We start from the raw sequence: 72,089 nt of genomic DNA on the forward strand, positions 1-72,089 counted from the left end.
GTGTAAACATGTAGGAGAAAAAAATTTCAGGATTGAAGAGTCACGATTGTCACATTCTATTACAATATATCCTTCCACTAGCTACACGTGGCCTACTTCCCGATGATGTGTACGATGCTGTGATGAATTTAGCAAGTTTCTTTCGGTTGCTTTGCCAAAAAAGTTTATAACGCGGACAATTGGAAACATTACATGACGACATTGTCTTGACACTTTGTAAATTGGAGAAGATCTTTCCACCTTCTTTTTTTGATATAATGGTGCACTTACCAGTTCATTTAGCTTTTGAAGCTTGTCTTGGAGGGCCGGTTCAGTATCGATGGATGTATCCAATTGAACAATATATGAGCACACTCAAGAAATACCTTAGGAACAGAAACTTTCCAGAAGGTTCAATCAGCGAGAGTTACCTTTTGAATGAGAGTATGAGCATGTGTGCCCGATATTTGGACGATCAAGAGTCAGAAGATGAATCAATAAATACAAGTACAACCTTCTCCATATTCATCGCTATGAAAGACTTATCAAATGGCACAGCCTACACATATCAACCGGGTGATCGTGAGCGTGCTCATTGGTACATCTTAAAAAATTGTCGCGAAGCTGATGAATATTATAAGTAAGTCCATTAATTACATCTTAATTATATAGGTATGATTTAAGTAATAATTTAATCTATCATTTGCGCAGCGATTTCGTTCAATCATGCCCTACTAATATTTCCAATGAGGCTCGGGATAAAAATTATGTTAGATATTTCCAAGAAAGAGTAAGTAATCGTCTCAACAATTTCCTTTTTTAGTATATGACAATTAGTTTAACAATAATTTGTAATTGATAGGTGGAGCAATTAACCGATCAATCCGATAGGACAACGAATCTTAAGATTTTAGGACGTGGGCCTACATTGTATGCAAAGAAATATAACTCGTGCAAAATAAATGGGTACAAGTTTAACACTGAAAAACATGACGAGAGCTTGACCACCCAAAATAGCGGGGTTTTGGTTATTGGTAATAATGGGGCCGAGACTATTAACTACTATGGAGTGATCAATGAAATCATAGAAGTGATATTCTTTTGTAGAAGACGAGTGATTCTCTTCAAATGCAAATGGTTTGATGTTAATCACAAAGATCGGGGCATTAAAGTTGATAAGTATGGTTATGTTAGTATAAATATCAACAGGATTCTACAGACTCAATTAAATGAACCATTCATAATGGCAAGTCAAGCACAACAAGTCTTTTACTCTACAAATATGGCATCAAGGCTTGAATGGAAAATTGTGACACCAATAAATCCCCGTTATTCTAATTAAGGTTGAATTATTTTCTATGAAGGGTTACTTGTAAATTTGTCTTATAAACATTACATTCAATATTTGCAGCTATCATGGCACCTAAAAGAATGCAAGGTAAGAGTTTAAGCAGCGCGCTAAACGACCTTGTACAAAGGACCGAGGAGCATTCAGAAGATCCTGTGCAATTGTGTAACTCTATCGGGGAAATTGATCTGGACCTTGATGATGTCATGAATGTTGATAGTGTACCAAACACTATCCCCGATGATGATGATGATGAGACACAGCCCCCGTCTGAGGAGCAAGATGGAGGTACTTGTGTTTTTGCTTAAGTTAGTTGTTATGATCCTATATAATTTTTTGTTTAATTTTAGGATCTATTTCGAGGAGAAGACGGGGCAAGAACAAGAATAAAGCAGTTGGTAGATTGCAAGCGGGGCAAAAGATGACTCTTCAATTTAACCCGGTTGATGGTAAACCAATGTGCGAGAATAGGACAGCTTGGTCGAGGCATATTGGGAGTGTCATTCGAGACTCCAATGCACTTCCTCATAGGACTTTGCGTTGGTCGGACCTGAGCTCTACACAGCTAGATCACATATGGATGGCTATCACGGTAACTTTTTATATTATTAAGTCCATTATGTATTCAACACAATCTATAATCGTATTTTAATGTTGACTATTTAGGATCCTTTCGTGGCTGTGGGGGATGACATCAACAACTATCGAAGACAAAGTTTATTTCAAGCCAACAAATTATGGGATAGATGGAGATGTCATTGGAACACCATGTACATTAAAGCTCGTGAAGGTAACGAGCAAGCGATTAGGGCAAATCCCCCTCCCGAGATCGAAATAAGTGATTGGCATTATCTACTTGATCGTCGCTTTCTCATTCCGGAATTCAAGGTAAATTAAAGTGTTTATAAAGAGCTCTTATATTAATCATTCATTAAACACAAATGTTTTCTTATTTGCAGAAAACAAGTACTGTGAATGCGCAAAATAGGTTGCGTGTTGTGTACAAGAATCATGCGGGCAACATCTCATTTTCGCAAGTGGAGAAGCAAATGGTTCGTTTTATCATTGAATAACAAAGTTTATAATGTTATTACGTTTTTATTAATTATTAAATTTTTACAGGAGAAGACTACCGGTACGTCGTCTAATTTTGCGGAATTATTTCTGCACACTCATACAAAGAAACCGACTCTGCAAGATCCAAATCCGGAGATTCCCCCTATTATTCAAGAAAAAGTGGTAAGTTGTGTTTATTAGGTATATTTCTTTTATGTATGTATGTAATCAAATGTAATTTGTGTTTGTAGACTGTCTTGCGAACTGTTATAGAAGAAGACCTGAATAGAAATGAATTGCAGTTGGCTGAGTGCGCATTCGGGTCTCAAGGACATGAGCGAGTTGTGGGTTTGGGCTCCGGTGTCACACCTAGATCTTTTAGACCTGATGCTCGTGGTGGTACTAGCACACATCGTAGTGACACGCAAAACGCACTTTTACTTGAGGAGATGCAGAGGATGCGAGAGGAGCGTGAAGCTGAGAAGCTTTAGTCACGGAGAGAGCGCGAAGAAGCCTTACTCGAGCGTCAAATGGAGCGTGAGGAAGCACAAAGGCAGCGTGAAATGGAGCGCGAAAAATTATTGATGTAGCGTCAAGATGAACGTGAAGAAGCTCGAAGGGAGTGTGATAGAATGCGGGATGAGATGCTTGAGATGAGATCGACGATGAACTTCTTATTATCCAGGATTCCCCGTGATCAACTTTCACCTGCCCCTCCCACTCGAGATGATGCCCCTCCTACTTAGAGATGATGCCCTTTCCACTTGATCGTCGCTTTCCCACTTCAATTTTGGTTAGTTGAAATGTAATTTGAAATACGTTAATTAATGGTTTTTGTGAATTTGTGATATGATTGTAGTTTTTGGATGGATTATAGTTTTTGGATGGATTGTAGTTTGTGGATGATTATTGTTTTGAATTAATGATTGTGTGCTTTTTGGTTTTTGGTTATTGGTTATTGATGATTGTGGTTTAAAATAGGTAAAAATTTGTAAAAAAAAACTACTAGGGTTTAGTAACGGTTAAATAATTTCAAAAACCGTTACTATAAATCTAACTGTAACGGTTTAACAAATAAAAAACCGTCACAGAAACAACACAAGCATCTGTAACGGTTTTCGAAAACCGTTACAGATACTACAATCTTTCAGTAACGGTTTTTAGCTGGCTAAAACCGTTACTGTTGTTCCATTACTATCTGTAACGGTTTTCGAAAACCGTTACAGATGCTTGTGTTGTTTCTGTGACGGTTTTTAGACGGCTAGAACCGTTACTGTTATTCCATGACTATCAGTAACGGTTTTCGAACGCCGTTACTGATACCTGTGAAGTTTCTGTAACGTAATTTTTAGTAACGATTGGTAACGGTTTTATTTGCCGTTACAAATAAGTTTCAGTAACGGCGTTCGATGCTTTCAGTAACGGTTTTAGCCCTTACTAATACCCCTTTTTCTACTAGTGTTGGATATATATGTGAGAGTAAATGGATACTTGAGTCGAATTATGGGTTGACCCGCCATAAATATTTTTTCCGTAATATTTTTTCACGGTTTTTATAATATTACTCGTGCAAATACACGAGATACATGCTTACAAATTAATTAATGATGTTAAGAGTGATGTGTGGTGTGAGTAACTATAAAATAATTAATATATTTATTTAATCATGGCTATGACTTAATATTTGGAATTTGAAAAGACATTTAAATTTTATCAATATATAATATATATATATATTAATATATTCGGGTATCAAGTATCGAGTTTGGGTTTCCAATACTCCCCATCTCCGACCCTAAACTCGATCATCGGGTACCCATGGGTATCGGGTACCCATGGGTATCGGATATACGGGTACCCATTGCCATCCATATCCAAAAGTACTCATTTCGGGTCCCGAAACGGCCATTTTGGGTCCTGAAAACGCTCATATTTTTTTGGTCCCAAAATGGCCGTTACAGGATCCAAAATGATCGTTTCGGGATATTTTGAAAATTTTCTCTCTCCTACCCATCTGTCATGCCATTTGATTCGTGAATTTACTTTTACTAGTTTTGATAATTTTTTGGTTGAATTTATCATTTTTCATATATATATATATATATATATATATATATATATATATATATATATATATATATATATATATATATATATATATATATATATATATATATGTGGATTCTTTTTATTGGCATTTCTAATTATATAATTTATTTATTTTTATTATATTTTAATTTAATTTATATTATTTAAATTTAAATTTATTTTAATATTTTAATTTAATAGGTTCAATTTTACTTTTATATATATATATATATATATATTATATTTATAAAATTAAATAATTTATTAATTGAATAAGAATCTAAATAGATTGAGAGAAAATGTTAATGTAAACTTGAGTAGTTTATGTCATGTGACTAATTGTGTTTATGTCGTTTGTGTGTATACTCGTGCTCGTGTCTATACTCGTGTTGTATCTGTGTTGACTTGTGACCGTGTTACGATCGTATATACGCATAATCGTGTCGTCTCATACTTGTGTCGTGTCCAAATACGACTCACGTGAGATAATATCGTATCGTGTTGTTCCGTACTAATATCATGTTAGATCATGTCGGTTCGCGTTGATCCAAACTATTGCCCAACTTTAAGTAAGACAAAAAAATTTATTACATCTCAATGACTGCATATACATCAATTGACAGATATTTAACTAAGTTTATATTGTTCTTAGAATAATTTCATTTGATGTGTCCAACTTCTCATGCAACAAATTTTGTATATGGAATTTTCCTATTGTTTGTTAACTCTCTGGTTTGTGTATGGAATTTAATTGTTCTTCATTATTTGAGTGTGTGACTATGTCTGAAATCCATTAATAGTCCTAAAAAAGAACAACAAAATAATCATTATATTATGTGTGTTTTATTCAAATTTTGTTAGGGTTATAATGGAACTATCAACTATGGAAGCTAAAAGAAAAACTATTAACTCATTTTTTAAACCAAAAGATTAGTCATGTCCAAATCAAGGGGGTAATCAATCAACTATCGATATCTCAAATATCCCTGTTCAAGAACCTAACAAATCTCCTAGAATTGATGTTGATGTAAGTTCTCTTGAACCTGATCCAGCATTACGTATTCCGATATGAAAATATCCTTTTAATCAAAGGGATGAAATTTGACGAGCTTATATCAAGATGAAGGCATATCAACCTATTAAGGATGAGTACCCGCCGACCAAATTTGGAAATCAAAATCGACGGTTCCAAAGTCATTGATTTAAGAAATTTACTTGGTTAGAATACTCTCCTTTGAAAGATGTTGCTTTTTGTTTCCCATGTTTCTTGTTTGAACATAAGCAACCCCAAAAATCTACATTTATAATAAATGGATTCAAATATTGAAAACGAATTAATGATGGGGATATATGCTCTTTTGTTATGCATATAGGATATAATACTTCACCACATAATAAGGCAGTTGAATATCTTGATAATCTAATGAATATCATATTGACAAAGTACTAAATGCACGGTCTTCAGATGAAAAACAAAAGAACAGATTACGGCTTACAGCAACTATTGAAAACATTTAGTGGCTCACTTTGCAAGCGTGTACATTGAGAGAGCATGACGAATCTCCATCTTCTAATAATCGTGGAAATTTTATTGAAAAAAAAGAGAAGCATAGAAAGTTAAATCTGAGGTGCAAGTTGGAGTCAGCCCCAAGTAAACACTCCTACATGTCACACAGGTGACCGAGGATTGAATCTCACCAGCTGCAAATAATAATTGGAGTTTTATTATTTCAGGGAAGCTGAGAAAATGTCGGAATTTCCACGCATGTGACATTGGTTTACCGAAATTTCCACGTAGGTGACATCGGTTTACCGATCGGTCTACCGGTCGGTTTTCAGAAGTGCGTCCGAAATTTAATGTTCCGGTTATATAAAGGTTGTGCGTCCGGTATTTAATGTTAGTGGAGATCGGTCATCCGATATTTAATGAGATCGGTATTTAATACTTCAGTATTAAATGAGGAGTGCATTCCATATTAAATGAGCTCCGGTTTGAAAAGCCTTCAGAATTAAATGAGCTTTGGTTTAATTAAATAGAGCATCTAACAGCTTCAAATTAAGCTTCCATTATAAGAAGTCTTGCAAGGCAACCCTTATATTCTCAGACTGATTTGTTGCCCAATTTGTATAAGTCTGATGAAGAACCTCGGGAGTAGATGTCTATCAACTTAATACAGATTTTCAAATCATTAGAATACAAACCTGTTGGCTGATCTGCTCATTGGGAAGTATTAATCTCATTAAATGCCCTGCTGATCTTCCAAGGCACCTGCTGTACTTCCCTGATCCTCAACCAATCAGATTCAAGCAAGGATGTACAATTAATGAATTATATCCGTTGAAGGTGAAATGTTACCGTTGCATCTTGTATACTTAAGAAGACAGAGAACAATTTATTTCATAATTGTGTTCAACAAGAGAAGCAGAAGCAGAACTTTGAAGATCAGAGCTCTCTTGCAAATTAAATACTCTCTCTACAAACATATTCAAGTCTTTGTTTAAGCATATCTTTTGTGTGTGAGAGTGTCTTTATACCGAAAATTAGTGTATCACTTTCCATATTATGAGTTCTTTTGTAAGTTGATAGAGTGTCTATCAACAAGTGGTGTGTGTGCTAGGAGTTTGAAAGCATGCAGCAACTAAGTCTTGACTGTTCGACTGGGTTGTGTACAAGTGTGTTGTATTTAACCAAATCTTCTAGTGAATACTCTTCTCAAGATTGAGAAGAGTATCCTTCTCGAGGTCAAGAAGAAGGGGTGACGTAGGAGAGTTTGCTCCGAACATCCATAAAATCATTTGTGTCTTGTGTTCTTTTCTTTCTGTATCTTCCAAACTGATTATTCGTTATTTCAAATCGAAACAAATAGTTCCGCACTTGAACTCGGTTCAAGAGTTTGTGACGGTTTGCGAAGTATAGAGATCGATATTAACTTCTAACCGAGTTAATATCAACCGGCGTGTTGTGTAAATTAAATACTCTCTCTCTACAAACATATTCAAGTCTTTGTTTAAGCAGATCTTTTGTGTGTGAGAGTGTTTTTATACCGAAAATCAGTGTATCACTTTTCATATTGTGAGTTCTTTTGTAAGTTGATAGAGTGTCTATCAACAAGTGGTGTGTGTTCTAGGAGTTTGAAAGCAGGCAGTAACTAAGTCCTGACTGTTCGACTGGGTTGTGTACAAGTGTTGTATTTAACCAAATCTTCTAGTGAATACTCTTCTCAAGGTTGAGAAGAGTATCCTTCTCGAGGTCGAGAAGAAGGGGTGACGTATGAGAGTTTGCTCCGAACATCCATAAAATCCTTTGTGTCTTGTGTTCTTTTTTTCTGTATCTTCCAAACCGATTATTCGTTGCTTCAAATCGAAATAAACAGCTCCGCACTTGAACTCGGTTCAAGAGTTTGTGACGGTTTGTGAAGTATAGAGACCGATATTAATTTCTAACCGAGTTAATATCAATCGGCGTGTTGTGTAAGCGTTCGTCCTAGCGAGACCCTAGTCTCTTTCGGCGATCCCGATCCTAACCTATAAAATGACAAAATGAAAGCACAATAAACCATTTGGAAGAGAAGACATGTCCGAATGTTGGATAATATTCATGGGATATGGGATGTTTTATGTATCTGTTATTTCTTTTATTTTTTAAATACTTTTTAAAATGATATAAAAATAAATAAATTTTAATAAAATTAACTTAACTTAATTTAATTGGTCAGTTATCCATTTTATAAGTTTAGTAACTATAAGGTTTTGTTTAATCTTTAGATTTATTGTTTTTTTAAAGTTTTTTACTCAAAATTTAACTATCACTTCATCTTCATTGATCTAGTCACTCTTTTCTAATCTATTAAAATATCAAAATTATTTTAAAATTATAGTTTAAAGTGAGAGAAAATTAAAGACATTTTTGTTAATAAACACTAAAAAACTGTTCTTTCTTTTCAATTATCAAACATGATATTTTGAGAAAAATCAAGATAAACCAAAGATTAAAGAAGAACTAAGCTAGGGTTTATTTTTTTATGTGGCCTTGGTGAGAGTGGTGGTCTCATTAGTACGGGCCTTTTGAACAATATTTAAACTATAATATATCATTTTATTTATCTCTTCATCAATCAAATAAATTAATTTATTAATTAAAATATTTAATTTTTAAATAAATATTTTTCATTAAATATTAATACAAGATTTTAAATATTTTCACCCATAACCAAATTTTTCAGAACCTTTATCAAACAAAATTATTTAAATAATTTGTAAATGAGTTATTTAAATAACTTAAAACAATGTATGTATATGATGTCGCTATTTAAATTTCTAAAAATACTCACTTATAAAAAAATAATTTAGATTTTTGTTGAGGATCAACAAAATCATCCTGAAAACAATTAAGAAATGACATAAAGATAACGGTGTACCTCTTGTGGTGTTTAAAAGGGCATTGGTGTCTAAAAAGGGAAAGCACTTGATAACAATTAAATTACATAATTTACTTATTTGCAATTATAAGTTAATAAAAGTAACCTTAATTTAGCTGTAATTCGATTTTGTTAAGAATCGATTTAAGATACTAAAATGTAACGAATTCGATTTCATTTGAAAACACTTTAAGTTAAAGCGAAAGTTATGACGGTAAGGTATCGTATTAGTTCTTCTTAATTAAAAAAAATTAAAAAAATTATTTAAACTGTTATGAGTATGACTTAGGAATGACAATAGGGCGGTTCGGGGCGGGAAATGTATTTATCATTCCCTCCCCATTTTTATTTCGGGGATTCTTTTAATATCATCCCCGCCCCGTTCGATTTCGGAGAACCCTTGCGAAGCACCGTTAATAAAATATTTATAATAAAAAATAAAAATTATACAATAAAATTCTATAAATGGATTTTTTAATATTATATATATTATAATTATATATTAAAAATTTATATTATTATAAATAAATAAATTTATTACTCTTATAAAATAGAATAAATAAATAAATATATTGTTAATTTAATATATTTAATTATGTTTATAATGTTCGGGACAGAATTGGGGTGAGATCGGGACGGATTAGGATGGGAGACATAAATACCATCCTACTCTATTTTCGTTCAATTTCGGAGAAAAACCGTCCTAAACAAAACAATTCAATTCGGTTTTGACGGGGTTTCAAATTAACATCTAAGAATGAGCACTGATGCAAAATTTGATAGTAGCCATCGTGAATGTAAGTTGAACAGTACATGTGAATAGTGGTCTATCGAATTCTTGGTTTTACAAATTATATATATTTATTTGAGTTCTTGTATGCTCTAATCGTTTTTTTTAATTTATTATTAAATTAAATTTTATTTTATTATATATTAATACTTTTAAAAAGTTTCACTCAATAACCATCAATATTTTAATAACTTTTATAGCTCCAATTATATTATAAGGTTATTTAAATAACTAAATAACCAACTAACATAATCTGCAATTGCTGACCAAATTACTTTTTTTAGTCTAGCATTGTAGACCCATGTCATTTGCTTCTAAGAGCTCGTTTGATGTGGATTTTTCATTTTTATGAGATTTGATGGATTTTATACATTTTTTTTTATATAAATTCTCATTCTATCATATTACTATAATTCTAACCATTTTATCAACTAAGATACTAAAATATTATTCCTTTATTTTTATAAAATTTAAATATAAAAACCCAAATAATTTACTTTTACAAACAACCCATATAAAATAAACCCAAATGATAAAAGAACTGTAAACGGCCATAGAAAAAAAAAAATCCTCATTTATAATTCCCACACCACTAAGTTGCTATAGATTAATTGTACAATATAATAATAATTCTCTCTTAGTAATTAAAAAAAAACTTTAGTTAAAAATTAATATTTTTAGTGTTAAAACTTCTTGGACTTCCTTAGCCCAATTGCCGGCCTCAATTGAGTTTTGACCTCTTACTTTTTTTTTAAATATGTTATTTCTGATTTTCTGATGTAGTTATTTTTGGGAGACTTTATTTATTAGTACATTATATTTAGTTATTTTTGAAGACTTTATTCTCTTTTAATATTATTTTTTTTTGTATAAACTTGGCTTAGTTACATCTCAGAAACACTTGTAATCGTTCGATTTTTTTTTCATGAAAGTAATTTGTACGGTGTTATGAATTTAATAAAAAAAGATCTCATTTAAAAAAAATATTATTAATAAAGTTGATTAAAAATAACTATAAAAGTAATTTAAGCATTTTTAAAAATTTAAAAAGTAAAATAAAATTTTCTCAACAAGGAAAATGCAAAGTTAAATAATATTAATGGCTCAAATCCCCAAAAATTGGACAAAAACTCTTTGGTTCTTTGGCTAAACTAAGCCAATCTTTTTTAGATTATTTATAAACATTGTCCTGATTTTTTTTTTAATATAAAAAGAACATTTAAATTGGGAACAAAGTATATTATTTTGCTTCTACTATATTCTAATTAAATATACACAATATAATAATATAATGCATAACAAATATATAAAAACCAGGGATTATCATTTCCCTCTCTTTGGAAAACACAGCAATGGTAGGTAATCTATTCATCTTCATTTCTTTCATTTTTGTTTCAATTTGTGAAGACAATCTTCATTATTTTATATTCTTCTAACATCAATTCTATTTAATTTTATATAGTCTACTTTAGTTTATTAATAGCTTAATCTCAGTTTCATCTGTTAATTAATGAAGGAAGACATTTGACTAAAACATTGATGTTGATTTTGCTTATGTAATTTAACTGTCGACGAATCAAAGAAATAATATAATACATGAGAATGACATAGTCATGTTTCAATCACTTTCTATTTAATAATATTAATTTCCTTAGATGTAACCTTCACATGAATATATTTATCAAATTGAATCATCATATGTAAGTTGACCTAAATAAATTCTTTTATTCAGATCAAAGTAGGTAGAATCAATCATCCAAGTTTCAATATCATTCATACCTTTCATTCATTCATGATCCAAATGGGTAATTTACCTTGTTTGTTCCTCTTGATCATATCTTCTTCTCCAATGATTCTTGGTTCTGCTTTAAGGGAATTCATATACCCAAACTTCACAGCATCAAATTTCCATTTCATCGATAACTCGGGCACTTTCTTATTCTCCAAAAATGGAACATTTGAGGCTGCCATATTCAATCCAGCCAATCAACAAACCAATTTCTATCTCTGCATCATTCACTCTGCTTCCAACACCATCATCTGGTCAGCTAATCGCGACGCTGCCGTTACAAGTTCAGGAAAGATGAGCCTGACCGCAGACGGCATCAACATAAACGATGCAGACGGGCAGTTAAAATGGTCAACTCCATCATTACCTTTACCAGTATTGGCCATGAAGTTAACTGATGAAGGGAATCTTGTCTTGCTTGATCAATTCAATCGCACGCTTTGGGATAGCTTTTCTAATCCTACTGATACGATTGTGATCGGACAGAAACTCGCGTTTGGAACGTGGCTTTCGAGTTATAAATCGAATGTTGATTTCTCAACTGGAGATTATAATCTTACACTTAGTTCATCTGATTTATTATTGCAATGGAAGAACAATAATACTTATTGGAAACTATCCATGGACACGAGATCGTTTATTGAGACCACGTATGCGGTTGAGTACATGACGATTAACCAAACCGGTTTGTATCTCGTTGGTCGTAACGGATCCTCGGTCGTGATTCAGGTGAATCTTTCTCCTTCTGAATTTAGAATAGCTAAGTTGGATCTTTCGGGTCAATTCATTATTAGTACCTTTTCTGGTAAACAATGGAAGAATGATTTTTCAGCTCCATTTGATCAATGCCGAATTCCTTTCATTTGTGGAATGCTTGGTTTGTGTTCTTCCTCGTCCAATTCTCATCAATGTTCTTGCCCACCTAACCTCCACGTCAAGAATTCCGGCGCTTGCTCGCCAACCGATCCTTCGTTTTCGTTCCCTTCTTCTTCTTCTTGCAATTCGACAAATTCTTCGGATTTGTCGTATGTAAGTCTCGGCTATGGCATCGATTACTTCTCCATTGATTTCACTCCGCCTGTGAAGACGGGCGTTTCAGTAACTTCCTGCCAGGATATCTGCACCCACGACTGCGTTTGCTTTGGAATTTTCTACGTGAACTCGTCTGGATCGTGTTTCGTTATTGAAAACCAAATGGGTTCTGTTATTTCAAGTCATGGGAATAGCTTAGGGTTCATTAAAACTTCCTTTAATCCTTCAACCGTCGACGAAAATCGACGACGGGAAATTCCCGTCGTTCTTGCTGTTCTTTTACCTTTCTCTCTGCTCTTGCTTTTGGCTGCTGTGTGTTTTCTTTGGTGGAGAAGATCTGAAATGGGTAAAAATGGAGATGGGTTAAAATTTGGAAGTCAACCCAATTCTCCTCCTTCAGAATCCGACGACGATCTAGAGGCGTTCTCGATTCCTGGATTACCGATCAGATTCACTTACAGTGTTCTCGAGAAGGCAACGGATAACTTCAAGACTCAAATAGGATCTGGCGGGTTCGGCTCTGTTTATAAATGTGTCCTACCCGATAAAACATTAGCCGCGGTGAAGAAGATTACGAATTTGGGTATTCAAGGGAAGAAGGATTTCTGCACGGAGATCGCAGTCATAGGAAACATTCGACACGCGAATCTAGTGAAATTGAGAGGCTTTTGCGCTCAAGGAAGACAGAGGCTATTGGTGTATGAGTACATGAACCGCGGTTCATTAGACCACACGCTATTCGGGAGTGGACCTGCTCTCGAATGGCAGGAAAGAGTCGACATAGCATTGGGTGCAGCCAGAGGGCTCGCGTACCTACACTGCGGGTGCGATCACAAGATTATTCATTGCGATGTCAAGCCAGAGAATATACTCTTACACGACCGTTTTCTCGTTAAGATATCTGATTTCGGTCTTTCCAAGCTTCTTAGCCCGGAGGAGTCAGGTTTGTTCACTACTATGAGAGGCACCCGTGGCTACCTGGCTCCCGAATGGCTCACCAACTCAGCTATCTCCGAAAAAACAGATGTTTACAGCTTTGGAATGGTTCTTTTAGAAATGGTAAGCAGTCGAAAAAACTGCTTGCGACGAACGCAAAGCCATAACATGATTAGCGACGGTCATAATAATAGTGTTCATTCGTCATCTTCATCGATTGCGGGTCTTCTCTATTTCCCGTTATTTGCATTGGAGATGCATGAGCAAGGAAGGTACGAGGAATTGGTCGATAGGAGACTCGAGGGAAGGGTATCGGGTGAAGAGGTGGGGAAAATGGTTAAAGTGGCTTTATGTTGCGTTCATGAAGAACCGTCGTTGAGGCCAAGCATGGTTACGGTTGTTGCAATGTTAGAAGGAAAGATTCCTCCGGGCGAACCGATTATGGAGTCTTTGAACTTCTTACGGTTCTATGGGCGTCGATTCACGGAGGCGTCGATGATGGAAGGGAATAATAACGATGAAGATGAACTTTTCATGTATTCACGATTGAATGCTTCTATTACAAGCACTAGGAGTAGTAATTCCCCGGCTTCATACTCCTTTATCTCATCACAACAGGTTTCTGGTCCAAGATGATCAAAAATTTCAATTTTATGTACATTTTTATTACTTCTTAAACTCTAATCTTGCATAATATATATATGCTCTTAATGTACAAACTACAAAAGTGTAGTAGTTTACTGATGATCTCAATTGTAACTTGTGGCTTTATTGAACGGCTTATATGATACTTATACTGATAATAATCATAGCTTAACAATGTGCAAACAAGTAATTTATTGGGTTAATAAATAACAAATACTCTCTTGTTATATGTTAATGAGAAAAACATAAGTTTTTTTTTTATTTCAAAATTAAAACTAAGAAAGTATTTGAAATAAAGTTTAAGAATATTTAAATTACAACAAGTGAAATATTAAACAAAGTTTCAAAATTTATTACTTTACATGAATGAGGTTATTCATTTTTAAAAATATCGTTTCACTACCTTCTTGCATTTAATTTAGTCACTGTGTTTTATTTTATTTGTTTGAAAATATAGCTCCTAAATACAAACAAAAAAAGTTCACCAACATAAATAAAAACTGTCACTAATTCAAAATCTTAAGCAAAATAAAACATGAAAGATTAAACTATTGTTCCTATTATGACACAAACAATTCAAAATGAAATAACATAATTTGACATTAACCATAATGAAACAAAGATGAGACATGAAACTACGATACTTAAATGCATACTTTGGCACAACCAACAGAGAAGGATGATAATAATGTCTTCTAAAACAGATATCAATAATATCCACGACTCCCACCCATATTTTGATGAGGGCCCGATGGACTTGGACCACCAAAATTAGGAGCACGGCCACCTATAAAACTTTGAGTGCTTTGATCCGAGGATGTTACCATTGAAACTACCTTCACCACGTACCATTTAATGAGCTGGTAAAGGCAACCATTAATTAGAAACTTTAGATATCTTTTGGCCCACAAGGGCCTTCAAATTCTCCAACGATCCTTTTACCATCTCAAGTTGTTGATATGACATATTCTCGATAGATCACTCCGACCACCTTTGTTCCCGTCCAACTTGTAAGGTTTGAGTTATCACCTTTCCACGTTGTTTTTCGATCTCCAACTGCTCCTGAACTTGCATTATTTGATTATTCATTTCTTTCACACTGGACAACTACTGTTGATCCTCAACTAGTTGTTGGGTCTCACGGGAAACCCCATAGAAAAGGATGAGTCATGAGTACCCATAAAACGGTTTATAATCTCATATATCTACAGTTGGGTGACAAAAAGTAAATACTTTCTTACCCAGAGAGAAGACCATGGCTAACATTTGAACTCCACACAAAGTGTTGAGTTCACTGCATTTTTTGAAAACTCAAGGTCACCTGAAAGTTACTCTTATTCTGCATTTTGGTCATGCTACTTTGGCGTCGTTTACTTATTCTTGGCATGACTAGTTATAAATTCTAACAAGTGAGATGGATTATGCAATAAAGAGATGTATAATTTGTATATGCTTGAATTAAATGGAGCTTATCTATTTATATATTTAATTTTCGAAGATTGACAGGTTCTATACGATTTGTGTGAGATATTTTTCATCAAATTCTATATACTATGATGGAAAAATATCATATCGCCAACTATTTAATATTTATTTTTAATTACTAAATCCATGCATGAATTATATTTTTTTTTACTTTATATTGCAAAATTCTTTACTTTATATATCTTTATTTATTTATTATAAATAATGATAATCTTAATAATATTGCTTGATCCACCATTTATGTTAAATAATAAATGTTAATAGTGTTACCTAAACAATTTATTTGTATGCAATATACCACTCAAATTGTTTACTTTTACTTAGTTCTTAATTAGTTTGATTATAATAATATAAAATTTATATTTCTTCTAACTATTTTCGAAGCTGATTCAAATACGACAAATATTTTGTATAAATTTATCATCGTGAGTTACTTTATAGTTTACTATTTTTTTAGAATTATTTTAGTTTATGCATTTTTCTTATTTATTTAAAGAAGTGTACTTATAAAAAAAAATATCAATTCTCAATTCACATCATTTATTTTTTTATTAATAAAATGTTTATTTTATTTTTAAAAATAATAATAAATGTTTTAATTAGTCATTTATCACTTATAAACAAGCCTTCAATAAAATCTTCATTTCTTATATTTGAAGTAATATAATAATAAATATTACGTTTTACCTCTTGAATTATTTATTTATTATCCTCATTTTTATTATATAATTTTGTATATCATTATTTTAATTTTATTTATTAATATATATCATTTAAGTATTATATTTAAAATACTCGATTTTAATGAGATTTTAGTTTAGCATATAAAAATTGATAAATATATTTTATTTAATGTTGAAATTTGAATGTAATTTAATTAGTTAAGTTTAATCATTATTTGAAATATTTTTGTAAAACAAAATCTATGCAATATATTATAGATGAGTCGTTCAAGCCTAAATACAAAAACATGACTACACACAAAATGTCGCCAAATACATTCAAAATATAACTGGATTAATCACATTTGAAAAAACATCTATGAAATCATAAATCAAAATATTAATCAACCAAAAAAACATAAAAATAACTAATGTTGAGAAGTTCAAATTTTAATATATATATATATATATAAGTGTTATCTTATCTAAAAGTTTTATTGCATGAAAAAGACAACTAAGTCAGTTTTTAAGATATAATAATATAGTAATGTAACTATATAATTTGTAATAATTTTAGTGCGGCAAATGAGTCGAGCCGAGCTCAAGCTTGTTGGAGCTCGAGCTCGACTCGATTAAGTATTTATTAACTCCACTCGAACTCGAGCTCAAACGAGCTTATAAATTTGAGTTCGAGTTCGACTCGAAAGCTTGAACCAAAATTAAATTATATATAATAAATTAATTTTTTTATATTTTTTAATATTATATATATTATATACTTTTATTAACGTTTTTTTAGCTTTTTCAATATTATATACAATATACTTATTATTAATATTTTTATCTTTTTAATATTATATATAACATATTAGTTATTATATCCCTAATATTTATTTTTATTATACATAATATATTAATCTTTATTTATTTCTTTCATTATTATTTATAATATACTTTTATTATATATATAATATATTAACATTTTTTTTTATCATAAATCTCTAATATTGTTTGTATCACTTTTTTTTTCTATCCTCAATTAATTGAAAATCATTGTTTTTTATATTTATTCAACTTTATCTATATAAACATAAATTTCTTCTAATATAATACATGAAGAAAATATCTAAAAGCAAAAACAGTAACTATAAAAAAAGTTAAAACAAATTTAATTACCAATAGGATTTTGTGAAATAATGAGATGTGAAAATTGAAAAAAGAATAAGAAAAAGAAGAGTAAAAAAATTGTAAAAACTAAATAAGAAGTATATAAAAACTAAAGAAGAGAGATAAGAGTAACAGAGAAGAATAATAATTAAAGAAGAAGAATAACTAAAGAAGAAGAAAAAAAACACTAAAGAAGAAGAGATAAAGAGTCATTGAAGAAGAAGAATAACTGAAGAAGAAAAAGAATTGGTGATGAAGAAGATGAAGAGTAACTTGAAGAAGAAGAGTAATTGATGAAGAAGATGAAGAGTAACTAATGAAAGAAGATATGAAGAGTGACGAAAGAATATGATTAATGAACTATATATTAGAAATTAGAGTTTTATTTTAGAGATTATGGGCCTTCATATTGGGCTTTGAAGAGAGAAGGAAATAAAAAAATATTGTGTAAAATTTTAATATTAAATAAATAAAAAATATTTAATTATTTTGAGGTTCGAAAAAACTCGACAAGCCATCGAGCAAACTTTATATGAGCTCGAGTTCGACTCGAATAATAAACGAGTCGGCTCGAGCTCGACTCGAACTCGGTCAAAGTCAAACTCAATTCGAGTTTTGACCGAACAGCTTGCGAGCGGCTTGACTCATTTGCAGCTCTAATAAATTTTAGATCAATACGGCGATGCTGATGAAGATTGGATTGGACAAAAGTTGATTTTGAATTTCATTGATGTTTCTTTTCTTTAGTGCTAAATTTATGCTTATTATATAACTTTGTTTAAATATTTAAGATTTGATCAATTGAAGTCAAGTTAAAATAGTTTAAATTTACAAAATAGATTTAAAAGTTTTTTTTTGAAAAGTATAGACATAATTGACATATTCTGGAATTTTGAATTCCAACAGGACTAGCTGTCCACTTATTTTCAAATGAGCTAAAACTTGATATTCTATTCTTCATAAGATGACCTCAACTGTTTTTTCATAATGAATTTCAATATGCTGAAAATGACAGTATGAAATTTTATATATATATATATATATTTATTTTTCAAAATTTAATGAACTTGAACTTTAATTAATATTAACATAAAGCTAGGCAGAATATATATATTTTAAATCTTTTCTTTGAATCTTACTGTAATTGAATGTTTTATAGGTTTAAAAAGAATCAGTTTATATAGAGAAGAAGTATGACACATAACAGAAACGATCAGCCTCAGCTTGCGAGGACAGATATAGTAATTTTCGAAAATTATTTTTCGACTGGATCGAACACAAATCAACACAAAAGTCCATATCACTGCTGTACATTTTTATGGTGAGGTTCACAAATGGTACAGCTTTTTCTCGCAATCGAAAGATTATGATATGAACATTTATAGGCAAGAGCTAAAAATGGAAATCTTGGCAAAGTTTGGAACCACACCCTTGATGGTGGATATGATTGGGTTAAGAAAATCAGGATTAAAGATCGTAACGATAATTTCACAAAAATATTGCAAAGAATTACGAAACTTCCTAGAGAACATATGTTCAATGTGTACTAGGAGAAGGCAATGAGAATTTTGTTAGGTTATTGATGTCCATGGATGAAATTGAAGCTATGGGTAGTGTTGATTAGAGACTACTTAAAGAAACAACAATTAAAGCAAAATTCTCTATTCAAGTACAGATTCATTTTTTTACTTTAAAATACATGATATTGAACTCTTTATTTTTACTTATAAAATTTTGACATAACTCATTTATCATTTGGATTTAAAAGACGCTATGAACTAAAATTTGGACTTAAGTCCACCAACTTATTCTCATTTGGAACTATATATTTTTTCAAGATCATCATAAAATTAAACTTGTTCGGGTTATACTTTTTTTTTCAAGGATCATTGTATAATTAAAATTTTCTAATAAATGTTTTTAAAGTCAAATTATGCTACAAACTCCAAATATATGCATTCACTGCCATAAATATTTTTACAAACAATGGCATTTAAAATTATGTATTTCAATTTCCTGCAAAAGAGATGTACAAGTTAAAATAAATGTAGGGAAGATATATAGTTATAAATATACAAGTATTCGCACTCGTTTACAAAAGATTCAATTTATTTGATAAAATTGTGATTATAAAACATCAATTCATTTAAGAATTTCATTTCAAATTTATATTATATTATAATTTTAACTTAGTTGAACTAATCCCTTATGTAAGGTTATTTGAAATTTTTTCTTTCAAATAATATTATTTTTATCAATAACATTATTAATAAAATATCAAATTATCCTAATTATATATTTTATAAAATATTAGATACAATTAAGGATGACAATGGAGCGGTTCGGAGCGAGGAATGCATTTACCATCCCCGCTTCGTTTTTATTTTGGGGATTTTTTTAATACCATCCCCGCCACGTTCGGTTTCATTCGGTTTCGGGGAATCCCCGCGGGGCACCACTAATAAATTATTTAAAAAAAATATATAAACGTATTTTTTAATATAATATATATTATAATATATTAAAATTTTATATTATTATAAATAAATAAATTTAAAACTCTTACCAAATATAATGAATAAATAAATATATTGGTGATTTTATATATTTAATTGTGTTTATAGCGTTCGGAGCAGAATCGGGGTGAGATCGGGGCAGGGACATAAATACCATCCCCGTCTCATCCCCATTCGATTTCGGGGGAAAATCGTTCCAAACGGGACAATTCGATTCGATTTTTGTGGGACGGTTTCAAATTGTCATTCTTAGATATAATTAAATTATTAGTTTTTTAATTCAATAATTTTAAATAATTGTCTTTTTTTAATTAAATATTATTTTAATTTCAATTCTTTTACAAATTAAATAACCTTGCATCAAAGAAGGTCTAAGTTAATATAAAATTAGATGTGACAACCATAAATAAATTAAAAATTAATTTGCATTTCAACCCATTAAGTTTGAGCTCCCTTGAACTCAAATTTATAAATTATTTTGAATAAATCATATAAATAAAGATATAATAATATTTTTTAAAGAATTAATACAACATTGACAATAATAATCATTTGCATGTCTATATCTAGCAAAATAAAGAAAAAATAACAAAGGAAGTCAAAAAAATAAAGAGATGTATATGAAAAAAAAAGATGTACAATTTGTATATGCTTAACTTAAGGGAGTCTATTTATATATTTAAGTTTTGAAGATTTACATCCTCTGTAATATTTTGGTTAGATATTTTTCATCAAAGATGGGAAAAATATCATGACCGACTATTTATTTATTTTTAATTACTTCATCAATGCATGAATTATATTATTTTGCTTTATATAACTTTTTTGATTTATTATACATTAATGAAAATCTTAATAATATTAATTTAACTATTTATGTTAAAACATAACTATTATTGATGTTATATAAAATATTTAATTATATGGACATACAACCCAAGTATGCATATCGCTATTTGTTTTACTTTTACTCAGTTGTTAAGTTCGATTATAATAATATAACAATTATTTTTTGTTCAAACTATTTTTTAAGTTAACAACAAAATTCAAATATTATAAATATTTTTGTATAAATACGACAAAATTCAAATACGACAAATATTTTTAAATAAATACAACAAGATTAAAATACGACAAATATTTTTGTATAAATTTATTATTGGGAGCTAGGTTATAGTTTACTAATTTTGTAGCATTATTTTAGTTTATACATTTCCTTGTTTATGTATAGAAATGTACCTATAAAAAACATTTTATATTTTTCACATATATAATTTATACTTTTATTAATAAAATGTTTATTTTATTTTAAAAAATAATGATAAATATTAATGAGTCATCTATCACTCATAATTAATCTAAGCCTTCAATCAATTCTTCATTTCTTGTACTTGATTAGAACATTTACATACAGTATAAAAATTAATAAATATATTTTATTTATGGTTAAATGTAAATTTAATTTAATTAGTTTAATTATTATTTATAAAATAATTATAATAAGTGATTAAAATTTTAATGTATATTATCTTATTCCATCAATTAATTTTATCCTTTGGTTTATTACAACATAATTATTTAATATATTTTTATTATCTCTTCTTAGATAGTAGCTAGTGTACAATAATGATATATGTAATAATTCTCCTTGCTATATTCATTTTTATATTTGCATAACAATATTCAGATTATATAAATATTCTTTTAATAAATTTATAATCAAGAACTACTATATATTTGTTTATTCTTTCTAAGAGAAATTTGGAGATCACATACATTTATAATATTACTATATTTTATGTAATTATTTTTTCATAAATAATTAAAAATTATGTACTTTAAAATAAAATATATGAAATATTCATATTATATCATTCAAAACATTTTTAGGAATACAAAACAAATAGAAACTTACCAACATAAATAAAAGATGCCAATAATTCTAAATCTTAAACAAACATGAAAGATGAAACTATTATGCTATTGACACAGCCCATCCAAAATAAAATAACATGAGACATAACCTAATTTGACACACCAACCCATAATGAAACAAAGATGAGACACATAACTATGATAATATGGCCTACTTTAGCACAACCAACAGAGAATGATATCAATAATATCCACCGCCAAAGTTGCCGCTCCCACCCATAGCTTGATGAGGTCCCATTGAACTTGGACCAGGGCCACCCATAACACCTCGAGTGCTTTGAGGGATGTTAATGGAGCTAATAGAAACATGCCCATTAGAAGCTTCAGATATCTTTTGGTCCACCAGGGCCTTCAAATTCTCCAATGATCCTCTTACCATCTCAAGTTGTGGATATGTCATATTTTCCATAGATCTCTCCCACCACCTTTGTTCCCGCCCAGCTTGTAAGGCTTCAGCTATTACTTTTCCGCGCTGCTTTGCAACCTCCAACTGCTCTTGAACCTGCATGATTTGATTATTCAAATCTTGCACGTTGGACAATTGTTGAGACTCCACTAGTTGTTGAGTCTCACGGGAAAGCCCCGTTGAAGAGGATGCACCATTAGTACCCATAATCCGGTTTATTATCTCGTCTACAGATGGGTGACCGAAAGTAAATACTTTCTTCCCCGGAGAGAAAATAATGGTTAACATCTGGACTCCGCAAAGAGTGGTGAGTTCACTACATTTCTTGAACACTCCAGTTCTTCTCTTCGAGAAGGTAACTTGAAGGTTACTCTCCTTCTCCATTTTGGTCATGGTGATTTTTCGACGTCCTCTACTTAATCTTGGCATGATTAGTTACAAATTTAACACGTGAGAAAGATTATGCAAGAAATAGATATATATTTTGTATATGAATTAACTAAATGTAGTCTATTTATATATTTAAGTATTGAAGATTGACATACTCTATGTCTATGTCAATTGTGTGAATTTATTAAAGATGGAAAAATATCTTATGGCCAATTATTTATTTATTTTACTTACTAAATCAATGCATTTAGATTTTTTACTTTATATTGCAAAATTCTTTACTATATATACCTAATTTTTATTTATTATACCTGAATGAAAATCTTAATAATATTGCTTTCACCATTTATGATAAAATAATAAATATTAATGGTGTTACCTAAAATTTTATTTGTATGGAATATCTTGATTATGTGTATCTATTTGTTTTACTTTTACTTATTTGTTATGTTTGATTATATTAATATAACAATTATCTTTGTTCTAATTACCCAAATTCAAATACGAAGATTACTTTTGTATTTACGAAAATTATTTTTTAATAAATATAAAAAGATTTAAATACGACAAATATTTTTGTTTAAATTTATTATTGGAGCTACTTTATAGTTTACTAATTTTGTTGCATTATTTTAGTTAATGCAATTTTTCTTGTTTTTGTATAAAAATCTACCTCAAAAACATTTTATGTTTTTCAATCATTTATTCTTTTTATTAATAAAATGTTTATTATATTTTAAAACATAATGATAAATGTTTTAATAGACATCTTTCACTTATAAACAAGACTTATAAATTCTTCAATTCTTAAACTTGATTTGAACTTTTACAAAAATTAATGAGATTCTAATTTAGCTTATAAAAATTGATAAATATATTTTATTTATGATTAAAATGTGAATCTAATTTAATTAGTTTAATTATTATTTATTAAATAATTATAATAAATACTTAAAAAAAATAATATATATATTTTTTTAAATTGGGAATTTTATTTATAATATTTAAAAACAAAATTATTGCAATAAGTTAAAAATGAGTCGTTTAAGTCTAAATACAAAAATATGAGTGCCGACAAAATGTCATTAAATAGGAAATACACTCCAAACAAACTTGAATAATTATTTGAAAAATATTAATGAAAAACATAAGTCAAAATATTTATCAACAAACAACCATAACAAAAACTAACCGTTAAGAAGTTCGGAATTTTAATTATAATATATGTATATATTAATACTCTCATCCCTAATTATTATTTGAATAGTGTTATCTAAGAAAAATATTGCATGAAAGTAAATTAGTTTCTAAGATTATAAGAATATATATAGTAATGTAACCTTGAGACTCGTATGTAACTCATTATTCATATTTCAAATTTAAGTATATAATTTGTAATAAATTTATATCAATATCATGATTATGAAGATTGGATAAAATAAATGTTGATTTTGAATTTCATTGATCAATGTTTCTTTTCTTTACTGCTAAATTTATGCTTATTAGATGTATAGAGAAGAGGGAAGACACATAACAATAAATGAACAACTTCAGCTTGCACGGAATGATCGAACAAAATCAACCTACAACCCCACATCCTTGCTTAGAGACGATACAGCTGAGGTGTGATTAAGCCACCCTATTAAATTATTATTTTTTATAAATATTATATATATATATATATATATATATATATATATATATATATTAATTTTTATATTAAAAGATAATAAAAAAAAATTGTACTTATATTTTGGAACTTGTTTTGATTGTGGGTTTTTTTTTTAGATTTGCTTATAGATTTTTGTTTATTATTTTATTTTATAAATTTTTTCTTTGTCATATCATTATTATTTTATAAACATTAAATTACTAATTTCAACAACTAAAATATTTTTATTTTATCTTTATAAATTTTAAATACAAAATATAATATAATTTAATTTAACAAATGAAAAATTCAAGTTATTGAAATACTATAGGAGGAACTAAATTGAAGTCTATTTTTTTTTAAAGCTTGATTGAAAAGTAGGCTATTGCATACATGTTCAATTTCTACTTAAAAGACATATTGAATGTTCAATTTGGTCTTTTATGTTTTTTTTTCAAGATATATCATTATATATAGAACTAAAATTAGTAAATGACTTATTATTTTTTAGGATCATTGTATAATAAAATTTCCTAATAATTGTTTTTAAAGTCATATTATACATGCTTGTAACCCCAAATATGTATCCACCACCAAACAAAATTTACAAATAATGACATTTAAAAATATGTACTTCAATTTCTCGAAAAAAGAAATGTACAAATTACAAATAAATGTATGTAAGATAGTTATAAATAAAAATAAATGTATGTAAGATAATTATACTTCACTTGTAAAGATTCACTTTATTAATAAAATTGTAAAATAAATATAATATTGTAAAATTATAAAATTATAAAATTTGAACCAATACCTAGTATGGATTTCTTTACTTTCAAATAATATTATTTTATTAATAAAAATATCAAATTACCCTAATTATATATTTTATAAAATATTAGATAAAATTAAATTTTTAGTTTTTTGAATCCATAATTTCAAATAATTGACTTTTTTTTAATTAAATAATATTTAATTTCAAATTTTAAGTTTTATACAATAACCATCAAACAAGCTATAAATTCATATAAAATTTGTATGTGACAAAATGTATTAGAATTTTATTGTTAGAAAGTTGTTTTATAATTGAAAGAGGGTTTACTTCCTTAAACCCAAATTTTAAAATTATTTTGAATAAATATCATATAAATAAAGACCTAATAATATTTTTTAAAGAATGAATATAGCATTGACAATAAAAATCATTTGTATATGCAAAACAAAGAAGAAAATAACAGGGAATGAAAAAAACTAAACTAAACAATTGGGAAAAATGTGAATTTTATTTATAAAGTTGGAGCGAAGTGTCAAATTTATTTATAAAGTTGCAAAATTTTATTTTTGTATATAAAGTTGTTAAAAAGTGTCAAAAATAAATAAGATAACGGGAGGGAGGCATTTAACTCCGTTAGATTTATATCCACGTGGCATCCACGTATATATTTTATATATATATATATATTCTAAATTATTTTTCTTTTTCATTTCAAACAAACCTAACCCAGTAATTTTTTTTTTACTTCACCAACATCAGCCGTCGGTCGCCAACCTCTTCCTCTTCACCGGTAATTGCCCGTCGCCGCCCTCTTCACCAACAACCGTTGTCTCCGGGTCATCTCGTTTCCAAACTCCCCTCACGGACATCAAATTAGGACTTGATCGTGACGATATAGTACAGTTACAAAAGGAACATCTTCCTCCTATTTTGCCCATATAGAATTTAACAGTTTTGAATTCATCAAACATACTCGATGTGCAAAAAGTGGACGGAGTGCGGGTGGGACTTGTTAATAAAGGAAAGAATGTTGTTTCTTGTGAGGGTGAAAATCAAGGGCGGACAGTTATTCATTGACTTCGGGAAGTTGTTAAGGTTCAGCCAAAATCTCCAGAACCACAATTGTCACCAACTCATGTATCGACAATATCTAAATCAATTCGTCTATTGTATGGACCAAAGAATCACTTGAATACTAGAGCGACAATTGTGAAGAAGAAATAAGAAAAGGTAGCACAATTCAAACATTGACATTGCCTCTCAAAGTCTAAAGGCTGTAGAAGAAGAACAAGGAGGAAAAAGAAGTCTGTCCGAGACTAAAGATGAATCTGGAGGCAGCGGTTGAAGAGGAGAGGAAGCAATCTCCGGTGGAATTGAACCGTGCAGAGGGGCAGTCGTCGGAGATATCATCGGAAGAAACCGTGCAGAGAGGCAATTGTCGAAGATGCCTTGCGGCTGCGGCTCTGGTGAAGAGATCGGCGACGGCAGATACGGGTGAAGGAGGAAGAGATAAGTTAGCTACGTAAAAAAGAAAAGAAAAAAGTAATTTTATTTATTTATTTAATAAGTTTAGATTAGTTTAAAATGAAAAAGAAAAATAGTTTTAAAAAAATATAAAATATATACTTGTGGGTTGTGGGTGTAAAGTGGATACAAATTTAACCCCCGTTAAATGACTTCTGTTATTTTATTTAATTTTGACACATTTTGACAACTTTATACATAAAAATAGAATTTTGCAACTTTATAAATAAATTTGACACCTCAATCCAACTTTGTAAATAAAATTGACATTCTTCCTCTAAACAATTCCATGGTCAACCACTATAAAATAGTGTTGTAGGAGATTTTTTGCAACAAATTGTAGGGGTGGCCAAAAAATCCGATCCGAAAGACCCGTTCCGTTGATCCGGCCGATCCGATCCGAAAAAATCCGTATCCGATGGATCGGATTCGGATATCGATCTGATCCGATATTTTTACCGGATTTCCGGATCAGATACGGATTGGGCAAAAAAGATTTTGGATATCCGAAGCCGATCCGGTAATTTTTAAAATTTATTAAATAAACAAACCCAAACAAAAATATTATTAAATAAATACAAACCCAACCAAAAATCTCTCTCTTCTTATATTTTCATTCTCGTTTCTCTTTACAAACCCAAATAAAAATATTATTAAACAATTACAAAGTAACAAAAATATATCTCTTCATTTTTTCTCTTTACAAATCCAAACAAAAATACAAAATCTCCCTCTTCCTTATATTTTCTCCCATTTTCCTTTACAAACTCACAAACCCAAACAAAAATATGTCTCTTTCATTTGTTTTTCTTCTCATTTCCCTTTAGATCTGTTTGTGAATTTATTCTCAAATCGTCATTATTCATAACTGAAATCGTTAATAGAAAAATTTCAATTTTCTAGCATATGAAAAAAATTAAAAATATGAGAAAAATTGAATCAGCGGGTATCTGGCTGGCCGATCCGATCCGATCCGGTATTTTCGGATCGGATAGTGGTCGGATACCGGATCAGATACGGATCACAATTTTTGAAAAAAATAGAAGCATTTTAATCAAATATATTTCAATAAAATATAGGACATTTTATGTAACTATTTTTTAGCAACATTATATTCAAATTTATTCCAAAACAATTTGTAACAAACTTTATAGCTAATTTAGTTACAAATTTTACCAACCTAAATATACGCAACATTTAATACAAGTCTATACATTATTTTTTAGATTTGGGCAATGATAACTATTGTAACAATTTTACAACCAAATGTTTGGTTGTTTCAATTATAATTAAAAATTCAAGCAGATTTATAAATTTTTTTAATGTTTGTAACTTCTTTTGATTAATAATATATATAAATACTATAATTAAATTAAATTGGGTAATAAAAGTCAGCATGCCTAGTGATAACAGTGGTGGGTAGTTCTAACTAGGCACGTGTCGGACCCAATCCAACTCGGAAACGATTCTGCCTCAAAATACCAAATTCATGATTGACCTGAATTTCACCGGTTCCACCTAATGGATACCCGACACAATTCAAACCCTTTTTTATAATTCCCAATTCTTTTATTACTTAATCTGTTTAATATTCGTTATACAATTTAATAATTTAATATCTATTTTTATATTTTATAAATATTATTTTTACCCTTTTCAAAACTCGTAATTTTTTATTTAAAATTATAAAACTTAAATCACAATCAAATAAAATAACCAATCGCTTTGGACCCAAACCTCATTGTAACTACCTATCAAGCCACGCTGCCATACCTAGATTTGAATGAATTGGGAAGAATTGTTAATGTGATATAAGCAAAAACAAACAATCATATAAAAAAATAAATAAAAGGAATTGGGCTTTCAGTAGTACTGGGCTGATGAAGATTAGGCCTATTTTAAGGGGATTTGGTATGCCCTAGATAATGGGCTGTTTGGTTTTTTCTCAGAACCAGTTCTTGTGGAATTTGGCTAAATGCGGGGCCCAATCATTCATCTTGACCCGGTATAGATTGGCTTTCGAGAACACAAGAGAAGGGAAGAAGAAGAAGACCGTAGAAAGGGAAAAAATTGCAACGATGGCGTACGTCGAGAGAGGTATGCTCATTCTCTCTGTTTAGATCCTCACATCGTCTTCAAAATTTTGATGATCCTGTTCTTAAATTTTGATCGATCTTCCATATATGTTGGTTATGGACAAATCGAATGATATTATGATGATCCTGTTCTTAAATTTTGATTTCAAGGTCCATCTACCATTATTACGTGATTTACTCATCATTTATGTTATTTATATATATACAAGGATCTGAATTCCGTAGATGATTCATTCTAGAATATTTGTTAGGGTTATCATGGAAGGTAATGATGATCTGCTAAAATTTAGAGATGGAATTCCCTTGTAATTTTATGCAAGCCACTGAATGATTTAGCTCATCTGATCCCTGTTTTGTATAATCGGTTAAAAATTTATGCTTTCAAATTGGGTATGATATGATGATGTTTAAACTCATGTTATGCAATTGTTCATAATCTTGAGCTTTTTATGGCAACTGTTCAGCCTTAAATGTGTTAATGAAGTGTTTGAGCAAAAGTTTCAACAATCAAAACTCGAACTTGTTAAAATCTTTTGCCTAATCTGTTTCTGTTTCTACTTGTCAGGTGTTGTGAAGTCGAAAAGAACGATATGGAGGCTGAAAACCATAACAGATTTCTTCTGGGCCATAGTTAACATAATTGGGGTGTTCTTCATGACAATGTTTTCTGTAAGTATTAACTTTTTTTACTTAAGGCAATTACACTTTAAAGTTTAGACAATTAGAAGCTTACCATGTTTATGCAATTTGTTCAGATGGAGAAATCAGATGCATATAAGAACGGTTCAACTTCGGGCAAGAAATGGGATGGTGGTGGTCCAGGAGGCCCAGGAAGTGGCCCATATGGTGGAGGCGGAGGCCCCCGTGGTCCACCCCGTGGCATAGACAATGTCCGAGGAATTGACCACAGTAAGTCTTCTGAATTCATGATAAGAATGTGTCCATTTTTGAGAAGAAAAATAGTAATAATTTGCTTCATTGTTTGAATTTAAGGTTCTTTGCCTGCCTGTGGCTCCTGCTGCGGTTAAAGAAAGGAGCTACAACTACCTTAAGGAGAAAAATGGTTGTATGTGTAGTAATTAATTTGTAGATGGTTTGTTTTGTATACATGAAAAATAATATCGCTTGCTCCCATATTGTGTTAACTACTTAAAAACATATTGCTGCTGCACGTTTAAATTCTCTATATCGTACTTTGTTATGTATGCAACTACAGAACATTTAATTCTAGAGTAAATACACTAAAAATGTGGAATTTCTTTTAAAATTGTGTAGATTGGTTTGAACTTTGGATTACAGTTCTGATTATGAATTGGTCCTCAACATGACTCTTTTCAATTGTGGGCTATTATGTAGCCATGAAGATGGTTGTACATATTAAAGAGAGGTTGAAGTTGTGGTTTTAATAGTACCCATTACAAAGTAATAAGCTATGTAGCACGGATACTCCAAAAAAAAATTATTTGGAGTATCCGATACGGATACGATACGGATACGATACGGCAAAATGGGTATCGGATACGGCAAAAGAAGTGTCGTTGACTTTTTATGGAGTTGACCAATCCGATACGGTTTGGATACGTTTTTGGATACGTTTTGGGTAATTTTTAAAAAGTAAAAATTTTAGGAGGACTGAAATGTTTAAAACAAAACTAACCTAAACTAACATTTCCTCCTCTTGACTCAAGCTTCCCTTATCTTATTGTCTATCTTATGTGTTTCTTAGATAAACAAGATAAATTTAAGATTCACATTAAGTTATTAACTAACTATTAATATTTTTTATTTTTTTATTTATTATTATATATATATATATATATTTATATATATATTTTAATAATTCTTAATAATATGCGTATCCTAAACGTATCGTATCTTATATTTTCAAAATTTGCCGTATCGCCGTATCCGTGTCGTATTTGATACGATACCCGTATCCGTATCCGTGCAACATAGGTAATAAGAACCCTTATTGCAAAGGGAGTGTATTTTGAGGTTGAAGTTGAGGTTTTAATAGTACCCATTACAAAGTAATAAGAACCCTTATGGCAAAGGGAATGTATTTTGAGGTTGAAGTTGAGGTTTTAATATTACACATTACAAAGTAATAAACCCTTAATGCAAAGGGAATGTGTTTTGAATTTAAAGTTTGTATAATAGATGAATGATCAACCAACCACAAGGCCAAATCATGACAATCTAATCTAAAATACAATAAGAGTGAAAATTATCAACCAACCCACAAGGCCAAATCAAAAATTAACATAATGTCCACCAGGGAATCAATCCGCTGGAGGGTTATTCATTGTAACACTCAATTTAATACATTTTTAACTCAATTTAAGACGTATGTCTTATGAAAATTAAATTCGAGATTTCTTTTGTCTCTTCCTTAAATTCTTGCAACTTAAAGTATCATACTAGATTATTTCATTCTAACAGTAAGTTACACTTATAATTTAATAAGCTCTTAATGAAAATATCGAATTCAAGACATTTGCTTTTGTATACATGACTTTTGCCATTTAAAGTACTTCTAGTTGAATATTTATCAAAATTTGTTGTAAAATAATCATAAGGTGGCTAGCATAACCCAATTAAATTAGAACACTAAAATATTTATAGTAAGAGCTAAACAAAAGTAAAGAGGAGAATTACTTGGACTTAAGACAAAGCATGGAATAGAATAAAATCATGAAGCAAACTTAAAAGAAAGAATTTAGGAAAGGCATCAGAAAACCTCCTTTTCTATCCAACTACATGCATAAATCAGTCCGGCATCACATTTCTCTTTCTCAGAGAAAAGAGGTCGATCAAACATGGCGCTCCCACTTGTTCTATCTATTCTGCTAATCCTCGTTTGGCCAGGTTTGTATTCTTCATTTATAAATATCTCTGGATGATCAAACATACCCTAATTTCATTTCTACTATGGTCATGCATGCAGGGTCTCATTTCGCTAAAGGCTCAAGAACATTTACAATCAGTAACGGATGCAAGGAAACCATCTGGCCCGCCATAACTCCCAGTGACACCTTTAGCGGCGGAGGATTCATGTTAAAACCGGGAGAGTCAAGGGTTTTCACAGCCTCCGTCGGTTGGTCAGGCCGAATCTGGGGCAGAACAGGCTGCAATTTCGACAAAAACGGCATAGGTAAATGCCAAACCGGGGCATGCGGAAACAAACTAAAATGCACCGCCTCAGGCGAACCGCCAGCCACTCTCGCTGAAGTTACCCTCGCCTCCCCCGATTTTTACGATATCAGTCTGGTCGACGGGTTCAATGTTCCCATGTCCATCCAGCCCATCCATGGAAAAGCCGGCAACTGCAGCACCGGCGGTTGCGATAGCGATCTCAGACTCAATTGCCCATCTGAATTGTCAGTTAAGGTTGATGGAAAGACGGTGTCTTGTCGGAGCGCATGCGATGTTTTTAACACAGACGAGTATTGTTGTAGGGGCGTTCATGGAAACCCATCCACTTGTGAGCCAAGTTATTACTCTAAGTTGTTTAAAGGGGCATGCCCGACCGCTTATAGTTATGCCTACGATGACCCGACTAGCATTTTAACTTGTTCCGGGTCGGACTATATCGTATCATTTTGTACACCCAGGTTTGTTTTCTACAAGTTTATTAAAAATTAAATATTCTAATTTAAAAATGTTGATGGTCATGATCAATTTATCACATTTTAGGAAACAAAAGCAGTGCACGTATCACAACAATAAGCTTGCCTGCAGCGGATCAAAGGATTTAAAGCCGTTGATTAAGATGTGGTGGGCTATGATGGTTTCATTGCCGTTGATGATCATGATGACTTAGAAGAAACTCTTCATCTTTTTTTCTATTTCATATTCACAGTGTAAATATGGTGGTGGATTGGAGTATTTAATTTATGAATAATTCATTAAACTTCTTTGTTATTGTATATTATTGGGATTCCAATAATTAAAATAAATGAATAGTTCATTATAGAGAATTGGAAAAGGAAGATTCCTTAATCAAAATCATTTCAATTTATAAAAGATTGCGTAACTTTAATTTGCATATTTACTAATACTCAATAAATTAAACTTTTGATTACCAATCAAATTTAAATTAAAAACCTTCTCTCTATCTTTGCTAATGTCTAATTTCATATTCCAATCTCTATTGAAGAAGCAAGAATCCTTGGAGTTCATTCCTTTTGAGATCAACGTTGCTTCTGCTGAAGGTTTGCCAAAACCGAAACAAAATGTGTATGCGTTGGTTTCAATTAACGGCATAAGGAGAAGAACTCGGGTCCATAAAGAGCGAACGAAGAATCCACATTGGGACTTTAAAGATTTGTGCTTGATAGAGAGGTCGGATATTGAATGTGGGGTGTTGATGATCGAGGTGTACAACAAGAGGTTTTTCCAATCGGATAAATACATTTGTAAGTTTCAAGTGACCTTGGACAGCCTATTGCGTAAGGCAGAAGAGGGTAAAACCGATAAGGTATTTGATGCATTGGAGAGCATTGATTATGGGAAATCGCCTCTGGTCAAATTGAATGTTTCTTATACTTTTGGGGGCATAGAAGCTCCTAATAATGGGTGGGTTTGTGCTCCTAAACATTGTTTTGCCATAGATAAGTGTAACATCAAAATATGTTCCATTTGTTAGATCGACATAAATCTTGATAAATTATGTTCATGCAATTTGTATGTCTCTTTATTAGAGAAAAAAGAGAGGAAAAGATGTCATTGTTATATATTTTTTTAAAAGAATACATATTTCATTAGTGAATTAAATCAACAATCTGTAGGAATCATCAAAAGATAAATTCTTGTTGTCATTGAGTTGTTGAAGAAGTTTGAATACATGCAAAAGGATAAAGATCATAAAACAAGTGTCCAGAATCATCGTTTATCAATAATATTGTACATAAAGTTAGTTGAACACTTAATTATTGTTTAAGAATAATGTTTAAAATTAGTTGAGCATAAAATTACTCACAAATTAAAATCTTTTCTTTTAATCAAGTAGTATACTAGTATTGCACATCAAATTCCTTTTAATGAAATATGGAAATCAATCAAATATTTTTTTTTCAGCTAACAGCTATTGTTTTTACTTTAGGGTTTGCTTTGTTTATAACCAATTATCACTAAAGGAAACTACTAGTGTAAAATATCAACTAGCAGACACTAGTTAATGAAATGGAATAGAATCAAGATTGATGAAGCCTTTGGTTGTATTGGGCAAATATACATAACTCCGGACAGCATATACCCTATAAAGTTAATAGAGATTCAAAATTGGTACATGAAAAGGTATAGGCTGTGAAACATAATATCCGGAGCTCTGTGTAGACTCAGTACATAGAGTCCAGACGAGTTAATTTTGTACGTGTAGTTTATTATTTATTTTTAACGTATGTAATAATTTAAGAATGAGTCCGCATAACAGGACATAAGTACGTTAATACGAATTTGAGCACGAGTTAGATCGACATGAATGAGTATGTGGACACGAGTTAGCACAACACAAATAGACTTGTAACACGTAAAATATTAAATTTTCAGTCGAACTCGACCTGGCACGACAAAAATGAAAGTGGGCATTGACACGTCATGACACGATTGAAGGTATAACACGACATTAACGCTTAATTTCTAATAGCCATAAATTATTTGCGCTCATCAATTGGGTAGAGGAAACCGGTCTATGTCATTGTTCGGTCATCGTTGAAATTTCTTTCTAATACCGAGTGAGACGAGAAATCAAATTAATAATAGGCACAAAAAGAGTAATTTAAAATTTGTCAATTTAGACTAATTTTTGTCTTTTTTTTTTAGAGTTGCTCCTTAATTTTTACTCCTCGAAATTTCTGGGAAAAAAATTATTCCGTGTGTTCAAACTTATTTTAGTGATTTTGTTTTTGGTTTATTGCTTGATAACTCTTAATTTCAAACGAATTTTAGAGAATTTTTTATTTTTTATTTGTTTTTTTGTTAGAAATAATATTTTGGGTTTTCTTTGAGATTTTGTTTAACATTAATTAAACCATTTAAAAGCACTAAATAAGATATTAAAATCAGGAAAGCAAATAGGTCATTGGCCAGTTAAGGGATCGGTTTGGGCTGGCAGATCTAAGCAATGGAGAGGGTTCCTAGCCCCCTGGGCATGGTCTAAGTGTGGGTCAGTCGTAAACGAGTTTGCGGGTCTAGACATATCCGTGTCATTGACTGATCAGATGGCTTGAAGTAAGGGCGAATCCAGGATTTTTTTTTCTACTAGGCTGAAAATTTATTAATAAACTTAAAACGGTTAAAAAAAAAAAAAATGGTAGAGGTATGTTTCGAACTTGCAATCTAACAAAAAAAAAAAATACAATCTTTTAACCAACTAGGTTATTAAGACTTTATATTTTAAATTCAATGGAAGACTTTATATTTTAAATTCAATTGACGTTTTAACATTAATATAAGTTCAACTTTTTAACTAATTAATATATATATATATATAATATATATATATATATAATAATGCTGAGTAAATGAATACTTGTGTCGAATTGTGGGTTGACCCACCCATAAACTTAAAACGATTAAAAATAAAATTAAAAATGTTATCCGTAATTTTTTTCATAATTTTTTATATTATTATTCGTGCAATAAATAAAAACATTAATCAAATCGTTTCATGAATATCCTTACTAAAATAAAATAAATATATAAAATCTAATCAAAGATAAGATTATTCCATTTAAAAAAGAAATTTATAAATTTAAAACTATATAGTTAAAGAAAAATTAAGTTTAAAAATATAAAAAGTTAAATTAATTAAATTTTAAATAAAAAATTAACTATATAGAAAATATGAAAATATAATAAGTGAAGCTAATTAAATAAGAATTTAGGAAAAAGTAATTAAAATATAAAAATAATAATAAAATTACAAAATCATGATAAAAATGTATTATTAAGTGAATAGACATTTAAAAAAAAATTATAAATCATTAATGCAAATAAATCATTTTAGAAAACTAAATAATATATTAATTTATATAATTATGAATTATATTAAGTTTTAAAATATAATAAAAAAAATTAAAATTGTAATAATTAATACAAAATAGAGGGAGAATCCTTGGTTTGATCACCTGATCTCTCAATTATAGTATTAATCCAATGCCAACTGAACTACGTATAGTATTTGTTAATCATGTACATATACATCTATTTTGTTTTAAAATTCTACCCTGGGCTAGAGCCCCACATCTTTCCGCCGTTGGCTTGAAGGTCAAACGAAAAGAGAGGGCATGAGATCCAAAGCTCGATTGACAACTAGAAAAAAAAAACAATGTAAAACGGAGAAGATGAAGTGCAAGTTTTTTTTTAGATTTTACAAGAAGGGCTTACCCGACTATCCTTTCACACCTATAACTTCAAGGAAGCATTTGAAACATGATTAGACCGTGGGAGGTAAGCCCCGACTACCTATAATCGAAGTCCTTACAACAGAAATCGAAACTACTCAAATTTGAATTTCCGTGTTTCGGATTTAGACCGTTTGGATCGGTTTGGTGTTTCTAATAAATGTTTAGAACTAAATACAATAAAAAACAAATTAAAGAAAATATAACACTACATTATATATTTGGTTCAAATATGATTATATGGAAATCAATTCAACATAAACTTGCACCCAAAACACTTTAACACGAAATCTAGATTTAAAAAAAAAAAAGTATTATTTGTTATAAATTTTATAAAATATTCATATTTTGTTTTATGTTAAAATATTTTATTATCAATTCATAATCATTTCTTCAAAAAGTCAGACAAATTTATGCCATGGGGTGAGTTTTTACATAATTTATTATAATGAAAGTAATTAAAATATATATATATATATATATATATATATATATATGGAAAAAAAAAAAATTCCTAAAAAAAAAAAAAATATTCACCCCATGTACATGAGTCAAGGTCCTCTGACCGTTTCCAGTCTATGCCCTCACAAGGGTGAAAATGATTATTCATTATTTTGTTTTTAAGCAGAAGCTTCTTATATGTTGATTTTCAATATTCATAAGTCAATATTAGTATTGGTCTATTGTGAATTAATTTCATTTGTCATTATAGGACGAACTTTCCGAGTCATTAACCAATAGTGTCAGCAAACAAGTTTTATCCAAAATGAACTGATATCAGCATGATATGAGATCTTATTAATTTAAGATTATTTAAAATTTTATAATTGACACTAATTTTAAAAAATGAGTTTTTTCTTATAAAAGAGTGAAAATATATTAATATATAAGGATAAAATTGTGAAAGGATGTTTAATTAGGTAGATTATTTAAATAATTAATTTAAAATATAAAATATTTTAATATTTTAATTAATAAATTAAGTGATATAATGAATGAAAAGATAAATGAAATAATATATGTGTGGTTTGAGTTATTTAAATAACCTAAATCTAACAAGTTCGTATAGTGTTTTGGGTAAGAAATTAAAAAAAAATGTAACAAATTTATGAATATTTACATTTAATTAAATAATGTTTAGAATTTGTTTGTTTTTTAATTTAGAAAACTATTGTTACTCATAATTTTGACGTTAATTTTAATTTAAGACATTTTAGGTGTAAAATAAACTTATAATTTTTACTTTTTTAGACACCCATAAATAAATTAATAGATTATTTAAAATATTAATTATTTTATTTAAATTAAAATCCTATATAAAATATTTAACAAAATAATTTAATGTTTTTGTAAAATTAATCCCAATTCCAATTTAAACTTTAGAAATTGTTCCAAATTGTTTTAAGAGAATTATGCTGACTATTTGGTTTGATACAAAAATAATCTGACACTAATATGTTTTAAAAGTATATAATGTATTTTAATATTATCTATAGCAATTTTTATTTAGGAAAGACAACTAAAACATATTTAATACAAATTTTATTTTATGTTTTTTCTATAAAAAAACAAAAAAAACTTTTAATTTGAACAACTTATATAAAATAAAAACACAGTTGTTCTGAAAAAACAACAAAATTCTATATGTCAGCTAAAACACTATTACAGATTTGAATGATATATTTGTCTCATTTTGTCTTACAATATATATATAATGTACTTGTTATGAGTTGTACTATAAAAAATAAATTATTTTATTCTTATATATTAATATATTTTAAGTAATTTTTCAAAAAGGAAAACTCTTTCCTCAAAATAATGTGATAAGATCATGTGCTCTCAAATTCTCTTTGTTTCCCGTTTCTCTTTCACAGGAAAAGAATAAAATAGTCATTTTACATAAAAAAAAATAAAAAAAATAATAATAATAATAATAATAATAATTACACTTTATAGAAGGAAACAAAGAATTTGGAAACAGAGACAACTCTGAGCGAAAAATAATAAACATTATTTAAATATATAGGCTGCAAAACTAGTACATATATTAAAAATATAATAATTATTATTATTAAGTGTACTATGAAAAAGAATATTAATTTCACGTGCTAACTAGTTGTGGAATCTATAAATTTAAAATAATTAATAATATTATTCTCACATTATTTAAATAAATTTGGCCACTTTTAAAAGTATGATATTTCTTTAGTGAAAAATAGAGGTTGATGTTTTACTATATTTAAGTTTTTATTTTAATAGATTAAAAAACAGGTCCACATACATAGAAAATCAAATTATAACAATTGGAAAACGAAACCATTTGAAAATTTAAAAATATTTAAAGTGGTCCTAAAACCCCCAAATTAAGTCTACTGACTTGAGACAAACAATAATATATTGAAATATAATTTATTCAAAATATATTGAAATATAATTTATTCAAAATAACACTTGCAATTAATTTTGATTGAAATAAGCATTCAAACATTCTAACTTTTTATTCATGACATGAGTTTAACTCAATTTAATCGTACCGTTTTTAAATAATTAAGCATTGAACCTTAAATAAAAAATATTAAAAGAAAATTTTGAATTATCATTTTTTTAAAGCTATTTATTTAAAATTAATCTTACAAAAATCCTACAAAATTCCTTATCATAAATTTTTGAAAAATAAAATGAAAAATCTCACTCAAATTTAAAATCTAATCTAAAAGTTTATAGTAACTTGTCTTATCATATTTTTCTTCGTCACTTTCTCATTCTTATAAATGAGCCAATTATATAATATCTTATTAACTTATTCACAATTACTTTTTGATGATATTAAATATGTTTTTGCTTCATATCTTGTTAAATTTCTTCTTCTCTTTTAGAGTTTTTCTTAAAAACATAATTAGTTTGTTCTCTCCAAATTTCATAAATTAATAACAGAACAAACATTTATAAATGTATGAACATACACAAGTCTTTACTCTTAAAGAAAAATAAATATTCGCAAAATATGTTATCTCTAATATTTGATAAAATAAATATATAACATCTAGCTTTATAATTTTTTCAATTGATCTCTAGTATAAAATCGTTCTAGATTAAAGACTTAAAAAAGCTCTATAAGACACCATGCCATGTTCTCACTAACATATAACATGTCCAAAATGTCTTAACTTTAAAAAAAATGAAAATTTACTCACTTAACCCATAATGAATATTTTTACTCTTAATAACATCCACACTTAATTACTAGTCCATTTCACTCTTTTTTTCACCTCTTTTATTATTGTCATCATTTTATTGTTAATCCCATATTTGATAGGCTCCTTATATAAAGTAATGTTTGGTTGAACTTTAAGTAAGTAAGTAAGAGTCTATCTCGTTTGAAAATTGAAGGGACCAATTTGCAACATCTCCAAAACTTGAAGGGTGAAGGTTTTTTTCTTCTGTGAGAAAGTAGTACTAGTGGCCCAATGGGGAATATTTTATAGAAGACTGTATTACTTTCAAAATATAAAATATTATTTCTTATTATTGACCAAGTCTTAAGTATTCCAACTCATCATATAAACACTCAAAACTCCCCCACCGGTTTGGAAGAACCAACAGTAATTCAACGAACGAGGTTATAGAGAGAGAAAATCTGAATGGATTGTCGGAAATTTGACCTAACGTTAATAGAAGCCCAAGATCTACAAGACGTAAGGAAGTTATTCAAGATGAAAGTATACGCGCGAGTTTCGATCGGGTCTAACCAGGAGGCGGAAAAGTGGACGCCGCCGGACAAACACGGCGAGGTAAATCCGGCATGGAATTACACGATGAAGTACACTATAGGAGATTCGATGGTGTGTCATTACGGTACGATGCTCGTGATAAAGTTGTATTGTAGGAGGAAATTGGGAGATCGTTACGTGGGTGAAATACACGCACAGATGAAGGATCTGTTTGAACACGCCCAGCCGTTCGGAGGGAGCGCATCCGTGTGTTATCCGGTGCAGAAAGGGTCGGTGAATTCAAAAGGAGAGTTGAAGTTTTCGTATAGGTTTGGTGAAAGGGTTAGTATTGATAAGTTGTTTCTTGCTCAAGGACTGGCCGATTGGGCTAAATGTTGTTCTTAACTGTACCTGCCATATAGTGATTAATTAGGATATGATCCGTTTGAAAACACTTTTGTTATGTTAACAGGATGATCTGTTTTCAAATAACGAAGATCTGTCTTTAAATATTTTGTATTTCAAAAACTTATCTATGTTTTGAAACGGGTCTACATGAAATAATAAATATGGATTAAAGTCTATTTAATTATGTGGTCTTTTTTTATGTTTAGTTTTGGAAAGGATGTTGTAAATGATGAATTAGGTATGTAACAAGCAGATAATCTATCTCTACAATCAATTCATAACCGGGGATAGAGAATTCTGAATATATATATATATATATATATATATATAGGAATTACTTCATGTCCAATATTTACTTTCTATATATACTCCTAGAGACCATCTATCAAAAATAATAATAATAATATGATCATGTCTAGTATAGTAATATATATTATTATAATTTAAAGTGTTGAGTTTTGGGTTTAAGCCTATATATTGAATGCGGGTCAACGATGGAATGACTCATTGATCTTATCTATATCAACACGTACCATTGTATATAGTAAGTATCCTAGGATCTTGTATTATATAAATGCATTAATATTAATTTCATATCATGGAATTTTATCACTTAATTATATTAAGGCAAGTGTATGAATTAACTAAAAATATATCTTTTATTTACTTGAAATTATATATAGGAAAAATATTGTGTCACAATAAAGAAAAGTTGTGAGGATGTTTCACCATATGTCATAACTTTTGTCGAGTTTTTGGTCCTCTATGTAATAATAAAAAATAATTTCATCATATAAAAAAAAACGTTTCACTTCTTTTGTTTTAAAGTGCAACTAATTCCCACGAGTTAAATAATATTCTGCGAACGGGGATAAATCCATGAATCAGAATTGGGGTTTTTGTCAATTTTTTTTTAAAAAAAAACAGATAAACAAATAATTAGTTAAAATGAAAAAAAATTTAAGAAATTATGGAGTAATTAAAAAAATTAGGGGTGGGAACATGAATAGATTCGAATCAATTCAAGCTCAACCTCTCCTTCCTCGGTCTTCAGCCGACTAAGCCCTTATATAGTCTATCCCTACCTGCAAACAATTTCAATCAATTTAATCATGACGCCTAACATGCTTCCAGAACCTTAGAGGATAAAATGACATATATGAGTCATAAACTTAAGATTAATATTAACCTCGATTTGTATCCTCAACCATGTAACTAAGATTACCACATATCATGACAATGTATGCAAGAAGAACATGTACGTTAGGTGCTCCTATCATGATCCCTTATAATGATTGTCCGTAGGACATCTAAAAAACCAAAGAATGTAATATAGAACCAGTTACAAAACGAGGGTATTAAATAAGAATAAGAGATATACCAAAGAAGATACTTCAGACCATCTACAATGATGGCAATTGAATACTAATAAATTTGGGGTATGCTTCATTTATGTGATTCATATCTGCTCTAAAAGGAAAAGACAACAATGCACGACACAAATGTTTGGAGGCACAAAAGTTTATAACTTTGAAAAAATTACTTAATATGTTTTAGTTATTTTTATTTAATTATTTAGTTTTCATATTTTTTTTAAAAAAATAACCTTTTGTACCAGTGTGGTGATCTTATGATGCTTTTTAATATGTATTACAATAACTCATAACAAATCTTTGAACTTGACTTATTATTTTTGACAAATTTTTTAAATTGTATCAAAAGTCCAAACAAGTTAATTATCACTTTAACTTGAATTTGTGGGACTTTCAAGTTAATATATTAATTAATTTCACACCTAAATAGTCTTCATTTTTAAAGTACCTTATAATTCTTAAATCGTTTTTCTAAGTAAGAGAATTGCCAAGTAAATGAAACGAAACAGAAATATACCCACTAGCTAGTCTAAAGAATAAAGACCATTAATTATATTGATGTCAATTAATTAGGTCAAGTTATGAAATATAGTTGCGTGAGATTATACTTTTAGTATTTTTCTAATAAAATGGGTACACAATTTCTTTAACCAAATTTGTCTTTGGTTCATGATACTGACATTTTGAGTTTTTTTTTTCTTAATAATAAAATGGATATAAGTAATAATTTGATTTAGATTCCATAATATCACTTTATTTTCCTTTTGAACATAACTCGTCATCTAAAATTTAGACATACAAAAATTGATGTAATTCTCAAATTCATTTATTATCTCACATAGAAACTTCAAATACTAGTACTAATCATTACACATTATTCAATATTGTTTGCAGGGCCGTCTCGTTCTGTTATGATCTAGATCGGCAATAGTGAACCGAGGTCCGACTAAAGGATAATCTCTGACAACACTCAACGGTTGGCGTTAATTTGGTTAAGAATTAACACCGGTTTCAATATACACAAGCTGTCACAAACCCTTGAACTGAGTTCAAGTGCGAAAATTGTTTGTTTCAGATTGAAGCGACACACACACAGGATGGATAGAGATGAGATTTGGAGAATATCGGTTTGAAGATTAGTGAGGCGGTTAGGATGATATGAGTCGGTTCGAATATGGAGCCGATAGGAAATAGAGCACAAGACACAAGTTTTTATGGATGTTCGGAGATAAAACTCCTACGTCACCCCTTATTCTCAAACAACAAGAAGGAAATTCACTAAGGAATACTCACACACAATACACGATCGAGTCTTATTTACTATTCAATAATCACTCTTACAACTCTCACAGGAATACACTTTACAAATGCACACTTAAGCTTTGAATCTTTTAGAGAGATAAGAGTTTTTTTATCACTTTGTAACTTCGTAACTTGTTCGCTCACAAATCTACTTCTTCTTATTCTTCAGCTTCTCCAGCTTCTCCTTTTATAGGTAAAATGTGTCAACGGTCACATTTCTTCAACGGATACCTTCAGGGCAATCCTTGAATCTGATTGGTTGAGCAGAGGATCAGCATAGCATTAAATGCGGTTTTGGTTTCCAAGACATGAATCGAACCGACTTTATTTGTCTTTGCTTGATTATAGCAACTGTCGGTTGAACAGTTGCCTGCACCTATGAAGTTGCTCCTTTGACTTATACCAAAATGGTAACTTTTCTTCAGGCAATCTTCTGCAACCTGCAGCGTATCATCAGACTTGTATGAATATGGCAATGTCGCAGTCTGATCCTTTGATGTAATCTTCTGCATATACTCAAAGTATTTGTTTGCACCAATTTGTAAATTGTTCTCAATTTGATATCCTTGACTTCTTTCTCTAAATAGTCTTCTCGTTGGATTTGGATTGTATGCTTCACTTCAACTGATTATGTTTACCGGTTGTTCAGTTCAACCGGATAGCTTCAGATTTTAGATATGTCATTTGCTTCTTCTAGCCGGCTTGATTTCTTGACCGGTTAGAGTTCTTGACCGTTCCTGCACAATAAGTTTGTTTTGTTAAGTTCTTATTGACCGGTCAAATTTATCTAACACGTTCATTTTTGGAGCCCTGGGCGATCTAAGATTTGAGGCCTAAATTTTGGATTCAAAAACAATATTTAATAAGAAAAAAATATGATTCTTATAATATCAAAAAGATAACAATATTCGATTTACGAAAGTTTAAACATAAAAGAACAACTTACAAAAAGTTCATAATTTTTATTTGAAAAGAGCTAGTCTTCTAGCACTCATTCTAGCAAAATCATCAATCAACTCTTCATATTGTATTTCATCCAATAGCTCATTTTCAATACTTATAAATGCCAATCCATTAAGCCTTTCTTGTAGCATTGTGGAACGCAAATAGGACTTCAACAATTTCAACTTAGAAAACTTCTTTCAGCCGATGCAACAGTCACTGGAATAGTTAACAAGACACGATAGACAATAATTGTATTTGAAAAATAATCCAAACCCTTCAAGTACTTCAAAATATGACTTGGTCCCCATATCCCATTAGGCAAAAGTTCACTAACTAACTTCAACTCCACGCATAAATCATTTCCATCAATATCAGATTTTCCCATTGACAATGTTTAAATCTTTTTTGGGACCCTCTAACACTAACAATTCAATCATTTTAGCATATCAAGACCATCCCATCTTCTTGGATCAAATATGTCAGGGTAATTACAAGTTTCAATTGTAATTGTGTCTCTACTAAGCACAACACCATCATTATCATGATTCTCAACATTATCATTGTCATTCTCATTCGTTTCCATAGTTTCAACATCATTAGATTCATTTCATAACATATTTGTCTAAAACTCCCCTTTGAGAATTTATCAACTCTGTTATTTGTTTTTTCTTTTTAAGTTTGTCATAACCAGATTCACATTTACGAGTGGGAGGCATTATTTAAAAACAAAACAAATTTGAAATGATAAACTACTGTCTACTACTACTAACCTTTAATTGATTAAACTTCGATCAAATGTTCTTGAATGGCCGAATCCCTACCCACCTTCCCAATCCCAGCGCAGCGGGCACCTTTGATCAAATATTCCCTACTTCAATCTAATTAAACTTTGAGTCTTTGTTGAGAAAAGGATTTCAAAGATCTAATTAAACTTTTGAGTCACTATTGAGAGAAGGGTTTTAGAAAGAGAGAGCCTAGAAAGAAATATAAAACCTAATTTTATTTTTTTTATAGTATTATATAAAAAAACTGGGCCTTCTTAATTTTGGGGCGTAGACGTGGCCCATCTTGCCCACCCTAATAGCTGGTCCTGATTGTTTGCTCATATGAAAGAAAATTGATCCAAAACCAAGATCATACATCATTACTTAATAGAAGCAGTGTCACTCAAAAATTCAAAATTTTGTGATATCATTGAATAAGAATCATCACAATTAAAGGGGTTGAATCAGTCATGGGTTGGGAAGCCAAAAACATCATCTCACAAGAACAATATTGAATCAACTATAATTTTTCCCATGTTCATTTTGTTCATCTACTTAATTTGTTAATGGGGTAAATTGTCTTTCCTTTTACAATATATCTAAATTAATTAACGTATAACCCAGACTTTTGTATGTATATGCTGTTTCATCATTTTTACAATAAGTTTTCCTATGAGCAAAAGGAATGAATAATAAAATGATAACATTGTGTTGAAACCAAATTGTCATACAGCTACAAATTATATATAATATATATTTATTGCATTCTTGGAAGAATTAAAAGCAAATTAAGCAATATCTGAAAATCATTTGACCCTTATATAGAGAGAATATTACAGGTTCAGTGGATGAATTAATGTATAATATATTGTTGTTGAGCTCATGAGGTTTTAAATGACTCTATGGATATGAGGATCGAGCAATGATTAATCTAATTTCCAAGTGTATCATAGAAAACAAGTCTAAAAATGACAGAAAAAATAATAATAGATACAACATTAGGAACGATCCTATGAAGTTATACAACAAAAATAAGTAGCACAAATAAAAGAAGTTGTGAAACTTATAACTGAATATGTTTTTAAGTTTTTATTCTCTCTTTTGAGTTTTCTTCTCTTTTTGATTTTTTTTTTTTGTAATGGAGGAGGTAACTCAAAATTCAATTTTTATTTGCACAATCTTATGTTAAATGATTTTTTTATATTTTAAAATTTTATTATAAGTATAATAGGTTAAAAAATAAAGTTAATTAGCATATTAAATTTATAATTGATTAAATATCATATTTAGCATTTATGATATTGATGCGTTAAACTTAAAATATAATATTAGATAGAACTGAGTAATAGGTTGGATTAACACAAACTAACACGATTCAAAACAATATTAGTACGGCACAACACAATACGATATTATCTCACTCGGACCGTGGGTTGAACATGACACAAACACGAGATGCACAATTACGACACTATTATGAGTTTATACGATCATAACACGGTCACAAATCGACACAAACACAACATGAGTATAGACACGACACGAACACTATATACACACGAAACGGCACAAACACAATTATTCATATGACCTAAGCTACTCAACTTAACATTAACATTTTTTCTAAATTTATTTAGATTCTCATTCAATTAATAAATTATTTAATTTTATAAATTTAATATATATAATTAAAATTAAACATATTAAATTAAAAAATATTAATTAAAATAAAATATAAATATAAAAAAATAAATTATATAAATAAAAATGTGAATTTTCTTCTAATTCAAATGCCAATTCTATTTTAAAGCATGTTTTAGAAGTGATTATGTTAGTTTAAAGAATGTTTTAGAAGTGATCATTAACATAACCCAACTTGTTATAAGTGTATTATTTTGAGGTCAATCATATCCATGCTTGATTTAATTTGATTAAATTTAGTTGTCAATATTCCTAAGTCAATATAAGTCTTTGTGACATTAATTCCATTATCATATATATGCGCCTACTTTGTTGGACGAAATTTCTTATTTAAAAATTGACCAAACGGATAGCAATTAATTTTATCCCAATTACTACCAACACCAATCATCTTAGGCCTTTTATCTTTAGATTTGTTGAATTGAACCTGGAATTGAATTTGTATTTAGTAAATTATAATTATGGAGATTTTTTTATTTATTTAATATAAGTATAAATAATAATTTCATTTTTCCTTAAAAAAAAGTGAAAATAACAATTTGTAGTAAAATATTAATAAAAAAATATCAAAAAACAATTCTTCTTAAAAAAATATTCTTCCTTCTTCTTTTACTCTTTTATATCTACACATTTTAAGTCATTAATATAACATTTCGCATAGAAATTTATCAGTCCCTAGCATCACACATAATTCTATGTATTAAGTTCTTATGCATCACGATAATATTAAGATATCTATGGATAGTAAGCAAATAAGATATTTTAATTAAAATAAAAACAAAATATTTGAATTGCAATCAAGATAGAAAAAGCATATATAATTATATTTATTTAAATACATTACAATTGTATAAGTTACATTCTAATTCTTAATTTTTTATTTATCTAATAAATAAATAAAAAATGAACCCAATTTTAATTCTAAGTGTAGCAAATTAATACAACCTAATGGGTCTTCATAAGTTATTTAAGAGAATTAGTTATGCTGACTACTTGGCTTGGTCATCGATGAGCAAATATATCCTAACAACTATGTTTTAAAAAAATAATTAAGATGTACAGTATTTTAATATTATCTACAACATTTTTTAATTAACAACTATTTTTATTTTATTAAAAAAAATCAGGGACATACGTATTACATACATGCGATCCTTTATATTATTATTATTTTATTAAAATAAGGAGATAGCATTTTAAATAAAAACACAATTGTCTTACAAGTCACAAACAGCCCCCCAACAAATTGAGTGCAACACAAGTTGTTAAAAAAAATATAAGACTATGTAATTTGATTCAATTTAAAATTACTTGTTTGTTTGATGAATTAAATTAATGAACTGGAATTAAAATGGAAATTAATGTTTTTGGTTTTTAAATTTCACTTTATCCATTATATTTTGTTTTTTTAATTTTTATTGAATATAAATAAATTAAATTTTAATTAATTGGATTATTATAATGTCTTAAAGTAGATGTCTATTAATATTTTGATTTTTTTTTATGCTGATAACAATGAGCAGCTAAAATAAGAAGAAATTTAGCTCTATTTGAATTAGTTGACTTTCACTTGATCATGAAGTATATCTTCTTTAAAGTCTTCGTGTCACAAAGTCCTTAACTTGATATATAGATAATTAGTATAATCATTTCATGTTTAGATAAAGATTAATTATATTCTCTTTCTTTCTCTCCAGAATATTCATTTAAATTCTTAGATTTTATCCTCATCTTCAACTTCTTCTTTTATATGTACAAAAAGTATTATAAGAAATTTTTAAAAAACACACCAAGAATTGCTTAGAATGTATTCTCAACTTTACTTAGTTTCTTTCATGACTTGGATGATTGGATGATAATATTTATCTGCATTCCATGTTTTCTTAAGCAAACAGTCTGAAAATGTGTTTCGATTTCATCATTTGTACAATTCGAACAAATAAATTGATCTTCAATCGTCTTATTTTTAATTTGATTAGGATTTAATATCAACATATTTATCGCCAATCCCCCAGCAAACTGGATAAATTAGGATTTCATCATTTGTATAACTTTAGCTCTTTTAAATTCTTTATCATGTCAAAATAAAAACAAAAATTTCATAACCCAAAATCTTTCATTAACCTAATTTAGTATTAATTACAGGTTCTACCATCAAGTTAAAACTTAGGTTCACAATTGATTTACAGATCTGGACAGCAATTAATTTCTTGAAAATCTTAATTGTGGAGTTTATGAAATTAGGGATTTTAAGATCGAGGATGATTTCAAATTAATAAAACAACAGCATAACAAAAACTTGTTTGGGACAAGAATTGTTTGAAAATTATTTGAGGGAAAAACCATCTTTTCTGCCTATTTAAGAGAAAACATTATAATATTACAGTAAAATTGAGGGAATTATAAATCTCATTATATTGTCTTTTCCCATTCACTCTATCATTTCTCCTATCACCAAATGGCATGTTTTAAGCACAATATACACATTGGGCTTTAGATATATTTATCTCAACTAACTTTATAAAACTATCAAAATAATTATTTGTCTTTAATGTGCATACCATTAAACAATAATCAAATTTAATTTGGTTATAGATATATTTATATCAATAAGATTCATGTTAAGAAGAGAAGAAATAATTTGTTTAGTGGCAGAATATCATAATTTAAACTAATGAAAAAACAATAATATATAGGTTATTTTTCTCAAAATATATATGGGGTTACAAAATTTATGGGCCGTTTTTATCAGTCACCTACAAACAAAGTTATATATATATATTTTAGGCCCAAGCCCAAGGTGTACAAAACAAAATTTTAATTACTCCCTAATTAATTATATATAATCACAAATATGATAGTCCATCCTATCTTAGTTCTTGTCCATTCATTCAGAAACTATTTGAGTAATATGACTCAAATAAGTATTTTTTTTATCAAGAGAACAATTAATAGACTATTATTACCTGTGGGTAAAAACATTCAAAATCTAACTAAAATTTTGTAAAATAGATTTCATGAAACAATATCATCTTTTCAAAAACAATTGAAACCAGATTTGCACAAACTTAATTAAATCGACATGAAATAATCGAGATTAAAGTTGAGCAAAATTAGTTCTCCCACCTTTTTTCTAAAATCGGAAAGAAACGGATTGGGCTTATAGATGAGCTTTCCAGAAAAAATCAATCATGCAAGTGAGGTTGAACATGATTAATTGAAGGTATATAATTTAGATCATAAGACCTATTTAAAATTTTATATAAGAACTAATTAGAGGACACCAAAAAAATAAGTGCAGATTAATTCTCACACATATACATTACTTTATTTGTAATCAATGTTTATGTCACTATTCATCAAATGTTTGGCAATAGATAAAAACATATAGGAATTAAATATATAAGGTAACAAAAACAAATTGTCCAGTAAAATCCAAAATTTTAATATAGTCATAAAAAAATGTTATAATGGTAAAATCATGTGTCTTGTTAAGTAATTAAAAGTCTGTTAATAAGAATGATTTTTTTTAACATTTATGTAAGTTTGCATAAGATTTTGTCCCTTAATTTAATTCTAATTATAAATTAAGAAAACAAATTAATTTTATTTAAGAACAAATGATAATATTTGTGTAAATACTTATTTTAACTCCCCATTTATAATTTCTTAAATTCTGAACTAACAAATTTATTTTTAAAAATTATAAAATTAGTTATAAAATATTTTGGAAAAGTAATAAAATTTGTGTTGTATTTTAAAATATTTATTTAATAAATAAATAATAAAATAATATAAAAAAAATATTTTTTTTAAAACCTATAAAATAATAATAAAAAAAAAAAACTAAAATCTAGTTTTTATTAAATTGGGCTGACATTAAAGAGATGAAAAAGAAAAAAAAAAATATTTTTTTAGTTGGGTAATTGTGCTACTAGTTAGGGTGGGTCTTCATTAGTCTAGCTTGCGTGCTGCCCAGGTTATTCTATTTTTATGATTTTTTTACAAATTACTTAAATTAAATTATAAGTATTTTATGTTTAATTATTTTTATACATTATTAGTTTATTTTATTATTTGAAGTCAATTTTGAGTTATAATAGAAAATAATTGTTAACACAGTATTGATATGATTATCTCTATTTTCTCTTCTTTATCTTTAAAATAACTTAATTATTTTCACATGTTTTAAATTTGATCCATCAAAACTATCAAACATCTCTTACCACATCCTTATGATTATGTAGTAAAATTGTTTTTACTTATATTAATTTATGAATATACATCAACAAATAGGACCTCAAATTCTATATAACATGAAAAAATATGAAACACATTAAAAGAATGAAAAAATAAAATTTAGAAATACTAGAAACATTATAAAAATAAATAAGAGCATTTGTCCAGCCCAGCCCATCTCAGCTCAGCCCAACCCAGACTATTCATGGTGAAGAGTGAAGACAACTTTGCTTATGTATTACGATTGAAATATTTTTATTGTGCATAATATTTGGCACAGTGCTAAATATTAAAATATAAATTAGTTTTTTTTAATTTTTTAATTGTTCATTTTCTTTCTCATTTTTTAAATATAACTTCTTAGTGAATGACTTGAACCACTAAAACATAAAAGTTTATATTCAAAATAATAAAATTTTAAATATAACTCTTAAACAATAATTTGAATCTACTAATTTTTTAATAATTTAATTTATTATCTTTAAATAATTCTTTAATCTATATAAACTTATAAAATAAATAATTTAAAATAAAATTTCGTAATATATTATTTTTAGACTTTTTAATAAATTTATATATATTATTTTAAGATTTCAATATATATAAATAAATTATTTTAAATTTTAAATTTACTCTATAGGGACAATGTATAGACAAATAAAAAACTTAGTAGGAGACTTTTGAATCGTTAATGTAACATTTTAGGTTTTTCGTTTTTGTATACATCTTTTAATGTTATTTTATGATTCATCACATTTTTTTGAAATCCTAATTTTTGTATTTAATTTTTTGTTTGTCTAATTTATATATTGTTATAATTGAGATTTGGTTTAGACATTTTTTTAAGTAGAAATGTGATTTTTACATGATTAATGAAATTGGTTTGATCTTTTATAATAGAAAGTGTGACAATGATTTATACAAAATTATTTTAAATATCTAAATTAAAAAAACTAACTTTAAATTATTTATTATATTATATTTAAAAAATAACAAATGAATTATATTATTTAATAATATTTTTTTTTGTAAAACATATAATAGGCAAGAATCACAAACTATTAGTTCAAATTTTTATATTTACTTTTTAAATTAAAAGAGAACTAGTATGAGACCTTATAGTTATGACTCACGTTTAAACTTAAAATATTTTCAGATAAATTCAGCCTCGTGATCTTTTGGTCAAAAATAAATAGTACAACGGAAGATTGAGAATATTCACCGTTTAATGTCGTTAGGTTAAAATAGAGGAATATTTGTTAGTTCATACTTAATAAAAAAACAAAAAAAATAAAAAACAAAAAAGACAATGATCTTGGTTGTTGTTGTTATCAAACTTATAATATGGATAATGAAGATTTTATTATTTATATTCTTCAATATTTGATGAGTTCTTATTTGTATTTTTCTAGTTTAAATAAGTTTAGTTTATAACCTTAATTAATTATTTTGGTTAACATAGCAAGCAACCATGTATAACCTTATTTAAACGAAAAATAAATACTTGTTCATATTATCTATTTGGTTGTAAAGCCTGGAACAAAATTATTTTGCTTTAGTTTTACTAGTTGAATAATATAAAAAATTTAGAAGAAATACATATGTAAAATTAAATTAAGAATATTTATAATAGTTAGATGATCATTCAAACCTCTATTTCTGATCCAATTCAAAAATATATATTATCCGCTGTATATAAATTTGTGTATAACAAAATTTTCTAAATTCATTTATTTATTAAGGGTCGGGAATAATAAAAATTGTTATAATAGAATTGAAGTTAATGTCTAATTCAAACAATAATTTGGACTTATTTATTAAAATTATGATAATATTCTAACCAAATTTATATCATATGATGAACTATATATATTTATTAGAAGAAGAAAATGCTACCCCAATTTAATAAAAACAAGTATTTTGTTATTTTGTTAATTTATTTTGTTGTATAATTATATATATTAGTTTTATTATTATTTATTAATTGAATATATATATTTTAAAATACACAAATTGTATTACTTTTCCAACAAAATTTATAATTAATACAATATCTAATTATACAAACTTGGGTAAAATTAACTATGAAATTGTAATTTGGTGGAATGAGGCATATACAAATATTTTTTAAATAATTATATATATATATATATATATATATATATATATATATATATATATTTCATCAATATAAGTTAAAAATCATTATAACCACAAATCATAAAATGAGAAAATAAAAATAAAAATTTTAAAAACATGAAAATAAAAATAGAATATAAACAAGTTACCCAACATTTTATTGAAATCGTAAATCCTCAAGAAGACGAATAATTTTCCGATCAACTCCACTAACTTTAGTAATTAATATCAAAAAGTGTCAAAATAATAGCATTATAAATGATATGCATTGATCGGACAACTACGATTATTTAAGGTTCGACAATATTTCTTTAACTAGATAGTCCAAAAAAAATCATAATGGTAACATAAATGTGTATTTATGTCGTATCAATCACTTCAATTCAAATTTCACAACAACTATTCAAATTCAAAGACTTAGACATCACCTATTGAATCTCAATTATATTTCACAAAAGAGTCTAGATACAAGTCATTTTTTACAGTGAAAAAATAAGTGTGTCGATGATTCCACCTCCTTATGAAACATACGATAAGGACATAATATAATTATTTTCATAAAGGCACAAGAATGCCACCAGACGTCCCTGTATGAGAGTCTCTCAATCACACAAACATCAATTATATAAATTTCTTACAATCCACATATCCGCATTTTAAACTTTAGTCTCACTAAAACCGTATATGCCACAAAAAAGGGTTCTTAATAGTGACTTAATAACATATTTCTTCACACCATAATTGATTCTACAAACTTTTCAAACAATACTCTTTCCTATCATTATTGGAATAACTCTTAAGGTCATTTATTAGGAGTTATCACTATAATTTTTTATTATATATAATTAGGGAGTAATTAAGGATTTGTTTTTGTAAACCTTCAGCTTTGGTGGGTTTGTAGGTGAATTTGACAAAAAAAAACAACCCATAGTCAATTTTTGTAACCCCGTATATTTAGCACCGAATAAGGTGGTAATGAAACTAGCACTGTGGTGTGTGAGCCACAAAACAGGAGAAAACCTGCAAGGCTGCATGTAGTCTGCTTTTTGACAGGGCCCAAAGTGGAATCACGAAACATCTAAAAAACCCTGAACCATGTGGGAGACTCAAAGATCTTGGGGGCCCCTACACTCACACAGAGTCACATGGTTAGATATGGGAATGAACAAAATGATTGAGCCATCAAGGTTAACACTTAAAGAGGATAATGAATATATTATAATTAGATTCATGCCTTTTGGAATGATAGTGGGCTAGAAAAGAAAAGAAAAAGTATTGAATTTAAGGGAATTTTTGGTAACATTCCTTGTATTCACACAAAATAATGTCCCTCAAACTATTATATTACTATTTCTTTCTTATATTCTCACCTAACTCTTGAGTATTTATTTCTTTATTTTTTTTCATGTTGGCTTTTAATCTCAAACCTCCTAACTATATGTGAGGTGAGGGGGCATGTATGGAAATCTACTTTTAGTTGAAATAACATATGTTTTTTATTTTATGTTGTGTGGTGTGTAGTTAAATCTTTTATTTTGAGGTTTTAAATATTATCTGATAAATTAAAAAAAAAATACTAAAAAAAATAAATTATTTTGAGTAAAAAAATATGTAGTAAGACTTGGCATTCATTTCATTGCACCTTTTAAGTTGGTGGGGAAGTAAAAACCCAAATGGGCCAAAAATTAGGTCCAAAGGGTCATTTTTAAACTCAGCTTTTTGGCCCACTTCCAAAAGTTGGAGACTCTGCACCATGCCATATATATGCAGCTTATTTCTTTCATATATTTATTGAGAAGACCTTAATATATATATATATATATATATATAGTGGTGACAATTGCGTCCCATGTCCAACAAATAAAACACATTTAATATGCATATTGTGTGTTATGTATGAGCAAGAATCAAAATAAAAAATATTGGTTTGCAAAATAAATAGATCAGATTAAATATCATTGTGACATATTTGAACAAAATTATTAAATCCATAAATGATTTGTAGATGAATTTTTCGTTTTCCAATTAGACTTCTCACAATCCAAATTCATATTTATCGTTCTTAACTTACAATACCGAGAGAAAAGATGAATTATGATGGAATATTCCTATTATAAAACTTATATGGAATAGAATTGGGAATAAGAGACGCATATAATTGGCCAGATATAATTAATCAATAAATACCTAATTCAGCAAAGAAAATAGAAAATAAAGTACTAAAAAAATGGCATCAAAATTCAATGTCAAGAACTTAAAATGAGTTGGGTTTTCTGAATATGTGTGTCCACTATCATTAATTATCAGCCTAATTCTCTTCGTTCCATTTTAATCCAAGTACTTGATCTAAGTGGAACGGTTCCTTGATATTTTGCTACCATTGTTAGTTCATTGGTCAAATCAGTAAAGTAAGTGGAATCAGAATGTGAGAAGTTAATTCCCTCTATATATATATATTATAATATCAAATCAACCAAATTGGATACATGGGTCAAGATCCAAATGAACATGAAGAAAACCCTGGAACCCACAAAGAACTAAAATTATGCAAAACTTTTTAACCATGTCCCGATTCATTAATGGCAAAGAAAATCTGAAAAGCCTAATATATATATATATATATATATGTTGGCAAATCAATCAATCAATCGATGATCAGTCGTAAACAACAATTAGTTGTAAACAATATTATATAAGTGTTGAAAAGATATAAACAAGTCCTGATGAGCATATGGTGGTGCCCTTATATGTACAGTTACTTGCGACACAGGCAACTGAAAAACTAGAAGAAGAAACATGACAGACAGACAGACAGAAAAGACCTTTGATTCGAGGAGGTGTTTCTTATAATTTATAACCAGCCTACTCTTGGGCTCCACATCAAGACAAACTGCCATGTGAGATGTTGAGGTTACATGACATTAGTATATCATCATCAACTTAATTAATTACAAGAAAGAAGCACCACATCATATATATAATATATATACTTATACCCGACAGACAATTGAAGAAATTAAGCCATTGTTCTTTCATTTTTATGCCCAATCTTTTCCAACAATGTATAATGACTAATAATTACATGTTGGTTGTTACAAACTTACAATGTTTCATAACTATAAACGGTTAACATCATACGTGGACTGGTGTGCAAAAGTTAGAGTACTGCAGGTGGAGCGTCTGTGTTTTTTTATTATGATTGTTAACAGAAGTTGTTTAAGGAGTTTAAATTGAAATCTAATGCATCTATTTTAAAAAATAATTGTATTCTTCTAATTAGAATTTAAGCTCAGTCGTAATATTAGAAACATAGGGATTTAAAATCAACAAGAAAACCAATAACTTTAATCATTTAGATAAATCCTTTGATAGTATATAGACTTTAATAAACTTTAACTTTAATCTGTCATATAATAGCATCTGCTATCTGAATCACAATTGAAATTCAGTTGACAAATCAATAAACAATATATCTATTATAAGTTATCATTTAGGTTCATGTTATGTTGGTCATAAATAACTTATTATGATCAAGAGTTTTAGTTTCATATATAGAAATTTGAAAATAAGCTTAACCCCAATATCTTGTCATAGAAATTTGAAAATAAGTTTAACCCCGATATCTTATCAAACATGTAATTTTATTGTGTAGATTTTCATGTCAATTCATAGCCAACTATATTTAGATGTTATCCAAACTAAAAGAATCATCAGTTTCTTCATAAAATACTAACTTTATTATTCCTAATTTTGATAGACCATCAAATCAAGATTAGAACTCATACTATGCCAGCATATTTAACCTAGTAGAGTTTCAATAAGAAATCTTAAAATAATTTCGTCTCTTATCTCCTTTAATAAATCATTTCTTGGTTATTTTAAATCGCATATAATTAATGTACAACACAAAAAGAGTTTGCATATCCTTTCACTCTTAATACAACACTTCATCGATCGATCATTAACATGAGTCAAACATATCATGACCAATTCAATATTTCACATGGTCTCGATGATATATAGTACCAGACCATATATAAATACAATTTGACAGTAATAATATGATTCTAGCTAGCTAGCTAGAACTCCCCATGTGAAGGAAACACTGATCGAGGACCCACGTAACATAAAACTAAAAATAAATTAAAAACCCACAAGACAGGGATGTCTGAACCAATGCATGCTGCTGGCTTCACCTGTTTCCCAACTAAACCCTAAAAACAAACAAATAAGCCAAAAAAATAAACCAATGAAAAACCACTTCCAAAACTTTTTCCAACTAGCTGCTAGCTTTAGGTACTCCTTTAATTCTATCTCCTTCTTAATTAGGTATATCTTTAACAACTATAAAGTAAATTTCATGACAAGCATGCAATTGATTCTGGTAGCCATGATAAATGAAGTAGATTGCCATTATCATGGCGCAATATTAATTAATTACACATGGTGTCATTATGATATAATATATATATATAGTTATATAGTCTAGACTCCTCCTTATTCTAGTAGTGGTTCCATTAACCTATTTGAACAAGTATAGTTGTAGCATGAGTTACATTGATCATTTCTATCTATATTTACTAAGACAAAACATTTGCAATAAGGATATGGATTTTGTTGAAACTTTGGACATAATCCACGAATAATAATGTATTTTTTTTCTTCTGAACTCGGCGACTATTACTTCGCCAGAATCTTTTTTTTGGTTGAGATGGGAGTCATGGGACCCTTGGTGGGTTGCAGACTACATGTGAGAATTTAGGTTGGTCCACATATGAGAAGTGGGCTTCATGAACAAAATTTTGAAAAGAAACCATGAGATGGGACATTGCATTTTGTCCAAATGATAACCACCCAACCCAAGGCTTTTTTAGAAAATGAGTGTTCAATGAAATATATAAGGTTTAGACATTTGTGGTCCTCAATTCTTCTATATTGTTTTCTCTTCTATAATTATGTACCCACGGATTTTTTTTATTTTTTTTTTAAGATGAATAAAAATTACCCACGGTTTGAAAAGTTGCATCCTTTTCAAAAGAAATTCTCCACGGTAGTTTGACGTCACGTTTTATGTGAATTAATAATAAAAAAATCCCCACTTTCAAAATGAACTCATTTGAATAAATATGAGTGAACTTAGGTTAAAAGTCTTAATTATCTATTGCTTAATTTTATTTTATTTTGTCTACTTATGAAATCCTTATCATGAGTCTTGATTAATTTTTTATTTTAAAAAGAAGAAAGAATGATAAAACATGCCAAATAAGGGTAGAACATTAATTAATATTTGAAACTTAGGTTTATTAAACGTCTTAATTATCTCTATTATTTTTTTTTTTTTGTTAGGGTGAAGACATTTTCGGTCATGATCATTAATATTAAAAATAGAAGATAAAAACACGTCATGTAGGGGCGAACTCGTGACTTTTCATTTAAGAGACAAACGATGGGACAAAACTTGGATTATATATATGGTTAATTCATCCAGAACCTCGAATTTCATATATAAAACACTTATTTGTTGCTGCCTAATGGGACCTCTATTTTCAACAGTCTTTCTCTTCTAATTTGTCTCATCATGCACTTGAGGGGGCTATAAAGTATGTAATATAATGCACCAAAAATACTACCTAGCTATATCTTCCTATCAACAAAATTAAGAGAAATTTAGTCTATTGGAAATATAGGGTTGGTTTTTGTTCACTTATTTTATTTATAAAACTAATCCCTTTCAATTATATTCAATCATCCAGCTTGTGATCTAACCTAATATTTGATCACATTCAATCATTCAGCTTGTGGTCCAGTCTAAATTCTACTTTACTTATTTTTTTTTATTAAATGGAGATTTATTTGTCTCTAACAAAATTGAGATCTTCTATAACAACAATTTAATTTTTCAAATACAATCACATTAATCTCACGCAACAATACTTTCATAACAATACACAATAGAAAATCTATATTCAAAATAAGTTGATAAATCGCATTTGTTTCTAATTTCAAAAAACAAATAAACAAATAAAAAAAGTCATGGATATAGTTCTTATTACTTATTACATAATTAATATTAGTATTGTTCATATATTTTGTTAAATTTGTGATAATTTTTGCCATAATTTGGTTTGTAATGGTTCACGATATTGATCCACTACTATTTCAGGGTTGTAGCTTAATGAAAAATAGTTACTTTTTCAAAAACAAATACTTAATTGTTTTAAACTTAAAATAATTCAAAGAGAGATATTCATGATATATATAGAAGTGAAACATCCCAATATATTTTTAAGGGATAATATATTTTCATTATTGCATAGTTAGCATAAAGATCACATGGGATTAAGGTAGGGTAGGTTTAAAAAAAATAGGGTGGGTTTAAAAAAATAACGAGAAAATTCTGAATAAAATTAGTGTTTAAATGTAAGTTTTATCATTTTTTTAATAATTAAATAAAAAATATTGAAGTATATTAAAAAAATTAAGAAATTAGCTGGTATAGTCAAGTTTGAACGGTAAAAAAAAATCGGGTGGACTTCGGCCCCTTCGTAGATCCCCTAGTCAAACAGTACCCATTAAAAAAAAGTTTGATACAAGTTATGTATAATTTGTTATACACAAACAAAAAGATGTTATAATATTTGAAAATGAAAAAAGAAATATTTAGAGTCAAGTTAAAGAAACACATGTAACAAAAGGAATTAAAGAATCTCTTTCAAGGCCGAACAAAGATAAACAAATATGAAAATGTGAGATTAAATTAAATTATAGTAGTTCATGAATTCTCCTTGGCAAAGAGAAATTTTACCATTAGATTATGTTTAATCTAGTAACATATAATTACAACTCAAAAAATACCCATATGTAATGAAAACAAATAATTAAAACAATGAGAAACAATAATATTTTGAGATATCCATGTCTAGGAAAAGGCATGTGCATGTGTAAGAAAACTCGCATATACATTCTCATATGTACAATGATATATAGAATTTGGATTATAATTAGTTCTTCTTCCTCTAGATAACTCAAAATGAGTAATTGAAATCTAATATCATTTGTCACGATAGATACACTATAATCTAATGTGTTGACAAAATATATATAAGTGTTTTAACATATGATCAATTTATTTGAAATCTCACTCTCCCATAAAGAAAATACTGCAAAACCAATTTTTATATAGGTCTTGAGTTGTTGTGGATTCTCCTGTTAAATGATTATTAAACAATGTTATTTAACTTATAAATCATGAATTAATGGGTGTTGACTATTACAACAACTAATCAAAAATGAAATGATTAGGGCAATGACAATAAGGAAATAATGCTATTTTCCAAAGAAGATATAAAGTATTATGTAAATATCATGTTTTGTGCTTATTAATTAATTGTACCCTTAATAAATAATAAAAAATAATTTAGAATGAAATTGTCTATTATTATGCCACTAATTAAGCTTAAATAAATGTCAAAATGTAATTTACTTATTTATTCTGCTTATTTTTTAAATGAAGTTTATATTAATAAAGTTATAAAATAACTATTTCCACTAATAACAATATATTGTCACATATGAATTGTACATCATTCTTCTTTTTTATCATTGAATTTTTCTTTTTATGACAATGAAAATAATATCATAATTATATGTTGGTATATAATTAAAATAATATATTTAATTTTAATTAAAATAAAATTTAAGAAGAAAGCTCAAAATTTGTTATAAACTTTTTAATATTTTTTATATACATTTTAAACTTTGTTCTAGTAAGAAATGAAAGTTTGATATATGCATGAGAGCTACCTTCTTAAAAAAAAATCTTATACATTTTTTTGATACATATATATGAATAAATTTTTTTGTCTTTCACCCTCAAATTACCTCAATATGCTAATCATGTATTCTTTAATTTTGTCAATATTTCATCATTTTGGACTGGATTTTGTCTGACGTGCATGAGTTCAATTCTCATCTAAAACGTTTTTAAAATAAATTTTAAATTGAAATGAAGGTTATATATGATGATTGGATTGTTACGATTGTGGGATCATATTAATTTTCAACAATAAATTAAAAAATATGTAGTTGATTAATTAATGTTTTTGTTGGCTTTGGGAATTATTGGTTAATTATCGGATAGGGTCGGCAACGGTTTAGACCTAGCGCGATCAATTAAGTAGTGAGATTATTTCCTTTCTTTAAACTACATGGTCCAGCTTATGGCCACATGGCTATGTTTTATTTTCTTTTTTCTCTATCTTACAATTGTTTGCTTATGATTGGCTAATTTGTGTATGGGCTAGTCGACCTTAATTTGGCATTTATTTATTTATAGTTCTTATGGGATTTGGGGCTTTCTAGTTCAGATAGGTATAGATGGTTAGGTGAATGTATGACCTATCTCATGTTTCTATTCTTTCTATTACATTTTATTTTATTTTATTTGAGTCAACCTTTGTTACTTGAACATAAATATTGATTTCAAGAGAATATGCTATTGTTTGCTACCAAGAATTAATTGAATGTGGATTCCTTTTGATAATTGCATATATATAATATGTTTTCAATAACAATTGAAAATCAAAATATATAGTTGTTTGAGCAAACAAAAAAATCTTAGTCAATAATTAAAGAAATCAAAATCAAACCATTAAACAACAAAATCAATTTAAAAAAATAAAGTTAAACAATGAATTCTTTTAATGTCGGTAATTTTTTTACATTATTATTTGTGGATATTGTCTCGTAAGTCTTCTTATTTGAGAAGTTGTGAGATTTTAAATTCTTTTTAAAAATCTCGTTTTTTGAATGAAATGTCATGCATTGAGGAATTTTGATAAATGATAGTTACATAACAAAAAATATGTATTATAGTTAGTTGTTGTAAAATTTGTTTCGAAGAAGTGAAGACAACACCTTATTAAAGAAGTTACTTATTTTTGCATTGTAAATGAGTGATTGCGATTTAGAGCCTAATTTGAAACATGATTTTCATTGAATGAGTGATATCTGAATCAATCGTCGGTTGTTGAGATTTTGTAATAGAAACCGCGAGCTTGATTAGATTGATTCGATGAGTCAATTTTCTCAATTATTTTTTGGTGAACTATTTGATTTGAAAGAAGTTGTAGTACGTTCAGTAATCGTTAGTGAGCTTTTTTTTGCATATATTTTCACTCTTGCTCCCCAAATGATTAATTTGGTTGTGTTTTTGGTGTCTTTCGTGATAGTGTGAACATTCATGTTTTTGTAATATAACGTATTATATATATAAGTTTTTTGATCCGGCCGATACATCCCTATAATCTTGCATATGAAGACTAACTAAAGTCCCAGCTGACCACGTTAATTAGGACTAAAATTCACATGAGTGGGTCATGCATGTCTCTCAGAAGCTAGCATTCTCAGAAATGACAATCTCCATTAATCTGGAAAATTCAGCATCAAACTATATATCAAAATATTCTTCCAAAAGCTAATGTATAAACATAGATCAAAAGCCTTCACAAATCACAATTGAATCTAGTCATCCTAACAGAAATGTTTTCATTAATATCATAAAAGATATTAGATGAAAAGGCATTAATTAAATAATATCATATATACATGGTGATGAACCCTAAAATTAAATGAAGGCCAAAAGAAAAGATAGATAAAAATTAATGTAAAATAAGACAAACTTATGTATTTATATATAGCTTATGGGATTCATAATTTATTAAGAAGTTAGTAATATGATAATAATTGAGAATGATTCGTATAAAATTAATATCATTTCAATGCATTATATATAGATAAATTAAACTTATAATAAAAAAAAATGATGGTAGTTATTCATAAAATATTTTAAGGTAATACAAAATAATTTAGTTCTGACTTCTGACTAATGAAAAACTAATAATGATGGTGCTTCTGACTAATGCAAGTACTATTTGATTATTTTGTCCAAATCAAAATAGAGTAAGGTATGCAAATGAATAATTTTTATGATTATTTATGTTACGGTTACTTCAATACTTGTTAAGCAATTTATTTGTTTCTATTTGTTCAAAATTTCAAAAAATAAATCTATTTATCTATTGTCAAATTTATTTAGAACAAAAAAATAAGTTATTTCAAATATTAATTTTTTAAAGTTGAACGTAGAAAGTTAACCTAACTCTCGCGGTAATAACATCTAACTTACCAAGACTTAAAAAGACGTTTTAAGTGAGAATTAAAAATAAAAATTTGATATCTTAATGTATTAAGTTATTTAATATTAGTTATGCACCTCTTTGTCATTCACTATTATATATGGTTAATTACTTTAAAGTTAATTTAAATTATTGAATATATATGATCAAAATTTATCAAATCAATTCAATATCTCAAATATACGATAGAATGTAGAATTTTAATAAACTACATAGTAAAATCAAAGTTAAATTTATTTAAAAAATTGATTCATCAAGCCATATATACATATCATAAGAATATTATTCATCAATCAATCAATCACATAAAAGTAAATTTAGTCTATACTTAGGATATCCATCATCTCCTATTGTCTACTAAATAAATCACTTGTTTTGTTTTGCTTTGGAGTAAAGAGATTCTCTATCAATTTAATCGCTCTAATTTTGATGGGCTTAGGATAATAAAGTCATATAAATTCCAGCTAATATGCACTCTTCGTTATGGGTGTTATCAAAGTTGGATATGAAATAAATAATAAAGACAATATTTGTCCCAAAATTTTCTATATAGAGTAAAACTACCCTTTAAGATATTATAAATACCACAAACTTCAATATTATGAGCAAATTAATCTTTTGGACAAATATGTTTTGTGATTTATGTAATTTAAGTTTAAATGAACTTTTTTTTTTCAATAGATAATTCTCAATTGTTACCAATTTAAGACATTTGTGAGTAACCTTACACTTAAATAGTTGAAGGATAAAAATACTCTTCATAGACTTTCATAGGTTACAATTTACAAAGCATCCTCCATAGGGAAAGAAGACATAATATGACATGAAGATGAAGTCATGGACAATATTATATTTACCTAGACTTCTTTTTCTTACCTGTAGATAATTTATGACATTTTTTTAAACATTAAAAAATCTCACATTAACTTAAAATGTATTTTAGTGTGAATTAAACTCGAAATTTTTATTTTTTAAGTAAAATTTTGAATAATAAATGCGTCAAGTAAAGTATTTAAAAAAATATAATGATCTTAATTATTTGAATAAACAAATATTGGATATAATTTAAAATTTAACTAAAACAAATTTGAATTTTACTTTTATTATATATATATAATATTTTGGAGTGAGGAATTTATATTTAGAACATAAATTGAATATAATCTTGAAATAAATTGTAATCATGATTTATTTTCAGTTTGTAGAGATAAAAACAAATAGAATATATTCTTACTTAAGATAAGGAATTCAATTTTATAATGTAAAAAAGGAATACGAATTTCTTTTGACAACTTAAGAAAATAAAAGGGAATTTGAATTATATGAAAGAAATACTAAAAATAGATTGAAAATGACAACGATATAAACTAGAGCATCTCTTGTTGTTACCCCCCATTTTTAATCTTTGAGATAATCACGGCGCTTCCATATTTATTTATTTATTTATTTTATATGATAGTTAAACCAGCTGGAATAATGGGTTGGGTCAGACGGTGAGACCTACCCTTATATTTTGTTATTTATTTTTCACTCTCATATATTTTAAGTACCTAACTTCTTTTTTATTTAAATGAAACTTTGTTTAAAAGTGATGTGAATATTAATCAAAAGACAATGAAATGAATAAAAAAAATATTCGAGTTCCTTGTAGGATCTTAATTTGTTATTGATGGAACAATTTGAGTGGGGAATATTTCCAATGACAATGTTACATCTTGTTGCTAGCTAGTTAAGTGTTTGATTTTATACATTTGTATTTGACTGATCAAGAATTAAAATTATATTCTCGAACCAAAAAATAAAGTAAAATGACCCAACATTAAAAGGTTAGAAGCATATATCTTATATTCTTTTTTTAACTTATAAAAAGATATAATTATAATTATAAATATGTTCAGTATGTTTATTCCATCCTCGAATATGTGAGACGACACATCTTCTTGTTATTCTTTTCTTTTTTAAAAGGTTCATCATAAATTAAAAATAAAATTTGTTTAAGCATAACAAAATAAAATATGACATTAAAAAAATAAAAATAAAAAAATAAAAAAAAAAGACAAACGGTGAAAGAAAAAACAAAGACGGTAGATTATCCTTATCTCGCGAAAATTAATCGCACTCCAAACGAGAATTCGGTGTAGCAACTAGCGTCTAAAAGATTGTGAATCCCAAAATTTTAGTCATTTTCTAACCTTAGATATGAAGTTATTTAAATAATAAAGAAAATAAAAATGAATTTAATTATATAATCATTTCTTTACTATTGATTTCACCGGTTAGTTTTATATGATGTTCTCTCCTTATGTTGGAAGACATACAAACAAATTGAAGACAATGTAATATTCTAGAAACCAGTTTTCTTCAGAATTACCCTTCCAACATAGGGGAAGGACCATGAGAACTATGACAGACAAAACAAGAGTTAAATCGAAACTCGACAAAGAAAAAATATATTTCGGATAGTGTCAAATAATGATGTCATGAATTATGCGCATCGGTCGAATACAATAATTGAAATATGTGTATTAACTCAACGATTTAGACTCGCCGTATTTGTTTCAGGAATATCTTCAAACCCATGATCTATCTATCTTTTATTTGACAAAAAAATAGATTTTTAAGTTAATATTACATATAAAATTTAATTCTAAACACAGACTAAAATATGGTTATAAATCAATATATAGTTTAAGTTATAAAAAAGTATATATGGTATTTTAAATATTTACTTCATAGTTATGTTTAAATATGAGATATAGGAGTTGACGAGTTTAGTAGGTAGTTTTAAAGATATGGTAGTCTTAATCATTGCTTAGGTTCTATTATTAGCTTTTAATTCGGTGCATTATGAAATACATTATGTCAAAATCATAATATCCCATTTAATTCTTAATAAATAATTACCTACCAAAGTTGAGACGCTATTACATACGAAATGTCTTAATAGAACCATACACGTCCTAGCTAGCTAGGTAGCTTATTCATAATAGATGCTTAAATTAAAAAGCTTACCAACATAAATATTTATGGTTTGGTTTTCATTAAAGAAAATGGATTGAAAGTGAGGCTTATAATGATGGTTATGTGTTAAGCTTCCCGAAAATTGTCTATTTGTGCTAAAATTAACAGAGTATTAAAAAAAACAAATATATGACTCATTTAGAAGTGATTGTGAATAATTGTTGGGATTGATACTCGATCAATTTTTGGGACGACATTGGATTGAATGTGGTGTTAAAAATCTAATTATAACGTATCATGAGTTTATTTTCATTGTTATATATAAAAATGTCACAGTTAAAAATATATTTAATCATTGGTTTAGTACTGATTTCGTTAACCGAATTAGATATAAAAAAATTAAATATTAGAGAAGTTATTCACATAATAAATTTTACTTTTGTAGGACACAAACAAATGTTTCCGTCTAAACAAACGTTATGCGTTGACACTTGAAAAACATGTATAGTTTCCATGATGGACATTGCTACAATTTGTTTGATAAAATAATTTCATATGACTTTTATTGAAAGAAACACTGAGAGTCAAATTTTCATCCAAAATCTCGTTATTTGAATGAAGCGCTATTCATGGTGAAAATTTTACAAACTTATTAATAAAAAATGTGTTATTATGGTAAGTCTTTGTGGTAGTATGTACTAAGAGAAAGCTGTATCAACAACTCACTTATGTTTGCATTGTCAAGGAGTGACTTGTATTATGGTAAGTCGTTACCGTATGTGTCACAAGTAGGTTGAATCGACAACTCACTTACTTTTGTATTTATTGAAGAGTGACTAATATATAGAGTCTTTTGCAGAGTATTACTAAGATTAATTGAGTGATGCTTGAGTCTTTGAGTAGTTGTTGAGAGTTTGGATTGATGCGATTAAGTTTTCATTACAATTATTTTTTGGCGGACTATCTAGTTGAAGAGAAATCAGCGAACTTTCAATGAATTGTAGACGTCTAATGTGTATCATTCATAATATTATTATTATGACGTTTTCTGATATTCATTTCGAAAAGCCAGTGAAATCGGTTTGGGAGTTAATTATTTTTTTCGAGAATCTATAAGTTCACTAACCTAGGTGAAAAAAGTAGGTTACAACAATGGGTTCGATTCGTTATCAACTTGGAGTAAAGGAAGCTTAAAGCGGTCGAATAATCCCTTTTACGTGATTGTAATTTTTTTTCATTTATGTTAAACATTTCTTATCATTTTTAATATATATGGATCATTAATAAAAAGTGATATTAATCCATAATTGACCAAATATCAGTTCGATACAATTATACAATTATATATATATATATATAATTGTCGGATTAAATATGTTATTTTGTAAAAGAAAATTATCACTAATTCAAATTAAACGTGTTCGCGAACTAGCATCATACAATTTATTAAACGAGAATAAATGTAAACACATCAACAAAATAACACAAAAACAACTCTATTAGTAATAAAATGATGTTAAAAAAGGATAATTAAAAAGAATATAAAGTCTAAAAATAAACAAAGCAAATTCAATGGTTAATTGAATAATGCAGCAATCCATAATCCAAACATTAACAAGCATAAATTAATATTAAATGACTTAATCTATGAGGTTTATCATTTTTGTATTTTCATTTGCTAATGCTAAAAAAATGAAACCTTCATATGGAGAAATCGTCCTAAATTGAGGGGTGAGATAAGACAACCCATCCTCTCCATATATAATTGTGTTTATTTGAGAAGAAAATTCTATCACGGCTACTATCCATTACAATGAAGAATTGTAAAAATAAAAAACAAAATACTTGGACATAAATGACATTTGTCCTACATTCATCATTCACACATTCTTTAATCATGATGCCCTTTTTATGGAAGAGCGTGTCCATGAAATTCAAAACCCTATCTAATATCGATCATGGGCAAATGTCAAACGTTGGAAAAGAACCACTTCTTTCCTTAAAGAAATCGAAGAGAGGAGTCATCAAAGAATGTTAGCTAAGGAGTTTTGAATATGGAGGACCCTCTCAAATGCAAATGTATGGACTCCAACTCTGGGCAAGAAAAGTTAGAACTACTGTAACTAGTGTGTGAGACTTCATTATCGATCAAATGAAAAGAAAATGATGAAAAGAAATGTTATCATTTGAAGAAAGAATGCTATTTGGAAAGCATGTTCATGCAATTCCCTTCCCATACCACACAATAACGTCAACGCTTACGAAACTACTTGCACAAAAACTTGAGGATACATGTATAGATTTTTGAACTCGTTAAGATTGTTCAGTGGTTATGTTTGTGTGTTTGAAGATTAAAGATTACGGATTAATTCTCAATAAAAACGCTTTACTTTAAGTATGATAAAAAACAAAACAAAAAATAGACATTTTTATTGGGATTTTAAACAGAATTATGTAAAATGTATGTTTGGGATACAACTAAAAGAAGAGGGTCCCATTTTCCTTGTTTAAGATAATAACATTTCACCCATTTTCTTGTTTAGGTAGTACAACTATTTTGAAATTTTGTCTAAAAAAATAAATTATTTAATACTTGTTAATACATTAGTACTAGCGTGCGTAAGATAATATATTGAAATTGCGTGATATACATATCAAATTTGATTCTTTGTTTGTGACTGAATTTGACATAATATTTGTCAATTTTCTTCTTGTTCTTGCACCGGGAGATTGGGAATTTTGTAATGATGCTAGAAAAATGGTATTGAACATAATTTTGAGGATAACAAGCATGGATTAAGAAGAAGATATTTTATTCCATATGTTTGATTTGTTGGTCAATTATTCTTTGCAGATACAAATGTAACATATAATTTGCAAAAATATCCGAACTGGTGTTCATCCATTCTTAATTGGTGTTATCACATTGAAATTATTACAGAGACAATGAAAATAAAATAAAAAACTATAACATTTTTCCTACTCTAACACTTGTAAATTGTAATTTGTACTCAACAAGCATTAAAGAGAAGTATACAACACTATATAACAACTAAGGTTATGTTTATATATAGTTTATCCCTTAATTATCTCACTTAATTTTTTGAGTTACAATAATTAAATTAGAATATCTTGCTTAATTCCGTCGAAAATTATTGACGTTACTGTAATGGTAAATATATTGAAATACTTTTTGTTAAAAAAATTTATATATATTAAAAATGATAAAATTCGTTTTAACATAACGATAAAAATATGATACGAAGATAAAATAAATAAATAAAAACTAAAACTAAAATATAAAAATTTTTACTCAATAGGTTATTGAGCTCGTCATTTTTCGAGAAAAAACAATTAATTCCCCGACGGACTCTATTTATTTTCCTGAATTAATATCAGAAAACATCATAATATAATAACATTATAATGATTCAGACGACTACGATCAATGAAAGATCGACGATTTATCTTCAACCAGATAGTCCACCAAAAAATAATTGGGATGGTAACACAATTATGTAAGTCTGTCATATTAGTCGCATCAATTCAAAGACTCGGGCATCACCCAATGAATCACAGTGATACATCATAAAAGACTTCAGATACTAGTCATTGCTCGACAATGCAAAAGCAAGTGAGTTGTCGATCAACTTTCTCGTGACACGTACGAAAACGGCTAACCAAAATACAATTTTTTTTCATGTACATATCATCCGTAAGAATTCCACAATGAATAACGTTTTATTCAAAAAACGAGATCTTGGATGGAATCTTTGACTCTCAAAATTTCTCTCAACAAAAATTATATTAACTCATTTTATCGAATAACTTATAACAATGTCTCACATTAAATTATCAATGTTTTATGCCAACACATAACGTCTTGTTCAGACGAAAACATTTATTTACGTCCTAGCAAAAAGTAAAATTTTATTATGTAATGAACTCATTTTTAAAATTTATTGTAGTTTCATATTTATTAAATTAACTTTCAATATTCAAATATTTTATTTTATTTATTCAATATTTAATTTTAGACATTTATCTAATTTAGTACTAAAAATTAACTATTTAATAATAAACACTTAAATTTTCAATTTGATTAAGCACACCCAAAATGTTAGTTTGATTTAATTTACAATTGTAAATGAACTGATAGAGTAATTTGGACGAATAAATTATTTCAAATATATAGCTGAATATATCACGGAAACTGATAAATGTAAAAGAAAGTCTAAGCAAATGGAAAATAATGCTCTTAGGGCTTGTTTGATGTAGGATTTTAGGGGTTTAATTCTTCTTTTTTTAATTGTTTGATTAAAAAGTAGATTTGGTAGGTTTTTAATTGGTTAAATTATTATAATCTATTTTTATATTTAAAATTTAATTTAAAAGTATATATATATATATATATATAATTTTGGATAAAAATCTACATTCAAAATATAAAAAGAAGTCTTAATTGAGTGAATCCGCTCCTAAAAATTATGTGAATCCACAGACATGCTGTGGATGAACAAAAATCTTGAATGAGCTATATAATTAATTATGACATTCCTTTCAGTAAATAATAGATTTACATCCATCCATAGCAAAAATCAAAATGGTAAAAAGTTATTCCTTTATAGTAAATAAATAAACAATTTTGTGTTTGCCAACAAAATTAAATATAAATTTTAAAATCAACTAAAATTTATTAGAGATGATTAATAATTAATTAGTTATTTATGTGATTAATTATTACTATTTTGTATACATAAATATCTCATTATATTGTGGTATTTGAAACTAGAAACTCAATTATACTTTTATTTATAAATTATATACAGATATTTTATTTTAAACAATGTCAATAAAATAAAAGATGATTTAAGAAATCAAACAATAAAAATATAATAAAAAAACACAAGTTTTCGAAAATAAAATACTACAATATAAAAGCATAAAAAGAAAATATCAAATTAGAGAATCTCTTAATTAGGAGGAGTTACTAAAAAAAAGAAAGATATGTAACACATACATCGCAGACTGAGGTCAAACGATGTATACAAGTTGGATAATAATTTAGAATCAATTTGATTAATTTAAATCTTATATAAATCTTTTTTTATTTTGATTGAAAAAGCTCGTATTTGTATAATCATTTAAATCAATTAAGAATTATAACTATAGATTTTTTTACTATTATTTTTCATTAAGATTGAAACAATATTAATATTGTCTTTGTCTTTGATTTGATTTGAATAATAAATAGAAATTCAATAGAATTTGTAATAAAAAAAGTATTTCATAAATTTGTTGTAATATTTGTATTATCAACAAAATTAAGATTTTATAAATATATTAGTGAATGATAAAAAAAAAAACAAGGGTAAAGTTGTCACGTGATTAAATGAACAAAAAGAGAAGCCGGACTGGGCCGGATTGTTTTATTGACTTGGATTTGCCTGGCTCACCCTTCACGTTACCCGGTTCCACCACTCATTCCAAAACAATTTAAATAAAATCCATTTAACATTATATTACAAATCTTAATATTAATCCAACATAAATTTTAATTTAAATAAAAACTTGGCTATAAACATTAGATTGGTACCATCCATATAATTTAGTGGAGGCCTATCAATGGTAGCTTATCTTAATTCGTATATTAAATAGTACCCCACTTCAAGATGGGAATCAGAATTTTATATCTAATTTATTATTCCTACTAACTTAAGAATCATTTAAAAAAATAAAAACATAGTTATATTTTTGCAAGTAAATAAAATTAAAAAAAATAGAAAAGTAATGATTAATGAATGACCTATTTTCTCCACGCTGTATCTATTTGTATTTCTCTCTTATAAGTTCTTCTTCTTTTCAGTTACTGAATTCTTATTTCTAAGCTTTCTCTCTCTATTCTTGCTTTTTCTCTCTCTATATATCAATTCTGGGCTGGCTTTTGAAGAACATAATCCAGACGCATTACGAATTTATTTACTGATATTCAAACTAGATTCGCCGCAAATGTTAGTGAATCATCCAACTTTCCGACGATACTGATTTCCGGTCATCAAAATTCACTCTTCTTTAGGTCACAATCACAATCACAATCATCACCAAAATGCCAGAGCCAGTTCTGTTGTTTACGGACGATAACATCGTCAAGAAGAAGAAGCCAGAGGAGGAAGAGATAGTTCCTCCGGTTCTCGCTGTTTGCCGGAGCCGATCTCAGGCGGCGACGCGAAGAGTCACTCCGACCATTACAGTGGTGG

General features: G+C 28.3%; 6 protein-coding genes across 6 annotated transcripts in view; 5 read left to right on the forward strand and 1 right to left on the reverse strand.

Annotated features, from left to right (window-relative positions):
• Positions 1-11,502: 11,502 nt before the first annotated feature.
• LOC124927817 (G-type lectin S-receptor-like serine/threonine-protein kinase At5g35370) lies at positions 11,503-14,072 on the forward strand. The gene has a single exon (XM_047468299.1). The coding sequence runs from the start codon at positions 11,529-11,531 to the stop codon at positions 14,070-14,072; it is 2,544 nt and encodes an 847-aa protein (XP_047324255.1). The 5' UTR covers positions 11,503-11,528.
• A 7,955-nt stretch (positions 14,073-22,027) lies between these two features.
• LOC124924957 (agamous-like MADS-box protein AGL62) lies at positions 22,028-22,636 on the reverse strand. The gene has a single exon (XM_047464937.1). The coding sequence runs from the start codon at positions 22,634-22,636 to the stop codon at positions 22,028-22,030; it is 609 nt and encodes a 202-aa protein (XP_047320893.1).
• Positions 22,637-28,558: 5,922 nt separating this feature from the next.
• Positions 28,559-29,904, forward strand: LOC124926976 (selenoprotein K-like). The gene is made up of 4 exons (XM_047467311.1): positions 28,559-28,689; positions 29,254-29,357; positions 29,444-29,597; positions 29,682-29,904. Exons 1-4 carry the CDS (start codon positions 28,671-28,673, stop codon positions 29,714-29,716), a joined length of 312 nt encoding a protein of 103 aa, XP_047323267.1. The 5' UTR covers positions 28,559-28,670; the 3' UTR covers positions 29,717-29,904.
• Positions 29,905-31,456: 1,552 nt separating this feature from the next.
• On the forward strand, positions 31,457-32,605 carry LOC124926808 (pathogenesis-related thaumatin-like protein 3.5). The gene is made up of 3 exons (XM_047467114.1): positions 31,457-31,556; positions 31,636-32,302; positions 32,385-32,605. The coding sequence occupies exons 1-3, from the start codon at positions 31,508-31,510 to the stop codon at positions 32,509-32,511; spliced, it is 843 nt and encodes a 280-aa protein (XP_047323070.1). The 5' UTR covers positions 31,457-31,507; the 3' UTR covers positions 32,512-32,605.
• Positions 32,606-39,735: 7,130 nt separating this feature from the next.
• On the forward strand, positions 39,736-40,209 carry LOC124924958 (protein SRC2 homolog). The gene has a single exon (XM_047464938.1). It carries the CDS (start codon positions 39,736-39,738, stop codon positions 40,207-40,209), a length of 474 nt encoding a protein of 157 aa, XP_047320894.1.
• Positions 40,210-71,731: 31,522 nt separating this feature from the next.
• The window catches only part of LOC124925501 (phosphatidylinositol 4-phosphate 5-kinase 1-like), a 3,682-nt gene continuing 3,324 nt past the window's right edge, over positions 71,732-72,089 (forward strand). Inside the window, exon 1 of the mRNA XM_047465524.1 lies at positions 71,732-72,089. This exon is cut by the window's right edge and continues 1,033 nt beyond it. Within this exon, the coding sequence (XP_047321480.1) occupies positions 71,939-72,089 (151 nt within the window). The 5' untranslated portion in view covers positions 71,732-71,938.

The sequence above is a fragment of the Impatiens glandulifera genome, chromosome 2 (assembly GCF_907164915.1).
Source record: "Impatiens glandulifera chromosome 2, dImpGla2.1, whole genome shotgun sequence".
Classification (NCBI taxonomy): Eukaryota; Viridiplantae; Streptophyta; class Magnoliopsida; order Ericales; family Balsaminaceae; genus Impatiens; species Impatiens glandulifera.

Bases quoted from the DNA above. Each gene is read 5' to 3' on its own strand.
- LOC124926976 (XM_047467311.1), top strand. The intron at 29,358-29,443 runs GTAAGTATTAAC...CAATTTGTTCAG, and splicing joins TCTTCATGACAATGTTTTCT to ATGGAGAAATCAGATGCATA. The intron at 29,598-29,681 runs GTAAGTCTTCTG...TTTGAATTTAAG, and splicing joins TGTCCGAGGAATTGACCACA to GTTCTTTGCCTGCCTGTGGC.
- LOC124924958 (XM_047464938.1), top strand. From the start codon at position 39,736: ATGGATTGTCGGAAATTTGACCTAACGTTAATAGAAGCCCAAGATCTA.
- LOC124927817 (XM_047468299.1), top strand. From the start codon at position 11,529: ATGATTCTTGGTTCTGCTTTAAGGGAATTCATATACCCAAACTTCACA.
- LOC124924957 (XM_047464937.1), bottom strand. From the start codon at position 22,636: ATGGAGAAGGAGAGTAACCTTCAAGTTACCTTCTCGAAGAGAAGAACT.
- LOC124926808 (XM_047467114.1), top strand. From the start codon at position 31,508: ATGGCGCTCCCACTTGTTCTATCTATTCTGCTAATCCTCGTTTGGCCA. The intron at 31,557-31,635 runs GTTTGTATTCTT...TCATGCATGCAG, and splicing joins GCTAATCCTCGTTTGGCCAG to GGTCTCATTTCGCTAAAGGC. The intron at 32,303-32,384 runs GTTTGTTTTCTA...ATCACATTTTAG, and splicing joins GTATCATTTTGTACACCCAG to GAAACAAAAGCAGTGCACGT.